The sequence below is a fragment of the Salmo trutta genome, unplaced genomic scaffold (genome assembly GCF_901001165.1).
Source record: "Salmo trutta unplaced genomic scaffold, fSalTru1.1, whole genome shotgun sequence".
Taxonomy (NCBI): Eukaryota; Metazoa; Chordata; class Actinopteri; order Salmoniformes; family Salmonidae; genus Salmo; species Salmo trutta.
In genome coordinates, this window is record NW_021822911.1 from 5,966,219 (window position 1) to 6,038,307 (window position 72,089).

A 72,089-nucleotide genomic window follows, 5' to 3' on the forward strand; every position below is an offset into this window, starting at 1 on the left:
AAACTATTTCTGAAAGTTGCAAAATATACAGTATACAGCTGCCACTCTTTCTTTTCAAAATAATTGTACTCTTTGCAGGCTGTCAGGCTGTTTAGTTACAGAGGAAGGCTGTGCTTCTCTGGTCTCAGCTCTGAGGTCAAACCCCTCACACCTGAGAGAGCTGGACCTGAGCTACAATCACCCAGGAGACTCAGGAGTCAGACTGCTCTCTGCTGGACTGGAGGATCCACACTGCAGACTGGAGAAACTCAAGTATGTACATGTGTCGATCTGTTGATGAGTGACATACTGTAAGACATTTTTCTGCGTTTGGGTTTGTTATGATAATTGATAGTTAACAGGTTAGGTATCAGAATTGATAGTTAACAGGTTAGGTATCATAATTGATAGTTATCAGGTTAGGTATCATAATTGATAGTTATCAGGTTAGGTATCATAATTGATAGTTAACAGGTTAGGTATCATAATTGATAGTTATCAGGTTAGGTATCATAATTGATAGTTAACAGGTTAGGTATCATAATTTATAGTTATCAGGTTAGGAATCATAATTGATAGTTATCAGGTTAGGTATCATAATTGATAGTTATCAGGTTAGGTATCATAATTGATAGTTATCAGGTTAGGTATCATAATTGATAGTTATCAGGTTAGGTATCATAATTGATAGTTATCAGGTTAGGTATCATAATTGATAGTTATCAGGTTAGGTATCATAATTGATAGTTATCAGGTTAGGTATCATAATTGATAGTTATCAGGTTAGGTATCATAATTGATAGTTAACAGGTTAGGTTTCATAATTGATAGTTAACAGGTTAGGTTTCATAATTGATAGTTATCAGGTAAGGTTTTGAATGTTCATTTAAATGTACTTTAAACCTGACATTTTACTTACCACCACATGGAAAATGTGATATGCTGAGAGAGAGAGAGAGAGAGAGAGAGAGAGAGAGAGAGAGAGAGAGAGAGAGAGAGAGAGAGAGAGAGAGAGAGAGTACATTTACTGTCTGTTCTCCTGCTCCCCTTCCAGTGTGAAACCTGATGGAGTGTTAACAATCAAACCATGGCTTAGAAAATGTGAGTGTTGACTAATGTTCAGAATTATCCTGTTATTACTCAGTCTAATTTCAAGTTGATTCAAAGAAAAATCATTTTTCAGAGCTTGTTAAGTGATCTATGTATGTGTGGTTACACTAATTAGACTGGCTCCATTTACTATATAATGTATGGCTCCATATACTATACTGTATAATATATGGCTTCATCTAGATAACCATCTTAGATAACCTTTCCTTTGTCTTTTAATACCTAGAAACATTAACATTCTGATGTAGTATGAAGATGATTTGTGATATACCTGGTTTCATCCATCAGATGTCTGTGATCTCACACTGGACCCAAACACAGTAAACAGACTCCTCTCTCTGTCTGAGGAGAACAGAAAGGTGACATGTAGGAGAGAGGAGCAGCCGTATCCTGATCACCCAGAGAGATTTGAGGACTGTGAACAGGTGCTGTGTAGAGAGGGTCTGACTGGGCGCTGTTACTGGGAGGCAGAGTGGAGTGGGAGAGGGGCTTACATAGGAGTGACATATAAAGGAATCAGCAGGAGAGGAGGGGTTAATGACTGTTGTCTTGGATACAATGACAAGTCCTGGAGTCTGGACTGCTCTGACAACAGTTACACGGTTTGGCACAATAATAATCCCACTACCATAGACGTCCCCTCCTCCAGCTCCCACAGAGTAGGAGTGTATCTGGACTGGCCAGCCGGCACTCTGTCCTTCTTTAGAGCCTCCTCTGACACACTGACCCACCTGATCACATTCACCTCCACATTCACTGAGCCCCTCTATCCAGGGTTTAGGCTTTGGTATGACACCTCAGTGTCTCTGTCAAACACAATGTGATGTTTCACTCTAATCAGGGTCATGTTCAGTAAGACACACTGGAGCAACAATGTGGAATATCTCTTTAGTCATGAGATAAAATGTTATTATTATATCTAAATATTCATGATTATACACCACCTAAGTTAATAGTCATTAATAGAATGAATCACCACACTGTGTTGTAAAAACTGGTTTCATTTACACATCACTGATCTGGTTGTTATTGGGCTTCTTGGTGTTTGTAAATATTGTAGAATATTTATTTGTCACATTCTTAACACAACAATCTGGTTTCTGTATGAACTCAATTCAACTGAATGAAATGATGTGACTGATGTGACTAATAAAGGTTCATCAACCAGATGGAAGAAGAGAGGTGTAAATGTTTTAATATTGATCACAATATGACAGTACAGTAATAGATGGAAGAAGAGAGGTGGAAATGTTTTAATACTGATCACAATATGACAGTACAGGAATAGATGGAAGAAGAGAGGTGGAAATGTTTTAATACTGATCACAATATGACAGTACAGTAATAGATAGAAGAAGAGAGGTGGAAATGTTTTAATACTGATCACAATATGGCAGTACAGTAATAGATGGAAGAAGAGAGGTGGAAATGTTTTAATATTGATCACAATATGGCAGTACAGTAATAGATGGAAGAAGGCTGTACTGGTTATGTTTCTATGTTAGACACTGTTGTTATCTCCCATCAGTAAGTACTGGTTATGTTTCTATGTTAGACATTCTGTTGTTATCTCCCATCAGGCTGTACTAGTTATGTTTCTATGTTAGACACACTGTTGTTATCTCCCATCAGTAAGTACTGGTTATGTTTCTATGTTAGACATTCTGTTGTTATCTCCCATCAGGCTGTACTAGTTATGTTTCTATGTTAGACACTCTGTTGTTATCTCCCATCAGTAAGTACTGGTTATGTCTCTATGTTAGACACTCTGTTGTTATCTCCCATCAGTCAGTACTGGTTATGTTTCTATGTTAGACACTCTGTTGTTATCTCCCATCAGTCAGTACTGGTTATGTTTCTATGTTAGACACTCTGTTGTTATCTCCCATCAGTCAGTACTGGTTATGTTTCTATGTTAGACACTCTGTTGTTATCTCCCATCAGTCAGTACTGGTTATGTCTCTATGTTAGACACTCTGTTGTTATCTCCCATCAGTCAGTACTGGTTATGTTTCTATGTTAGACACTCTGTTGTTATCTCCCATCAGTCAGTACTGGTTATGTTTCTATTTTAAACACTTCTCTTGTTTTGTATCGGTCCATGTTCCTCAACATTAAACTCACTAACTGCACTTGCTTCCTGACTCTCTGCGTTTACGTTACACCTTATGATCAGACACTAATCATTCTGTGTTACTACTGTATGATACTGAGAGACCAGGACACTAATCATTCTGTTGTTACTACTGTATAATACTGAGAGACCAGGACACTAATCATTCTGTTGTTACTACTGTATGATACTGAGAGAACAGGACACTAATCATTCTGTTGTTACTACTGTATGATGCTGAGAGAACAGGACACTAATCATTCTGTTGTTACTACTGTATGATACTGAGAGAACAGGACACTAATCATTCTATGTTCTTACTACTGTATGATACTGAGAGAACAGGATACTAATCATTCTATGTTGTTACTACTGTATGATACTGAGAGAACAGGACACTAATCATTCTATGTTGTTACTACTGTATGATGCTGAGAGAACAGGACACTAATCATTCTGTTGTTACTACTGTATGATGCTGAGAGAACAGGACTATGGGTGCATCACAACAATCTGAAGTGGCCTCCTCTCCTTTATCTGGACTCATCTGAAAACTCAAGACAGGTCAAAGTAACATGGTGGCTTCCTAACTTCTCTCATGTCAGTTGGGATGAAAAAAGTTAGACATAAATCCACTGGATGCCTGGAACGCCCCTCTAACTGGTTATTAGTGGGAGACTCATCTATCAATCCACTGGAACACCCCTCTAACTGGTTATTAGTGGGAGACTCATCTATCAATCCACTGGAACGCCCCTCTATCTGGTTATTAGTGGGAGACTCATCTATCAATCCACTGGAACGCCCCTCTAACTGGTTTTTAGTGGGAGACTCATCTATCAATCCACTGGAACGCCCCTCCACCTGGTTATTAGTGGGAAACTCATCTATCAATCCACTGGAACGCCCCTCCACCTGGTTATAAGTGGGAAACTCATCTATCAATCCACTGGAACGCCCCTCTAACTGGTTATTAGTGAGAGACTCATCTATCAATCCACTGGACGCTCCTCTAACTGGTTATTAGTGGGAGACATCTATCAATCCACTGGACGCTCCTCTAACTGGTTATTAGTGGGAGACTCATCTATCAATCCACTGGAACGCCCCTCTAACTGGTTTTTAGTGGGAGACTCATCTATCAATCCACTGGAACGCCCCTCCACCTGGTTATTAGTGGGAAACTCATCTATCAATCCACTGGAACGCCCCTCCACCTGGTTATAATTGGGAAACTCATCTATCAATCCACTGGAACGCCCCTCTAACTGGTTATTAGTGGGAGACTCATCTATCAATCCACTGGACGCTCCTCTAACTGGTTATTAGTGGGAGACTCATCTATCAATCCACTGGAACGCCCCTCTAACTGGTTATTAGTGGGAGACTCATCTATCAATCCACTGGACGCTCCTCTAACTGGTTATTAGTGGGAAACTCATCTATCAATCCACTGGAACGCCCCTCCACCTGGTTATTAGTGGGAAACTCATCTATCAATCCACTGGAACGCCCCTCCACCTGGTTATTAGTGGGAAACTCATCTATCAATCCACTGGAACGCTCCTCTAACTGGTTATTAGTGGGAGACTCATCTATCAATCCACTGGAACGCCCCTCTAACTGGTTATTAGTGGGAGACTCATCTATCAATCCACTGGAACGCCCCTCTATCTGGTTATTAGTGGGAGACTCATCTATCAATCCACTGGAACGCCCCTCTAACTGGTTTTTAGTGGGAGACTCATCTATCAATCCACTGGAACGCCCCTCCACCTGGTTATTAGTGGGAAACTCATCTATCAATCCACTGGAACGCCCCTCCACCTGGTTATTAGTGGGAAACTCATCTATCAATCCACTGGAACGCCCCTCTAACTGGTTATTAGTGGGAGACTCATCTATCAATCCACTGGACGCTCCTCTAACTGGTTATTAGTGGGAGACTCATCTATCAATCCACTGGAACGCCCCTCTAACTGGTTATTAGTGGGAGACTCATCTATCAATCCACTGGAACGCCCCTCTAACTGGTTATTAGTGGGAGACTCATCTATCAATCCACTGGACGCTCCTCTAACTGGTTATTAGTGGGAGACTCTATCAATCCACTGGAACGCCCCTCCACCTGGTTATTAGTGGGAGACTCATCTATCAATCCACTGGAACGCCCCTCCACCTGGTTATTAGTGGGAGACTTGTCTATCATCATGCTGAACTCTAACTTCTCATACTGAAGACATTACCTCCATAACAGCATTGTCATTAGCTAAATGAAACAACAAAACAATATTTATAAAAACAGTCTATCAATATGGTTGTTGAACACTATAATGTATTAAGCAGCATGACAGCTGTACTTTCAGTTTATGGTTGATGCAGCTTGTTTGCCAATATCCAATGTGTTCTCAACTAGTTCAAAATACATGAAGGCACACAACTCATTGCTCCCAGTTTACAAGTAGTATTTTCTGAGCTTCCTACTTGATATGAACACAGCATCAATAACAGGTTGGGCGAGTTCCTCTGCTCAGACGTTGCGGACTCCTGCCAGATCTTTCAACACCTGGATAGATGTTTTACGTATCAGCTTACCACATCATATGTTATAACAATCTGGTGCCTGACTGCACAGTCCAAGACGTGGCATGGAACCATTGGTTGATGCAACGTGTTGTGGAATATCTAATCAAAGGAAGAAAGACTGCAGATTATTTCAAACAACACTTTATTATAAGATTAGCTAAAACGGAGAATCAACTATCCTCTCAACAGTGCATAGTTGAGAAGCTCAACGACCAGTGCCGGTTCAACGCTTTTATAAACAAGCACATCCTTTGTATATGTGGCAGTCAGCATATAGTGTATAAAAGGTAATTAGTTGTCTGTGCAGACTTAACTTCTCTAGGGTAGGGGGCAGTATTTTCACGGCCGGATGAAAAACGTACCCAAATTAAATGGCCTACTACTCGGGCCATTTAGAATATGCATATTATTAGTAGATTTGGATAGAAAACACTCTGAAGTTTCTAAAACTGTTTGAATGGTGTCTGTAAGTATAACAGAACTCATATGGCAGTCAAAACCCTGAGACAAATCCTGACAGGAAGTGGAAATCTGATGTGTGGAATCACTTTCAAGCCTTTGCCTATGAAACACACAGGGACTGGTTACTCATTTAGCACTTCCTAAGGCTTCCACGAGATGTCAACAGTCTTCACAACGTGGTTTGAGTCTTCTCCGGTAAAAACAGACCGAACGAGAAGCCTGGAAACTTGGTCACAAGCGGATGGCCATTACTACTATGGCGCGCGTGCATGTGGGGAATGTTTTGTTCCGAAACGTTTTATAAGACAATGCAATCGTCCGCTTTGAATATTATTGAAGTTCTGATTGAAAAGGCCCTAAAGATTTATGCTATACAACGTTTGACATGTTTGAACGAACGTAAATAGATTTTTTTGTACTTTTTGTGGCGACATGTTCCGCGCGCTTCGTACATTTGGAGTAGCTTACAGAACGTGGAAACAACAAGGAGCTATTTCGACATAAATTATGAACTTTATCGAACAAAACAACATTTGTTGTGGACCTGGGATGCCTGGAAGTGCCTTCTGATGAAGATTATCAAAGGTAAGTGAATATTTCGAATAGTATTTATGATTGTAGATGGTTCCAAGATGGCGCTGGTCTGTATCGCCTAGCGTATTTTTCTGAGCACAGTACTCAGATTGTTGCAAAGTGTGATTTCCCAGTAAAGTTATTTTGAAATCTGGCAATTCGGTTCCATTCACGAGTTGTTAATCTAGAATTCTTTGAATGACAATATTATATTTTACCAATGTTTTCGAATAGTAATTTTGTAAATTGTAGCGCTAATCACCGGCGGTATTGGAGGCAAAATATTTTCTGAACATCATGCGCCAATGTAAAATGCTGTTTTTATACACTGCTCAAAAAAATAAAGGGAACACTTAAACAACACATCCTAGATCTGAATGAAAGAAATAATCTTATTAAATACTTTTTTCTTTACATAGTTGAATGTGCTGACAACAAAATCACACAAAAATAATCAATGGAAATCCAATTTATCAACCCATGGAGGTCTGGATTTGGAGTCACACTCAAAATGAAAGTGGAAAACCACACTACAGGCTGATCCAACTTTGATGTAATGTCCTTAACTCAGGGGTGTGAATACTTATATAAATGAAATATTTCTGTATTTAATTTTCAATACATTTGCAAACATTTCTAAAAACATGTTTTCACTTAGTCATTATGGGGTATTGTGTGTTGATGGGTGAGAAAAATGATAAATTTTATCAATTTTGAATTGGAATAAGTCAAGGGGTATGAATACTTTCTGAAGGCACTTTAGTACATGTTTTTACCTTAAACCTCAATTAACTGAACAAGTTAACTCTGATTTGTTTCATATTTGCATGTGTTTTATCTTTATCTACTGCATTTGACATCATCTAAGGGGTTTGTGTTGTGCCCCCCATCGGTTGAGACACAAGATGCTCTTGAATGTTGTGGCTGATAAATGCACTAAAATGGGATTCAAATTTAAATGTCAACTTTCAAATGGTACCACAAAGATGGATGGAGGACCACACATCAGAATGTTGACTTGAATGGTACCACAAAGATGGATGGAGGACCACACATCAGAATGTTGACTTGAATGGTACCACAAAGATGATTGGAGGACCACACATCAGAACGTTGACTTGAATGGTACCACAAAGATGGATGGAGGACCACACATCAGAACTTTGACTTGAATGGTACCACAAAGATGGATGGAGGACCACACATCAGAACGTTGACTTGAATGGTACCACAAAGATGGTTGGAGGACCACACATCAGAACGTTGACTTGAATGGTACCACAAAGATGGATGGAGGACCACACATCAGAACGTTGACTTGAATGGTACCACAAAGATGGATGGAGGACCACACATCAGAATGTTGACTTGAATGGTACCACAAAGATGGTTGGAGGACCACACATCAGAACGTTGACTTGAATAGAAATATCTGTTGTTTTTAATTATGCTGTCAATTCTCCATAGGAAACATATTGAAATTATAGAAATATAGATAATAGACATGACCATTTAAGGTGACATTCTGCTGTCATCTTTGTAATTAGACGTTAACATTTCAATTCAATTTAAATGTCAATGGTGTACCATTGGTGACCGAGTGGCGCAGCGGTCTAAGGTACTGCATCTCAGTGCTAGAGGCGTCACTACAGACCTGGGTTTGATCCCAGTGTTTCTATCTCAAACAGTTTTGTTAATTTTCAGTCTTCTGTGATGTACAGTACCGGTCAAAGTTTGGACACAACTACTCATTCCAGGGTTTTCTTTATTATTACTATTTTATACACTGTAGAATAATAGTGAAGACATCAACACTATGAAAACTACGAAATAACGCATATAGAATCATGTAGTAACCAAAAAAGTGTTAAACTAATTCATTTTTATTTTTTATTTTAGATTCTTCCAAGTAGCCACCCTTTGCCTTCATGACAGCTTTGAACACTCTTGGCATTCTCTCAACCAGCTTCATGAAGTAGTCACCTAGAATGCATTACAATTAACAGGTGTGCCTTGTAAAAAAGATCATTTGTGGAATTTCTTTCCTTCTTAAAATGCGTTTGAGCCAATCAGTTGTGTTGTAACAAGGTAGGGGTGGAATACAAAAGATAACCCTATTTTGTAAAAGACCAAGTCCATATTATGGCAAGAACATCTCAAATAAGCAAGGAGAAATGACAGTCCATCCTTATTTTAAGACATGAAGGTCAGTCAATCAGGAAAATGTCTAGAACTTTGAAAGTTTATTCAAGTGCAGTCGCAAAAACCGTCAAGCACAATGATGAAACTGGCTCTCATGAGAACCGCCACAGGAAAGGAGGACCCAGAGTTACCAGCCTCAGAAATTGCAGCCCAAATAAATGCTTCACAGAGTTCAAGTAACAGACACATCTCAACATCAACTGTTCAGAAGAGACTGCGTGAATCAGGCCTTCATGGTCGAATTTCTGCAAAGAAACCACTACTAAAGGACACCAATAGGAAGAAGAGACTTGCTTGGGCCAAGAAACATGAGCAATGGACATTAGACTGGTGGAAATCTGTCCTTTGGTCTGATGAGTCCAAATTTGAGATTTTTGGTTCCATCCGCCATGTCTTTGTGAGACGCAGAGTAGGTGAACGGATAATCTCTGCATGTGTGGTTCCCACAGTGAAGCATGGAGGAGGAGGTGTGATGGTGCTTTGCTGGTGACACAGTTTGTGATTTATTTAGAATTCAAGGCACACTTAACCAGCATGGCTACCACAGCATTCTGCAGTGATATGCCATCCCATCTGGTTTGCACTTAGCGGGAATATAATTTGTTTATCAACAGGACAATGACCCAACACACCCAGGCTGTGTAAGGGCTATTTGACCAAGAAGGAGAGTGATGGAGTGCTGCATCAGATGACCTGGCCTCCACAATCACCTGACCTCAACCCAATTGAGATCGGGTTGAACCACAAAGTGAAGGAAAGCAGCCAACAAGTGCTCAGCATATGTGGGAACTCCTTCAAGACTGTTGGAATAGCATTCCAGGTGAAGCTGGTTGAGAGAATGCCAAGAGTGTGCAAAGCTGACATCAAGGCAAAGGGTGGCTAATTTGAAAAACCTCAAATCAAAAATATATTTATGGTTTGTTTAACACTTTTTTGTTTACTACATAACTCCATACGTGTTATTTCATAGTTGTGATGTCTTCACTATTATTCTACAGTCTAGAAAATAGTAGAAATAATGAAAAACCCTGGAATGAGTAGGCGTGTACAAAGTTTTGACTGTTACTGTATTTAAAGTGTAATATTGGGATGCAAACTCAAATGTAATACATTTAAACATTTAAACCATAGCCATGTGTTTATGGTGTACACTTTTGTTTCAAAGTAGATTTGTTTAAAGACTATCAAGAAACACTCTGTGGGACCCTGATTTAGCCCACTGCAGTAAAAGTGAAATGAGATCAAATTCAACCATTTCTCTTTTATAGTTATGAAGACATGAATGTCTAATGATATGGTGGGGTATGTGAAGTGGGTCAACTTTGAGCATCTTCATCTCTTGAATGTTTTGGCATTCAGATCCAAAATGTCACTTTCTGACCACTTCTTCCATGTGCAAACATTTCTGACCAGTTTCCCAGTGCCTACCTATGAAAAACATCCCCACAGCATGATGGTGCCACCACCATGCTTCACTGTGGGGATGGTATTCTCGGGGTGATGAGAGGTGTTGGGTTTGCGCCAGACATAGCATTTTCCTTGATGGCCAAAAAGCTCAATTTTAGTCTAATCTGAGCAGAGTACCTTCTTCCATATGTTTGAGGAGTCTCCCACATGCTTTTTGGCGAACACGAAACGTGTTTGCTTATTTTTTTTCTTTAATCTGTTCCTCCATCAATATCACGGTCATAGTCATCGTCATCATCGACATCATAATAGTCATCCTCCTCCTCTTCATAGTTTCTGCCCTCAATAAAAGCCCTTCTGAACGATTCACATTGTCCTTCTGCATGCTGGAGCTCATCAAGCTTTCCAGCAAGGACAGCTCTTTCCCCAAGACAACATCCATCTTGCTCTGTGTAATGTTGTAAGGCCTCCACGATCAGTTCCTGCTCTGTGTAATGTTGTAAGGCCTCCACGATCAGTTCCTGCTCTGTGTAATGTTGTAAGGCCTCCACGATCAGTTCCTGCTCTGTGTAATGTTGTAAGGCCTCCACGATCAGTTCCTGCTCTGTGTAATGTTGTAAGGCCTCCACGATCAGTTCCTGCTCTGTGTAATGTTGTAAGGCCTCCACGATCAGTTCCTGCTCTGTGTTATGTTGTAAGGTCTCCACGATCAGTTCCTGCTCTGTGTAATGTTGTAAGGCCTCCACGATCAGTTCCTGCTCTGTGTAATGTTGTAAGGCCTCCACGATCAGTTCCTGCTCTGTGTAATGTTGTAAGGCCTCCACGATCAGTTCCTGCTCTGTGTAATGTTGTAAGGCCTCCACGATCAGTTCCTGCTCTGTGTAATGTTGTAAGGCCTCCACGATCAGTTCCTGCTCATGTGAGTAGAACATCTTGGCAGTGAAGACATCATCCTCAATCTACCGCTTCTCTTCACAAAGAGCACCAAGAGCCTTAGTTTGAGGTGCACCTCCCCATCATCCTCTGCTCCTCCTGCTCTCCAGGACCAATCAGTGCTGTCCACCTGCACTGCATCCTCATACACCAGGGCCTGTAGGAGCTGTGAGGACAAACCTCGTCTCCTCAGGTTGTAGTCCTTCACATGTGTTTTTATGCTACTACCGACCGTGGCCTTTTGGACAGGCAGTTGGCAATACCTTGACCATCTATTGATAACAGATAATCAATACCTTGACCATCTATTGATAACAGATAATCAATACCTTGACCATCTATTGATAACAGATAATCAATACCTTGACCATCTATTGATAACAGATGATCAATACCTTGACCATCTATTGATAACAGATAATCAATACCTTGACCATCTATTGATAACAGATAATCAATACCTTGACCATCTATTGATAACAGATGATCAATACCTTGACCATCTATTGATAACAGATAATCAATACCTTGACCATCTATTGATAACAGATAATCAATACCTTGACCATCTATTGATAACAGATAATCAATACCTTGACCATCAATTAATAACAGATAATCAATACCTTGACCATCGATTGATAACAGCTAATCTGTCACAGCTGTTGAAAGGAGTAGACCAAGGTGCAGCGTGGAAGATGTTCATCTTGTATTTATTTTACTCAGAACACTCTGACAATCAAACAAAACGACAGCAAAACAGTTCTGTCAGGTTTCACGAACTAAACAGAAAATAACTACCCACAAGGACAAAGGAAAAACAGGCTGCCTAAGTATGGCTTCCAATCAGAGACAACGAAAGACACCTGCCTCTGATTGGAAACCATACCCGGCCAAAACATTGAAAATAAAACATAGATTGCCCACCCACCTATCACACCCTGGCCTAGCTAAACAGAGAAAACACAGCTCTCCTAGGTCAGAGTGTGACATAATCAATACCTTGACCAGCTAATATAGACAGAAAATATGTTAAAGGTAATCCAATCTAAACAAAAAATAAAAAAAAAATGACCTAAAGCTGCTATAAAATTACTCTGATTACCATCCAACAATAGATCATTAGCAACAGAAACCAAGTTCAGAAACAGATACAAATAAACATTATTATTGTGTTTTGCCCACCCAGAATTATCATATAACTGATATGAGTTGACTTGTCCCTATTGTTGAATATATATCTATAACCTGCATATTTTCAGGCCACAGAGGAACCTCCGTTCTAGCAGCAGACTGAAGGTTCCATCCAGATTGGTCCTCAATCTGTTCCTCTGCAGTCTGGAAGAGACTGCTGGTGGGGGACCATCAATCTGTTACTCTGCAGTCTGTGGAGTGCAGTCTGGAAGAGACTGCTGGTGGGGGACCATCGATCTGTTCCTCTGCAGTCTGTGGAGTGCAGTCTGGAAGAGACTGCTGGTGGGGGACCATCAATCTGTTCCTCTGCAGTCTGTGGAGTGCAGTATGGAAGAGACTGCTGGTGGGGGACCATCAATCTGTTACTCTGCAGTCTGTGGAGTGCAGTCTGGAAGAGACTGCTGGTGGGGGACCATCAATCTGTTCCTCTGCAGTCTGTGGAGTGCAGTCTGGAAGAGACTGCTGGTGGGGGACCATCAATCTGTTCCTCTGCAGTCTGTGGAGTGCAGTCTGGAAGAGACTGCTGGTGGGAGACCATCAATCTGTTACTCTGCAGTCTGTGGAGTGCAGTCTGGAAGAGACTGCTGGTGGGGGACCATCAATCTGTTACTCTGCAGTCTGTGGAGTGCAGTCTGGAAGAGACTGCTGGTGGGGGACCATCAATCTGTTCCTCTGCAGTCTGTGGAGTGCAGTCTGGAAGAGACTGCTGGTGGGGGACCATCAATCTGTTACTCTGCAGTCTGTGGAGTGCAGTCTGGAAGAGACTGCTGGTGGGGGACCATCAATCTGTTCCTCTGCAGTCTGTGGAGTGCAGTCTGGAAGAGACTGCTGGTGGGGGACCATCAATCTGTTCCTCTGCAGTCTGTGGAGTGCAGTCTGGAAGAGACTGCTGGTGGGGGACCATCAATCTGTTCCTCTGCAGTCTGTGGAGTGCAGTCTGGAAGAGACTGCTGGTGGGGGACCATCAATCTGTTCCTCTGCAGTCTGTGGAGTGCAGTCTGGAAGACACTGCTGGTGGGGGACCATCAATCTGTTCCTCTGCAGTCTGTGGAGTGCAGTCTGGAAGAGACTGCTGGTGGGGGACCATCAATCTGTTACTCTGCAGTCTGTGGAGTGCAGTCTGGAAGAGACTGCTGGTGGGGGACCATCAATCTGTTACTCTGCAGTCTGTGGAGTGCAGTCTGGAAGAGACTGCTGGTGGGGGACCATCAATCTGTTCCTCTGCAGTCTGTGGAGTGCAGTCTGGAAGAGACTGCTGGTGGGGGACCATCGATGGAGGATGCTATTCTTCCTCTCCATCGTCTTCAGTTTTCTGTCATCAGAAAGGTTATAATTACTTTGACCAGGGAGATCAATTATATTCATTGATCTAACAATTACACTGTTAAAAACGGAGGAAGTACCTATCGAACTGCACAAGCTGAAAAACAGCTGTTCCATCTCCACTTTCCTGCTGTACCCTGAAAATAAAAAATGGATTACAGAGGGCATACAATAATGCATGTCGAAAAATAACAACTTTGTTTAGTCATTTGAAATGAATTACATACATTGCAATTGTATGTTGCTGGAGCATTGCAACATATTGCTCCTCCCAGCACAGAGCAGGTTTTTGACTCTCGAGGGTGACACTGACATTCCTGCCCCAATCCCTAATGGTGTCCAGTGTTGTTCCTAAAACATAACAACACTGACATTCCTGCCCCAATCCCTAATGGTGTCCAGTGTTGTTCCTACAACACTGACATTCCTGCCCCAATCCCTAATGGTGTCCAGTGTTGTTCCTACAACATAACAACAGTGACATTCCTGCCCCAATCCCTAATGGTGTCCAGTGTTGTTCCTACAACATAACAACACTGACATTCCTGCCCCAATCCCTAATGGTGCCCAGTGTTGTTCCTACAACATAACAACACTGACATTCCTGCCCCAATCCCTAATGGTGTCCAGTGTTGTTCCTACAACATAACAACACTGACATTCCTGCCCCAATCCCTAATGGTGTCCAGTGATGTTCCTACAACATAACAACAGTGACATTCCTGCCCCAATCCCTAATGGTGTCCAGTGTTGTTCCTACAACATAACAACACTGACATTCCTGCCCCAATCCCTAATGGTGCCCAGTGTTGTTCCTACAACATAACAACACTGACATTCCTGCCCCAATCCCTAATGGTGTCCAGTGTTGTTCCTACAACATAACAACACTGACATTCCTGCCCCAATCCCTAATGGTGTCCGGTGTTGTTCCTACAACATAACAACACTGACATTCCTGCCCCAATCCCTAATGGTGTCCGGTGTTGTTCCTAAAACATAACAACAGTGACATTCCTGCCCCAATCCCTAATGGTGTCCAGTGTTGTTCCTAAAACATAACAACAGTGACATTCCTGCCCCAATCCCTAATGGTGTCCAGTGTTGTTCCTACAACATAACAACACTGACATTCCTGCCCCAATCCCTAATGGTGTCCGGTGTTGTTCCTAAAACATAACAACAGTGACATTCCTGCCCCAATCCCTAATGGTGTCCAGTGTTGTTCCTACAACATAACAACACTGACATTCCTGCCCCAATCCCTAATGGTGTCCAGTGTTGTTCCTACAACATAACAACACTGACATTCCTGCCCCAATCCCTAATGGTGTCCAGTGTTGTTCCTACAACATAACAACACTGGCATTCCTGCCCCAATACCTAATGGTGTCCAGTGTTGTTCCTACAACATAACAACACTGACATTCCTGCCCCAATCCCTAATGGTGTCCAGTGATGCTCCTACAACATAACAACACTGACATTCCTGCCCCAATCCCTAATGGTGTCCAGTGTTGTTCCTAAAACATTACAACACTGACATTCCTGCCCCAATCCCTAATGGTGTCCAGTGTTGTTCCTACAACATAACAACACTGACATTCCTGCCCCAATCCCTAATGGTGTCCAGTGTTGTTCCTACAACATAACAACACTGACATTCCTGCCCCAATCCCTAATGGTGTCCAGTGTTGTTCCTACAACATAACAACACTGACATTCCTGCCCCAATCCCTAATGGTGCCTAGTGTTGTTCCTACAACATAACAACACTGACATTCCTGCCCCAATCCCTAATGGTGTCCAGTGTTGTTCCTACAACATAACAACACTGACAGATGTGACAACATTTCTAATCAATACTGAAATTCTATGCTTAGATTATTGATACAATGGTTTACCTGGAAGAGACTGTGCAATTTCTTCCATTTCCCTTTTTGCCTCTGTTGCAACTTCTGTTGCTGGGGAAACCCTCTATGGCAGAGAGTCCACTACATCAAAACAACAGGAAATGTTAGGAACATCACTAGAGTCAACCAGCATCAAGTAAATGAATAACAATTCCAAGTGTACTAACGTAGCCTCTGGTGTTTTCCCATGGTGGAATAGTGCATCAGTCAGGAGGTCAATAAGATGGGACGGCCTCATTTCTTTGGTGACCTTCCCAAAGCGCCTCAGAAACGACCACAGCCTCTCCATCTGCTCCCCATCTGCCAGTCCAGCACCTTCCACATATCGGGTGTTGAATTTCATCTAGAAATATAAAATCATGTCATACCATGGTAAAAGGGTTATTTGGTTAAAACCTTATAAAATATGAATAAATACCTAGTGATAATATTAATGATCCTGTTCAAGTACCTGACATGGCAAGTCATGTCCATCAGCATGGAAACCTGGGACAACCAATCTGGTCCCATGATTCAATTCAGGAAAGTTTCTCTAAAAAGTTATGGACAAAATGTTCATGTTAAAACTATTGTTGGAGAAACTGCTTTTCAAATGTTAAAGTCAATGAGATCTTGAATAAAAAAGGTTCATTACTTGCACATGTAGCTGCATCTGGCATCAATGTCCTCCATGAAGATGAGGTTGATGTTCTGGCCTCTCATCCCCTCCTTCATCTCTCAGCAGGTTCACTGCATCTGGCATCAATGTCCTCCATGAAGATGAGGTTAATGTTCTGGCCTCTCATCCCCTCCTTCATCTCTCAGCAGGTTCATTGCATCTGGCATCAATGTTCTCCATGAAGATGAGGTTGATGTTCTGGCCTCTCATCCCCTCCTTCATCTCTCAGCAGGTTCACTGCATCTGGCATCAATGCCCTCCATGAAGATGAGACTGATGTTCTGGCCTCTCATCCCCTCCTTCATCTCTCAGCAGGTTCACTGCATCTGGCATCAATGTCCTCCATGAAGATGAGGTTAATGTTCTGGCCTCTCATCCCCTCCTTCATCTCTCAGCAGGTTCACTGCATCTGGCATCAATGTCCTCCATGAAGATGAGGTTAATGTTCTGGCCTCTCATCCCCTCCTTCATCTCTCAGCAGGTTCACTGCATCTGGCATCAATGTCCTCCATGAAGATGAAGTTGATGTTCTGGCCTCTCATCCCCTCCTTCATCTCTCAGCAGGTTCACTGCATTTGACAAACTACAGAAGAAGTACATCATTATCTGCACTAAATAACTAAATACAATTTACTAAATTAACTAAATTAATCAACAGTGAAATAAAATACCGAAAAAGAAACTGAAAAAAACTCCTTATTACTGCATCCCACCTTTCAGCCTTTTTCATGTTCAGGAAGTGAAGCGGGTGGTCATGCTGGCAGGAAACCCCCAACACGCCTGTCTCCTACAATTTCCTTGTTTTGGGTTTGGACCTGATGGCATTGCCTGCTTGAAATCCATGGCAACCCTAAAATATCTATAATAATATAAAGTACAATACAAGTATTATGTACTGAAATGCTTCCTTGCAGGTTAACCTCTTGACAATGCAACAACAATAGAACAAGTCAGTAGCTAAGTTAATAAAAAGAGTAATACAATAGTAATAAACCCTTCATTCATCAGTACCCTGAACATAGCTGGGTGTTTCTGGGATAGAGGGTTGATATTAAAGCCAGTACTACAATAGTAATAAACCCTTCATTCATCAGTACCCTGAACATAGCTGGGTGTTTCTGGGATAGAGGGTTGATATTAAAGTCAGTACTACAATAGTAATAAACCCTTCATTCATCAGTATCCTGAACATAGCTGGGTGTTTCTGGGATAGAGGGTTGATATTAAAGTCAGTACTACAATAGTAATAAACCCTTCATTCATCAGTATCCTGAACATAGCTGGGTGTTTCTGGGATAGAGGGTTGATATTAAAGTCAGTACTACATTAGTAATAAACCCTTCATTCATCAGTATCCTGAACATAGCTGGGTGTTTCTGGGATAGAGGGTTGATATTAAAGTCAGTACTACAATAGTAATAAACCCTTCATTCATCAGTATCCTGAACATAGCTGGGTGTTTCTGGGATAGAGGGTTGATATTAAAGTCAGTACTACAATAGTAATAAACCCTTCATTCATCAGTACCCTGAACATAGCTGGGTGTTTCTGGGATAGAGGGTTGATATTAAAGTCAGTACTACAATAGTAATAAACCCTTCATTCATCAGTATCCTGAACATAGCTGGGTGTTTCTGGGATAGAGGGTTGATATTAAAGTCAGTACTACAATAGTAATAAACCCTTCATTCATCAGGACCCTGAACATAGCTGGGTGTTTCTGGGATAGTGGGTTGATATTAAAGTCAGTACTACAATAGTAATAAACCCTTCATCAGTATCCTGAACATAGCTGGGTGTTTCTGGGATAGAGGGTTGATATAAAGTCAGTACTACAATAGTAATAAACCCTTCATTCATCAGTATCCTGAACATAGCTGGGTGTTTCTGGGATAGAGGGTTGATATTAAAGTCAGTACTACAATAGTAATAAACCCTTCATTCATCAGTACCCTGAACATAGCTGGGTGTTTCTGGGATAGAGGGTTGATATTAAAGTCAGTACTACAATAGTAATAAACCCTTCATTCATCAGTACCCTGAACATAGCTGGGTGTTTCTGGGATAGAGGGTTGATATTAAAGTCAGTACTACAATAGTAATAAACCCTTCATTCATCAGTACCCTGAACATAGCTGGGTGTTTCTGGGATAGAGGGTTGATATTAAAGTCAGTACTACAATAGTAATAAACCCTTCATTCATCAGTACCCTGAACATAGCTGGGTGTTTCTGGGATAGAGGGTTGATATTAAAGTCAGTACTACAATAGTAATAAACCCTTCATTCATCAGTACCCTGAACATAGCTGGGTGTTTCTGGGATAGAGGGTTGATATTAAAGTCAGTACTACAATAGTAATAAACCCTTCATTCATCAGTACCCTGAACATAGCTGGGTGTTTCTGGGATAGAGGGTTGATATTAAAGTCAGTACTACAATAGTAATAAACCCTTCATTCATCAGTATCCTGAACATAGCTGGGTGTTTCTGGGATAGAGGGTTGATATTAAAGTCAGTACTACAATAGTAATAAACCCTTCATTCATCAGTACCCTGAACATAGCTGGGTGTTTCTGGGGTAGAGGGTTGATATTAAAGTCAGTACTACAATAGTAATAAACCCTTCATTCATCAGTACCCTGAACATAGCTGGGTGTTTCTGGGATAGAGGGTTGATATTAAAGTCAGTACTACAATAGTAATAAACCCTTCATTCATCAGTACCCTGAACATAGCTGGGTGTTTCTGGGATAGAGGGTTGATATTAAAGTCAGTACTACATTAGTAATAAACCCTTCATTCATCAGTATCCTGAACATAGCTGGGTGTTTCTGGGATAGAGGGTTGATATTAAAGTCAGTACTACAATAGTAATAAACCCTTCATTCATCAGTACCCTGAACATAGCTGGGTGTTTCTGGGATAGAGGGTTGATATTAAAGTCAGTACTACAATAGTAATAAACCCTTCATTCATCAGTACCCTGAACATAGCTGGGTGTTTCTGGGATAGAGGGTTGATATTAAAGTCAGTACTACAATAGTAATAAACCCTTCATTCATCAGTACCCTGAACATAGCTGGGTGTTTCTGGGATAGAGGGTTGATATTAAAGTCAGTACTACAATAGTAATAAACCCTTCATTCATCAGTACCCTGAACATAGCTGGGTGTTTCTGGGATAGAGGGTTGATATTAAAGTCAGTACTACAATAGTAATAAACCCTTCATTCATCAGTATCCTGAACATAGCTGGGTGTTTCTGGGATAGAGGGTTGATATTAAAGTCAGTACTACAATAGTAATAAACCCTTCATTCATCAGGACCCTGAACATAGCTGGGTGTTTCTGGGATAGAGGGTTGATATTAAAGTCAGTACTACAATAGTAATAAACCCTTCATTCATCAGTATCCTGAACATAGCTGGGTGTTTCTGGGGTAGAGGGTTGATATTAACGTCAGTACTACAAAAGTAATAAACCCTTCATTCATCAGTATCCTGAACATAGCTGGGTGTTTCTGGGATAGAGGGTTGATATTAAAGTCAGTAATACAATAGTAATAAACCCTTCATTCATCAGTATCCTGAACATAGCTGGGTGTTTCTGGGATAGAGGGTTGATATTAAAGTCAGTACTACAATAGTAATAAACCCTTCATTCATCAGTATCCTGAACATAGCTGGGTGTTTCTGGGATAGAGGGTTGATATTAAAGTCAGTACTACAATAGTAATAAACCCTTCATTCATCAGTACCCTGAACATAGCTGGGTGTTTCTGGGATAGAGGGTTGATATTAAAGTCAGTACTACAATAGTAATAAACCCTTCATCAGTATCCTGAACATAGCTGGGTGTTTCTGGGATAGAGGGTTGACATTAAAGTCAGTACTACAATAGTAATAAACCCTTCATTCATCAGTATCCTGAACATAGCTGGGTGTTTCTGGGATAGAGGGTTGATATTAAAGTCAGTACTACAATAGTAATAAACCCTTCATTCATCAGTACCCTGAACATAGCTGGGTGTTTCTGGGGTAGAGGGTTGATATTAAAGTCAGTACTACAATAGTAATAAACCCTTCATTCATCAGTACCCTGAACATAGCTGGGTGTTTCTGGGATAGAGGGTTGATATTAAAGTCAGTACTACAATAGTAATTAACCCTTCATTCATCAGTATCCTGAACATAGCTGGGTGTTTCTGGGATAGAGGGTTGATATTAAAGTCAGTACTACAATAGTAATAAACCCTTCATTCATCAGTACCCTGAACATAGCTGGGTGTTTCTGGGATAGAGGGTTGATATTAAAGTCAGTACTACAATAGTAATAAACCCTTCATTCATCAGTATCCTGAACATAGCTGGGTGTTTCTGGGATAGAGGGTTGATATTAAAGTCAGTACTACAATAGTAATAATCCCTTCATTCATCAGTACCCTGAACATAGCTGGGTGTTTCTGGGATAGAGGGTTGATATTAAAGTCAGTACTACAATAGTAATAAACCCTTCATTCATCAGTACCCTGAACATAGCTGGGTGTTTCTGGGATAGAGGGTTGATATTAAAGTCAGTACTACAATAGTAATAAACCCTTCATTCATCAGTACCCTGAACATAGCTGGGTGTTTCTGGGGTAGAGGGTTGATATTAAAGTCAGTACTACAATAGTAATAAACCCTTCATTCATCAGTACCCTGAACATAGCTGGGTGTTTCTGGGATAGAGGGTTGATATTAAAGTCAGTACTACAATAGTAATAAACCCTTCATTCATCAGTACCCTGAACATAGCTGGGTGTTTCTGGGATAGAGGGTTGATATACAAGTCAATAAATTCAGCAATACAGTAAGATTCTGAGGCACAATCACTTCCTATTGGTCATCTGCAGGGAACCGCCCACTTCTCTGAGACACAATCACTTCCTATTGGTCAGCTGCAGGAAACCGCCCACGTCTCTGAGGCACAATCACTTACTATTGGTCAGCTGCAGGAAACCGCCCACGTCTCTGAGGCACAATCATTTACTATTGGTCAGCTGCAGGGAACCGCCCACGTCTCTGAGACACAATCACTTCCTATTGGTCAGCCGCAGGGAACCGCCCACGTCTCAGGAGATATGTATTTTAGGCAGTAAGTAAAACTGCCTAGGCCTTGGAGAATCTGGCCCAAAAAGACAGATCATCTGTTTATCTGTAATGTACTTATCCTCATACAGTTTATCTCCTGGATTAATCTTTGTGTTTTCCGGTTGTGTTGAGTGGGACAATGGAACATAGTGTTTAACATGATCCTATTGTCTATTGGCTTCAAGAAGATATTCACTTTATCCATTACAACAATCTGAGACCCTTATCTGCTGGTTTAATCACTATATTTCTAGAGCTTGATTTTTAACCATTTGTAAGGTTAAGCTGATAAAAAAGGACTGGTTCTGAATTGTGAAAAGGAAGTCACATCCCTACGTATCAGAGTCTGTATAGTTTCTGACTCCAACTGAGGTTCCCAATGTGAGGGGTTTGGAAATAGTATCTGAGGAAAATCTGTTTCATTTTCACAATGATCTGATAACTTCAATCTTCTATGATAGACGTGTAGATCCCCTCCGGAGCTCCTCCCAGTCCACCTGTTTAGGAGTTGGTATGAAAGTCAGTCCACCTGTTTAGGAGTTGGTATGAAAGTCAGTCCTCTTTCTAGAACCTCACTCTCGGCTTGGTTGAGCCCAATGGGACATTGCTGGTCAAGACCTCAAATGGGTTGTGAAGTAGTATGGACATATTGATGGAACAAGGTCACTAAACTGGTGGATAGACAGGGTTGATCCTAGAGCCTATGCTGTCATCTAGAGGGGGTTTCTCTGTACTGCTTGACACATGGAGACTCAATGGAGGCCCAGTGCAAGTGCACAAAGTAAGGTCCAGACGATTGTTTGTCAGGCTGGGATCTATAAAGCAGTATGTTCTTCAATTAGATGCCAACTAATATTCATACAGGGACAATAGGTGGACAGGAGGAAGAATGGTGTTCCTGATTCATACAGGGACAATAGGTGGGGCAGGAGGAAGAATGGTGTTCCTGATTCATACAGGGACAATAGGTGGACAGGAGGAAGAATGGTGTTCCTGATTCATACAGGGACAATAGGTGGACAGGAGGAAGAATGGTGTTCCTGATTCATACAGGGACAATAGGTGGACAGGAGGAAGAATGGTGTTCCTGATTCATACAGGGACAATAGGTGGACAGGAGGAAGAATGGTGGTCCTGGTTCATACAGGGACAATAGGTGGACAGGAGGAAGAATGGTGGTCCTGATTCATACAGGGACAATAGGTGGACAGGAGGAAGAAAAATACTATAAAGTACTACATAAGTCTTTTTTGGGGGGGTATCTGTACTTTACTTTTGAATTTATATTTTTGATAATTTTACATCACTACATTCCCAAAGGAAATAAAGTACTTTTTAATCTATACATTTTACCTGACACCCAATAGTACTCGTTACATTTTGAAAGCTTAGACAGGACAGGAAAATGGTCTAATTCACTTATCAAGACAACACATGGTCATCTCTACTGCCTCTGATCTGGCGGAGTCAGGAAACACAAATGCATCTTTTGTAAATTACGTCTTCGTTTTGGTATGTGCCCCCTATCCATACATTTTAAAAACAAGATAATGGTGACACCTGCTTTGCTTAATAGAAGGAATTTGAAACGATTTATACTTTTAATTTTACTTTTCATACTTAAGTATATATAGAACCAAATATTTTTAGACTTTAACTCAGGTATGACATTGGGTACTTTTTCCAACACTGTCTATGATGATAGGAGAGATAGGAGGCAGACTAAGAGCAAGGACAGCCACCTGAACTACTGCCCTAGAAAAGACAATGAGCAGTCTACACAAACAGCCACCTGAACTACTGTCCTACAAAGACAAGGAGCAGTCTACACACACAGCCACCTGAACTACTGTCCTACAAAGACAAACAGCATCTACACACACAGCCACCTGAACTACTGTCCTACAAAGACAAACAGCATCTACACAAACAGCCACCTGAACTACTGCCCTAGAAAAGACAAGGAGCAGTCTACACAAACAGCCACCTGAACTACTGCCCTACAAAGACAAGGAGCAGTCTACACACACAGCCACCTGAACTACTGTCCTACAAAGACAAACAGCATCTACACACACAGCCACCTGAACTACTGCCCTAGAAAAGACAAGGAGCAGTCTACACAAACAGCCACCTGAACTACTGCCCTACAAAGACAAGGAGCAGTCTACACACACAGCCACCTGAACTACTGTCCTACAAAGACAAACAGCATCTACACAAACAGCCACCTGAACTACTGTCCTACAAAGACAAACAGCGTCTACACACACAGCCACCTGAACTACTGCCCTACAAAGACAAGGAGCAGTCTACACACACAGCCACCTGAACTACTGTCCTACAAAGACAAACAGCATCTACACAAACAGCCACCTGAACTACTGTCCTACAAAGACAAGGAGCAGTCTACACAAACAGCCACCTGAACTACTGTCCTACAAAGACAAACAGCATCTACACAAACAGCCACCTGAACTACTGTCCTACAAAGACAAACAGCATCTACACAAACAGCCACCTGAACTACTGCCCTACAAAGACAAACAGCATCTACACAAACAGCCACCTGAACTACTGTCCTACAAAGACAAGGAGCAGTCTACACAAACAGCCACCTGAACTACTGCCCTAGAAAAGACAAGGAGCAGTCTACACAAACAGCCACCTGAACTACTGCCCTACAAAGACAAACAGCATCTACACAAACAGCCACCTGAACTACTGTCCTACAAAGACAAGGAGCATCTACACAAACAGCCACCTGAACTACTGTCCTACAAAGACAAGGAGCATCTACACAAACAGCCACCTGAACTATTGCCCTACAAAGACAAACAGCATCTACACAAACAGCCACCTGAACTACTGCCCTAGAAAGACAAACAGCATCTACACAAACAGCCACCTGAACTACTGTCCTACAAAGACAAACAGCATCTACACAAACAGCCACCTGAACTACTGCCCTACAAAGACAAACAGCATCTACACAAACAGCCACCTGAACTACTGTCCTAGAAAAGACAAGGAGCAGTCTACACAAACAGCCACCTGAACTACTGCCCTACAAAGACAAGGAGCAGTCTACACAAACAGCCACCTGAACTACTGTCCTACAAATACAAGGAGCAGTCTACACAAACAGCCACCTGAACTACTGTCCTACAAAGACAAACAGCATCTACACAAACAGCCACCTGAACTACTGTCCTAGAAAGACAAACAGCATCTACACAAACAGCCACCTGAACTACTGTCCTACAAAGACAAACAGCATCTACACAAACAGCCACCTGAACTACTGTCCTACAAAGACAAACAGCATCTACACAAACAGCCACCTGAACTACTGTCCTACAAAGACAAACAGCATCTACACAAACAGCCACCTGAACTACTGTCCTACAAAGACAAGGAGCATCTACACAAACAGCCACCTGAACTACTGCCCTACAAAGACAAACAGCATCTACACAAACAGCCACCTGAACTACTGTCCTACAAAGACAAACAGCATCTACACAAACAGCCACCTGAACTACTGCCCTACAAAGACAAACAGCATCTACACAAACAGCCACCTGAACTACTGCCCTACAAAGACAAACATCATCTACACAAACAGCCACCTGAACTACTGTCCTAGAAAAGACAAGGAGCAGTCTACACAAACAGCCACCTGAACTACTGTCCTACAAAGACAAGGAGCAGTCTACACAAACAGCCACCTGAACTACTGCCCTACAAATACAAACAGCATCTACACAAACAGCCACCTGAACTACTGTCCTACAAAGACAAACAGCATCTACACAAACAGCCACCTGAACTACTGTCCTACAAAGACAAAAAGCATCTACACAAACAGCCACCTGAACTACTGTCCTACAAAGACAAACAGCATCTACACAAACAGCCACCTGAACTACTGCCCTACAAAGACAAGGAGCAGTCTACACACACAGCCACCTGAACTACTGCCCTAGAAAAGACAAACAGCATCTACACAAACAGCCACCTGAACTACTGTCCTAGAAAGACAAGGAGCAGTCTACACAAACAGCCACCTGAACTACTGTCCTACAAAGACAAGGAGCAGTCTACACAAACAGCCACCTGAACTACTGCCCTAGAAAAGACAAGGAGCATCTACACAAACAGCCACCTGAACTACTGTCCTACAAAGACAAGGAGCATCTACACAAACAGCCACCTGATCTACTGCCCTACAAAGACAAAGAGCATCTACACAAACAGTGAATCTGAGAAAAATGGCTTTGAAGTTTGTTTTGTAGTCCATGCATATCAACCATGACCACTGATCTGACCTATGACCCCTAAAATGCTGATACTGCACTCTGCCTTGGTATGACCTTTAACAGCTGTCTGGGTAATGAAACAGGAAAGAGCAGCATCTAGAAATCTAAATGTGTTGATCCAGATTTCTGGTTGTTCTTCTGTTTGATGGAAACAGTTTGAGAGTTCTAACTACATTCCAACTATTTTTAATGGTGTTATGTAGTTGTGTTGTCATGTTGTGAATGTTGTATTGTAGTAACCAACTGTATTTAATGGTGTTATGTAGTTGTGTTGTCATGTTGTGAATGTTGTATTGTAGTAACCCTCAACTGTATTTAATGGTGTTATGTAGTTGTGTTGTCATGTTGTGAATGTTGTATTGTAGTAACCAACTGTATTTAATGGTGTTATGTAGTTGTGTTGTCATGTTGTGAATGTTGTATTGTAGTAACCAACTGTATTTAATGGTGTTATGTAGTTGTGTTGTCATGTTGTGAATGTTGTATTGTAGTAACCAACTGTATTTAATGGTGTTATGTTGTTGTGTTGTCATGTTGTGAATGTTGTATTGTAGTAACCAACTGTATTTAATGGTGTTATGTAGTTGTGTTGTCATGTTGTGAATGTTGTATTGTAGTAACCAACTGTATTTAATGGTGTTATGTAGTTGTGTTGTCATGTTGTGAATGTTGTATTGTAGTAACCAACTGTATTTAATGGTGTTATGTAGTTGTGTTGTCATGTTGTGAATGTTGTATTGTATCCTGTTTCCGGTTTCCTGTTTCCGGTCACAACTTGCAGACTTGTTTACGCTGTTGTGCGTTTTTGTTGCCGTTTTTACTTTGCTACCTGACGGTTTTTACTTTTTCATTACCGTATATTTTTACTTTTTCCCTCACTCAACTTTTTTTTTCATTCAACTTTCCTACCCCGGAGGTTTTATCTGGACATGGTTCGTCAGGACTTCAAACAGCCGAAGCTAAGTAACATTAACATGATGCCTTCTAATTGCAGTCGTTGTACTCATAATATACAGGAGAACGATCGCCTTACGGCAAGGATAGCTGTGCTGCAAGCCCAGCTTCAGACGCAATCGTTAGGCAAGGGTCATTTCAGTGTAGGAAAGGATGAAACAGCGTCTGTGCCACCAGCAAGTACAGATAGTAACGTTAGTATAAACCCCCTCGCACGGTCCCCGCAGCCGGACATCTTTCTCATGGCTTCTGGAGGGAAACGCTGTAGGAATGCTCAACCGGTGTCGCTTATTCAGCCGACAGAAACTTTCAACCGGTTCTCCCCATTAAGCGAGTCGGAGTCGGAGGCCGAGACTTCTCTGGTCTCTGCTCCTCCCGTTGTGGGGTCTGAGACGCCGACGGCTCCCACCATTAGCTCTGACAAATTGAAAACCCTAGTCATTGGCGACTCCATTACCCGCAGTATTAGACTTAAAACTAATCATCCAGCGATCATACACTGTTTACCAGGGGGCAGGGCTACCGACGTTAAGGCTAATCTAAAGACGGTGCTGGCTAAAGCTAAAACTGGCGAGTGTAGAGAGTATAGAGATATTGTTATCCACGTCGGCACCAACGATGTTAGGATGAAACAGTCAGAGGTCACCAAGCGCAATATAGCTTCAGCGTGTAAATCAGCTAGAAAGATGTGTCGGCATCGAGTAATTGTCTCTGGCCCCCTCCCAGTTAGGGGGAGTGATGAGCTCTACAGCAGAGTCTCACAACTCAATCGCTGGATGAAAACTGTTTTCTGCCCCTCCCAAAAGATAGAATTTGTAGATAACTGGCCCTCTTTCTGGGATTCACCCACAAACAGGACCAAGCCTGGCCTGCTGAGGAGTGACGGACTCCATCCTAGCTGGAGGGGTGCTCTCATCTTATCTACGAACATAGACAGGGCTCTAACTCCTCTAGCTCCACAATGAAATAGGGTGCAGGCCAGGCAACAGGCTGTTAGCCAGCCTGCCAGCTTAGTGGAGTCTGCCACGAGCACAGTTAGCGTAGTCAGCTCAGCTTTCCCCATTGAGACCGTGTCTGTGCCTCGATCTTGGTTGGGCAAAATTAAAAATGGCGGTGTTCGCTTCAGTAATCTTACTAGTATAAAGACCTCCTCCATTCCTGCCATTATTGAAAGAGATTGTGATCCTTCACATCTCAAAATTGGGTTACTTAATGTTAGATCCCTCACTTCCAAGGCAGTTATAGTCAATGAACTAATCACTGATCATAATCTTGATGTGATTGGCCTGACTGAAACATGGCTTAAGCCTGATGAATTTACTGTGTTAAATGAGGCCTCACCCCCTGGTTACACTAGTGACCAAACCCCCCGTGCATCCGGCAAAGGCGGAGGTGTTGCTAACATTTACGATAGCAAATTTCAATTTACAAAAAAAAAAAAAAAAAAAAAAACAATGACGTTTTCGTCTTTTGAGCTTCTAGTCATGAAATCTATGCAGCCTACTCAATCACTTTTTATAGCTACTGTTTACAGGCCTCCTGGGCCATATGCAGTGTTCCTTACTGAGTTCCCTGAATTCCTATCGGATCTTGTAGTCATAGCAGATAATATTCTAATTTTTGGTGACTTTAACATTCACATGGAAAAGTCCACAGACCCACTCCAAAAGGCTTTCGGAGCCATCATCGACTCAGTGGGTTTTGTCCAACATGTCTCTGGACCTACTCACTGCCACAGTCATACTCTGGACCTAGTTTTGTCCCATGGAATAAATGTTGTGGATCTTAATGTTTTTCCTCATAATCCTGGATTATCGGACCACCATTTTATTGCGTTTACAATTGCGACAAATAATCTGCTCAGACCCCAACCAAGGAAGATTAAAAGTCGTGCTATAAATTCTCAGACAACCCAAAGATTCCTTGATGCCCTTCCAGACTCCCTCTGCCTACCCAAGGACGTCAGAGGACAAGAATCAGTTAACCACCTAACCGAGGAACTCAATTCAACCTTGCGCAATACCCTAGATGCAGTTGCACCCCTAAAAATTAAAAACATCTGTCATAAGAAACTAGCTCCCTGGTATACAGAAAATACACGAGCTCTGAAGCAAGCTTCCAGAAAATTGGAACGGAAATGGCGCCACACTAAACTGGAAGTCTTCCGACTAGCTTGGAAAGACAGTACCGTGCAGTATCGAAGAGCCCTCACTGCTGCACGATCATCCTATTTTTCCAACTTAATTGAGGAAAATAAGAACAATCCGAAATTTCTTTTTGACACTGTCGCAAAGCTAACTAAAAAGCAGCATTCGCAAATGGAGGATGGCTTTCACTTCAGCAGTAATAAATTTATGAACTTTTTTGAGGAAAAGATCATGATCATTAGAAAGCAAATTACGGACTCCTCTTTAAATCTGGGTATTCCTCCAGGGCTTCATTGTCCAGAGTCTGCACAACTCTGCCAGGACCTTGGCTCAAGGGAGATACTAAAGTGTTTTAGTACTATATCTCTTGACACAATGATGAAAATAATCATGGCCTCCAAACCCTCAAGCTGCATACTGGACCCTATTCCAACTAAACTACTGAAAGAGCTGCTTCCTGTGCTTGGCCCTCCTATGTTGAACATAATAAACGGCTCTCTATCCACCGGATGTGTACCAAGCTCACTAAAAGTGGCAGTAATAAAGCCTCTCTTGAAAAAGCCGAATCTTGACCCAGAAATTATAAAAAACTATCGGCCTATATCGAATCTTCCATTCCTCTCAAAAATTTTAGAAAAAGTTGTTGCGCAGCAACTCACTGCCTTCCTGAAGACAAACAATGTATACGAAACGCTTCAGTCTGGTTTTAGACCCCATCATAGCACTGAGACTGCACTTGTGAAGGTGGTAAATGACCTTTTAATGACGTCAGACCGAGGCTCTGCATCTGTCCTCATGCTCCTAGATCTTAGTGCCGCTTTTGATACCATCGATCACCACATTCTTTTGGAGAGATTGGAAACCCAAATTGGTCTACATGGACAAGTTCTGGCCTGGTTTAGATCTTATCTGTCGGAAAGATATCAGTTTGTCTCTGTGAATGGTTCGTCCTCTGACAAATCAATTGTAAATTTCGGTGTTCCTCAAGGTTCCGTTCTAGGACCACTATTGTTTTCACTATATATTTTACCTCTTGGGGATGTCATTCGAAAACATAATGTTAAATTTCACTGCTATGCGGACGACACACAGCTGTACATTTCAATGAAACATGGTGAAGCCCCAAAATTGCTCTCGCTAGAAGCCTGTGTTTCAGACATAAGGAAGTGGATGGCTGCAAATTTTCTACTTTTAAACTCGGACAAAACAGAGATGCTTGTCCTAGGTCCCAAGAAACAAAGAGATCTTCTGTTGAATCTGACAATTAATCTGGATGGTTGTACAGTCGTCTCAAATAAAACTGTGAAGGACCTCGGCGTTACTCTGGACCCTGATCTCTCTTTTGAAGAACATATCAAGACTGCTTCAAGGACAGCTTTTTTCCATCTACGTAACATTGCAAAAATCAGAAACTTTCTGTCCAAAAATGACGCAGAAAAATTAATCCATGCTTTTGTTACTTCTAGGCTCGACTACTGCAATGCTCTACTTTCCGGCTACCCGGATAAAGCACTAAACAAACTTCAGTTAGTGCTAAATACGGCTGCTAGAATCCTGACTAGAACCAAAAAATTTGATCATATTACTCCAGTGCTAGCTTCCCTACACTGGCTTCCTGTTAAGGCAAGGGCTGATTTCAAGGTTTTACTGCTAACCTACAAAGCATTACATGGGCTTGCTCCTACCTATCTTTCCGATTTGGTCCTGCCGTACATACCTACACGTACGCTACGGTCACAAGACGCAGGCCTCCTAATTGTCCCTAGAATTTCTAAGCAAACGGCTGGAGGTAGGGCTTTCTCCTATAGAGCTCCATTTTTATGGAATGGTCTGCCTACCCATGTGAGAGACGCAGACTCAGTCTCAACCTTTAAGTCTTTACTGAAGACTTATCTCTTCAGTAGGTCCTATGATTAAGTATAGTCTGGCCCAGGAGTGTGAAGGTGAACGGAAAGGCTGGAGCAACGAACCGCCCTTGCTGTCTCTGCCTTGTCGGTTCCCCTCTTCCCACTGGGATTCTCTGCCTCTAACCCTTTTACAGGGGCTGAGTCACTGACTTACTGGTGTTCTTCCATGCCGTCCATGGGAGGGGTGCGTCACTTGAGTAGGTTGAACCACTGACGTGGTCTTCCTGTCTGGGTTGGCGCCCCCCCCTTGGGTTGTGCCGTGGCGGACATCTTTGTGGGCTATACTCGGCCTTGTCTTCGGACGGTAAGTTGGTGGTTGTAGATATCCCTCTAGTGGTGTGGGGGCTGTGCTTTGGCAAAGTGGGTGGGGTTATATCCTGCCTGTTTGGCCCTGTCCGGGGGTATCATCGGATGGGGCCACAGTGTCTTCTGATCCCTCCTGTCTCAGCCTCCAGTATTTATGCTGCAGTAGTTTATGTGTCGGGGGGCTAGGGTCAGTCTGTTACATCTGGAGTATTCTCTTGTCTTATCCGGTGTCCTGTGTGAATGTAAATATGCTCTCTCTAATTCTCTCTTTCTTTCTTTCTCTCGGAGGACCTGAGCCCTAGGACTACCTGGCATGATGACTCCTTGCTGTCCCCAGTCCACCTGGCCATGCTGCTGCTCCAGTTTCAACTGTTCTGCCTGCAGCTACGGAACCCTGACCTGTTCACCGGACGTGCTTGTTGCACCCTCGACAATTACTATGATTATTATTATTTGACCATGCTGGTCATTTACGAACATTTTAACATCTTGACCATGTTCTGTTATAATATCCACCCGGCACAGCCAGAAGAGGACTGGCCACCCCTCATAGCCTGGTTCCTCTCTAGGTTTCTTCCTAGGTTTTTGGCCTTTCTCAGGAGTTTTTCCTAGGGAGTTTTTCCCAGCCACCGTGCTTCTTTCACATGCATTGCTTGCTGTTTGGGGTTTTAGGCTGGGTTTCTGTACAGCACTTTGAGATTTCAGCTGATGTACGAAGGGCTATATAAATAAATTTGATTTGATTTGATTTGATTTGATTTAGTAACCAACTGTATTTAATGGTGTTATGTAGTTGTGTTATCATGTTTTGAATGTTGTATTGTAGTAGGCCTAACCCTCACCAATTTTTCCAGTGAAGGAGAGAGATACCAGACAAGACACAGAGACAGCAACAGAAGAGTAGGATATGATGGAGAGAGACACCAGACAAGACACAGAGACAGCAACAGAAGAGTAGGATATGAAGGAGAGAGACACCAGACAAGACACAGAGACAGCAACAGAAGAATAGGATATGATGGAGAGAGACACCAGACAAGACACAGAGACAGCAACAGAAGAGTAGGATATGAAGGAGAGAGACACCAGACAAGACACAGAGACAGCAACAGAAGAATAGGATATGATGGAGAGAGACACCAGACAAGACACGGAGACAGCAACAGACGACACAGAGAAAGTGATGGAGAGAGGTAGAGGAGGCGAGACCGCAAAGTAGACTCTATCACTTAAAGCTTCTACAGGGATTATAATTAATGCACTGGTGGGTGCGTGTGTCCGTGCTATCGAGATAGAGAGATGGAGAGAGAGAGAGAGAGTGCTTGTTTAGGTACTGTGTTATTCTTTTATCGGTTTGGCTCATTAGACAGGTCATAGTCTATGTTTGAAGTTGTGGTTTTTGGCAAAACACTTTAGATGTATTCATGGTTTTAGCTGTTGAAATTCAGTCCCGGACCCCCCTACTGGCTATGGGCTAAGCCACCAATGTCTTCACATCCTAGGGGAGAGAGGAGCTGCTACCCCTGGGGAGAGAGTAGCTGCTTCCCCTGGGGAGAGAGGAGCTGCTACCCTGGGGAGAGAGTAGCTTCTACCCCTGGGGAGAGAGGAGCTGCTACCCTGGGGAGAGAGGAGCTGCTACCCCTGGGGAGAGAGAAGCTGCTACCCCTGGGGAGAGAGGAGCTGCTACCCCTGGGGAGAGAGAAGCTGCTACCCCTGGGGAGAGAGGAGCTGCTACCCCTGGGGAGAGAGGAGCTGCTACCCCTGGGGAGAGAGAAGCTGCTACCCCTGGAGAGAGAGGAGCTGCTACCCCTGGGGAGAGAGAAGCTGCTAACCCTGGGGAGAGAGGAGCTGCTACCCCTGGGGAGAGAGGAGCTGCTACCCCTGGGGAGAGAGGAGCTGCTACCCCTGGGGAGAGAGGAGCTGCTACCCCTGGGGAGAGAGGAGCTGCTACCCCTGGGGAGAGAGAGGAGCTGCAACCAGGAGAGACTGTGACCCTGCTCGGGAAGAGCTTAACGATTGGTGATTGTTGGGGCACGATTGGCAGGAGCTTCAGTGATGAAGACTGCTGAACTTGCTGATGTTTCACAATATGCCACGGCCGTCTCAGTCACCAGGTCTCAACAAAATAAAACACCACCATCCCTCCAATAGACTTCCAGACAGTTGTAGAATGTTTGCCAAGGCACATTGTAAGAGCTGTAAAGAGAGAGGGACTCGGAGAGAGAACAGGTAGAACCTGATATGTAAATGAGCAGAGCAAACGAAAGTAACTTTCGACGACCGAATGATCATTCAGACTCTGTTTCTATTGAGAGATAAAAGGTAAGACGACGATTGTTATGTGTATTAATATAGTTGATGATATTGTTGTGTGTATTAATATAGTTGATGATATTGTTGTGTGTATTAATATAGTTGGTGATATTGTTGTGTGTATTCATATAGTTGATGATATTGTTATGTGTATTCATATAGTTTATGATATTGTTATGTGTACTAATATAGTTAATTATATTGTTATGTGTATTCATATAGTTGATGATATTGTTATGTGTATTCATATAGTTGATGATATTGTTGTGTGTATTAATATAGTTGATGGTATTGTTATGTGTATTCATATAGTTAATTATATTGTTATGTGTATTCATATAGTTGATGATATTGTTGTGTGTATTAATATAGTTAATTATATTGTTATGTGTATTCATATAGTTGGTGATATTGTTATGTGTATTCATATAGTTGATGATATTGTTATGTGTATTAATATAGTTGATGGTATTGTTATGTGTATTAATATAGTTGATGATATTGTTGTGTGTATTCATATAGTTGGTGATATTGTTGTGTGTATTAATATAGTTGATGGTATTGTTATGTGTATTCATATAGTTAATTATATTGTTATGTGTATTCATATAGTTGATGATATTGTTATGTGTATTAATATAGTTGGTGATATTGTTATGTGTATTCATATAGTTGATGATATTGTTATGTGTATTCATATAGTTGGTGATATTGTTATGTGTATTCATATAGTTGATGATATTGTTATGTGTATTAATATAGTTGATGATATTGTTATGTGTATTCATATAGTTGATGATATTTTTGGTGGACAGTGTTATAATAGTCCTACTCTCCTTAAAATGTTTTTGATATAAATTAGATGCGTGGGGTGAATTCGTTCTGTGCCCATCTGTGTGCCCCAGGGTGATCGCTCCTACACTATCTACAATCTAAAAGGGTTCTTTGGCTGTCCCCATCGAAGAACCCTTTGTAGAACCCTTTTTTTGGTACTAGGTAGAACACTTTTGGGTTCCGTGAAGAACCCTTTCCACCGAGGGTTCTACATGGAAGCCAGAAGGGTTCTACCTGGAACCCAAAAGCGTTCTCCTATGGGGACGGCCGGAGGACCCGTTTGGAACCCTTTATTCTAAGAGTGTACTGTATCATAGGTCTATACACTTGTCTTCTGAAAACAGACTTAAAACACAACAAGCAACAAACAAACATGTTCTCTTTATAATCTACAGTTAACTCTTTTCACTCAGGAAGGTATGTTGTGTGAAAGAGAGACTAATAAATATTGTTCGAGAGACTAACAACAACTTACACTTCCTCAAAACAGGTTGTGTGTATTCATTAGTGCCCACCGTAGCAAAACGTTTGGCAACAGAAACCGTTTAGGTCACATTGTACAGCGTTTAGAGTAAACGGTTTATGTTTTATTTAACATCTTAAAACTGTTGGCTGTGGAGTAAACTTATGAATACAACCCAGGTTGTAGCCTACGACTCGGCATGTTGATACCTGCCTCTTGCTGAAACCTGAACGTAGCCTGAGGGGTAAACTATGATACAGGCTTGATATACTGGTTTTCTAAAGCTAGACAGCTTCAGTTAGCTTCACATTCCAGCTCAGGCCTCACCCATCAGAATATACAGAACAGAACAGAAAAAATCGCAAATTAAGTTTCAAGGTGAGAATCCTGCCAGGGATTATTGTAAAGTGTGTAGAGAAATTAAATGTAATGTTAGTATAGTGAATGACAGTAAAACACTCCTAACAGTCTACTACTACTGAGACAGGTTGGTGTAATGTTAGTATAGTGAATGACAGTAAAACCCTCCTAACAGTCTACTACTACTGAGACAGGTTGGTGTAATGTTAGTATAGTGAATGACAGTAAAACCCTCCTAACAGTCTACTACTACTGAGACAGGTTGGTGTAATGTTAGTATAGTGAATGACAGTAAAACACTCCTAACAGTCTACTACTACTGAGACAGGTTGGTGTAATGTTAGTATAGTGAATGACAGTAAAACCCTCCTAACAGTCTACTACTACTGAGACAGGTTGGTGTCAGTTTAATCAGACAAAATGGAGCTGACTGGACGTGGTCAATTTTTGTAGGGGTTACTACATTTTTCGTAAGGAAAACTCAAGTCTGAAATTTCTAAGTGGAAATTACAAACTTCAGAAGCCTTTTTAAACCTCAAATACACTACAAGTTTTACATTTCCTGCATTGCTGGAATGTTCTTCTGCAGTGGGGGGTGATCAAAATAAGATCCTACATCTGTACACATAATTGTACATGGAGATATGTATGGGGGTCTATAACATCCAATCACAGAGGTTTACATCAGCTGACAGTTGCAATGTTATTGCTAATAACTCAAACTGCCCTTTTCAGATAAAGACATAAACTCTGTACAGATGTAGGATCTTAATTTGATCACCCTGTTGCAGTAAAACTAAACTTGTAGTGTATTTGAGTGTTATTAAAACTTTAGAAAAGGTTTCTGAAGATAATAAATTCCACTTTTCCATTTTAAAACTGTTCATTAATTATAATCCACACAATAATTCAAATGTCCTGTTTCTGCAGGATTATTTTCCTGGTGTAGCAAACTGGCTCAAATTAAGATCCAACATCTGCAGCAATATACCCCTCTCTAATGTATATGGCTCTATTGAGATTCACTTTTGACCATTTGACATCTTGTATTTACTGTTGTTTAGGCTGGTTGAATGAGTTGCCTGTGAAAGCTACTTCATCTGCAAGAAAACAGGGGCTGCACCAGTGACTGTCAGAAGTTTTGTGATTTCCTCATATGAACGTGAAAGTAAGTGCATTGTCTACGCAGTTACAAAAATGGCTGTTGAAACTGTGGCACATATTTCTCGGTAACATTGAATAAATGTGTTGGTATGTAGGAAAGACGGGCAGACTCTCATACTGTTGGTCTAGACTACCTACAAACTATTATAAGGCTATGATCACTTATCATGCCGACAAACCTGATGGTCTCTGTGAACTGATCTGAACAGGTTTAGACTGGTCATCTATGATATGTAGGTTATATACAGTACATTCTCTGTCCTGCTACTGGTAGGACTATAACATTATGTTGATCTGAACAGGTTTAGACTGGTCATCTATGATATGTACGTTATATACAGTACATTCTCTGTTCTGCTACTGGTAGGACTATAACATTATGTTGATCTGAACAGGTTTAGACTGGTCATCTATGATATGTAGGTTATATACAGTACATTCTCTGTCCTGCTACTGGTAGGACTATAACATTATGTTGATCTGAACAGGTTTAGGCTGGTCATCTATGATATGTAGGCTATAGCCGATGTATAGACCTTGATCTGCATATCACTAACAAACTGTTATTATACATTATAACCTGGTCTACTTTAAATAATATAACATCTCTCACTTGATGCAAAAAACCTTTCTGAATGGATCAACAATTTCCTCCTCGGATCAATCATGCCCGTTTTAGCCCTTCTGTCTAAATTCTCAGATATGTTTAGAAAAGAACAGATTGAAAGACAATAAATATCCTACTGTTAGTGAATACAAATACGTGTGAGACATGGCCTTGTGTTGCTGTACTGTCTATAACTACCTTAACAAACAGTGACTTATTATTATTATTATTATTATTATTATTATTATTATTATTATTATTATTGTTGCTGTACTGTCTATAACTACCTTAACAAACAGTGACTTATTATTACTTTAATTATTATTATTATTATTATTATTGTTGTTCTGTCTATAACTACCTTAACAATCAGTGACTTATTATTATTATTATTATTATTATTGTTGTTATTGTTATTATTATTATTATTATTATTGTTGCTGTACTGTCTATAACTACCTTAACAGTGACATTATTATTATTATTATTATTATTGTTATTGTTGTTTTTCTGTCTATAACTACCTTAACAAACAGTGACTTATTATTATTATTGACAGTTACCATGGAGATGAAATGTCACAACAACATGTTCATGTGATGCATTAAATCACCTGACTGTTTCTATGTCTGTTAGTAAATGTTTTATTTCTCAAAGAGATAATGAATAAATGAGAACAATTGACAGTCAAGAACTAGTTGTCACTGTGTTAACCACAACCAACATGCTGGATCTCTGTTTACAGAGGTCAGTGCTCTAAAATGAGTCTCTCTGGGGAGAGAAAGGAAGGGGGCCCTGCCTCTAAAATGAGTCTCTCTGGGGACAGAGAGGAAGGGGGCCCTGTCTCTAAAATGAGTCTCTCTGGGGAGAGAGAGGAGGGGGGCCCTGCCTCCAAAATGCATCTTTCTGGTGGACATGACACCAAAGCTAAGAGGTGAGATAACAATTTTATGAATAATTCATGAAGTTTATTTCCTATATAAATAGCTATCTTAAGATGAATGCACTTACTGTAAATCTCTCTGGATAAGAGCATCTGCTAAATCAGGGGTTCTCAATCCGGGGTCTGCGGAGGTACTGCAGGGGTTCTGCAGGAAGCTCGGGGAGTGGTGGTGTATCCAGGGAGAAAACTAAACTAATATTCTGAAATGTCATTGTGGTCTTATGTTACCGTCTATTGGAATTATTTAGCAACTGCAGTAGTGCTGAAAAATTGTGTTATTCCTTACTAAAGTAGTAATTACTCAGAATTACTAGTTAATTTTATCGCTTACAATCATAAAATAAGAACTTATAGCATAACAAACAATTAAACTGACATAAACCAAAATCACTATATATGTAGTTATTTAGTTAATTACCAAATTGAGCCGGTCGGTCACATTTGAGAGTGAGGGAGATAGATAGCATTTTGCATAAAAAAACATGATTTTTGTCTCTCTGAAATGAAACCATCAAGTGATAGATTTTAAACAAATCCTTGTCTGTGAGAGATGTAATAATTAATACATAATTTCTTTAAACAATAAAAGCTCATTTCTGTAAAGTGATATGTTGCGTTTTGGAACTATTCTTATGTTTCCCATCTGAGATCAGAGCAGATGAGAGATGTAATGTTTGTCTCTGTTGTGTTGAAGTCCAATCAAGCAGGAGAGACCAGCCTCCCCTGTACCCAGCTGTGTGTCCATGAAGAGTGACTGGTCTATGGTTCAACCTATACACTTTAGAGAGGTAGACTTTTCTACTGAACAAAGGTAAGAAGAACTCATGGGTCATGGTCAGTGAGTTAAACAACATCGTCTCTAGTCATTTCTCCTCTCCCATTTTCACATTTCTTTTTGTTGTTTTCATAACCCATAGTCTTAAAACAATATTAAACAAACACAAAGTTCCCTCCCTGTGTGTGTGTGTGTGTGTGTGTGTGTGTGTGTGTGTGTGTGTGTGTGTGTGTATACTGTAATCTCATGTTTTGTCCACAGAAACCAACAGGAGAGATCAGAGTCAGAGATTCTCAGTGGTCAGTCTTCCCAGAGTCATCAAACAGACCTGGACTCTCTATTCAGTGTATGTGATCCTGTTATGAACATTTGTTTTTGTTTTCCTCAAGTAAAGTTGATCTGTCAATTATTCATTATTGTGTTAATGAGAAAGCATTTATTCTCTTGCTTAACTTATTTACATGATTTATTTCAGATGCTTGAAGAGAAAATTATGACATTTGTGAAGAACGAGCTGAAGATGTTCAAGAGGATTCTTAGTCCAGAACTCCCAGAAGGCTTTGAGAGTCAGAAGCAGGATAAGGAAGTGGTGGATGCTGAAGATGAGAAGCAGGAGAGCTGTGCCAGAGAGGGGGCTCTGAAGATCACACTGCACGTCCTGAGGAAAATGAACCAGAAGGAGCTTGCTGACACACTGGAGAATTGTAAGATCTGTCTGCCTCATGTTGAATGCTGTTTTATAACATTTAAAAGCTGTAGCTAAATTACAGCTAAAGTAGCTGTGTAACTCAATGATATTGTAGCAGCCTTAACACAACACCTAGTGACCTCAACAGTAGCAGAAGGGATGTGTTGTGTTGATTAATTTAGAGACAGTGAGAGACAACATTAATAATACCATCAATAATACCAATAATAATATAATCAGTCACACCAGTCTGTAATGCATTATGAAAACATTTACACATTTATACTGTCGTGTCTTATCAAATAACTTCCTGTAATTATTATCACGCGATTAAACTGATTAATTGTTTAACTGTAATTAACTAGGAGATCGGGGCACCAAGGAAAATATTGAGATTACAAAGTTATAATTTTGCTAATATAACTTTCCTATATTATAACATTATATATTATATTATATTATAGTATAGGCAGATTATCTTCTGGTTTAACCTGTTATGGCTAGGGGGCAGTATTTTCACGGCCGGATAAAAAACGTACCCGATTTAATCTGATTATTACTCCTGCCCAGAAACTAGAATATGCATATACTTATTAGCTTTGGATAGAAAACACTCCAAAGTTTCTAAAACTGTTTCAATGGTGTCTGTGAGTATAACAGAACTCATTTGGCAGGCCAAAACCTGAGAAGGTTCCATGCAGGAAGTGCCCTGTCTGACAATTTCTTGGCCTTCTTGATTATCTCTATCCAATACAGGGGATCTCTGCTGTAACGTGACACTTCCTACGACTCCCATGGGCTCTCAGAAGGCGGCAAAAAGCTGAATCGTGGCTTTGCAGGCTCTGGCTGAAAAACATTAGCGCGTTTGGATAGTGGCTGGTACTGTGAGACTCAGGCTCGTGCACGAGTTGACTCCATGTTTTATCTTTGAACAAAAACCACCATTCCCGGTCGGAATATTATCGCTTTTTTATGAGAAAAATGGCATAAAAATTGATTTTAAACAGCGGTTGACATGCTTCGAAGTACGGTAATGGAATATTTAGACATTTTTTGTCACGAAATGCGTCGCGCGCGTGACCCTTCGTCACCCTTGGATAGTGTCTTGAACGCACGAACAAAACACCGCTATTTGGATATAACAATGGATTATTTTGAACCAAACCAACATTTGTTATTGAAGTAGCAGTCCTGGGAGTGCATTCTGACGAAGAACACCAAAGGTAATCAAACTTTTCTAATAGTAAATCGGAGTTTGGTGAAGGCTAAACTTGCTGGGTGTCTAAATAGCTAATCCTGTGATGCCGGGCTATGTACTCAGAATATTGCAAAATGTGCTTTCACCGAAAAGCTATTTTAAAATCGGACACCTCGATTGCACAAAGGAGTTCTGTATCTATAATTCTTAAAATAATTGTTATGTTTTTTGTGAACGTTTATCGTGAGTAATTTAGTAGAAGTGTTCGGTGGGAATGCTAGTTCTGAACGTCACATGCTAATGTAAAAAGCTGGTTTTTGATATAAATATGAACTTGATTGAACAAAACATGCATGTATTGTATAACATAATGTTCTAGGGTTGTCATCTGATGAAGATCATCAAAGGTTAGTGCTGCATTTAGCTGTGGTTTTGTTTTTTGTGACATTATATGCTAGCTTGAAAAATGGGTGTCTGATTATTTCTGGCTGGGTACTCTGCTGACATAATCTAATGTTTTGCTTTCGCTGTAAAGCCTTTTTGAAATCGGACAGTGTGGTTAGATAAAGGAGAGTCTTGTCTTTAAAATGCTGTAAAATAGTCATATGTTTGAAAAATTGAAGTTTTTGTATTTTTGAGGAATTTGTAATTCGCGCCACGCCTATCATTGGATATTGGAGCAGGTGTTCCGCTAGCGGAACGTCTAGATGTAAGAGGTTAAATGGTGTATTTTATCTCGCGTCCAGTCTCATTCCAAACGTCGTAAATTGTTGTATCTGCACGAATCCAGCCTTTACTAAATCATCCATACATCAATTGTCTTGAAATCATTTATTTACTAAACTAAGTAATTCACAGAAAGCATACAAAAAGTAATTATCGTCACAAAGAATTAGTAGAGTAATGTGCTCTAGTGGGCTAAACAGGCATGGCTGGTGTCTTGTTAATAAACAAAGGGTCATAAAGGGTAGCTGAGGAGTCACACAGAGATCATTAATATTAACAATTGATATGCTAAGCCTTTGTACATGAACGCTCACTCATTCGGGAACAATTGTAATCAATATATATTTTCGCTCAGTGTGTCGTCGGGATCCTTGTTGGAGAGTTTTTGTCCTGTTGGAGAGTTTTTGTCCCGTTCTCTCTCTCTCTCGGTTAGAATGGATCTGTCAAAGCGACATTCATTAATGTCGTTATAGAATGGATGTTTCGTCGGTCTTCGCGTTCAATGATATAATTTCTAGCTGCAGACTATTCATTAATATCAAAGACTTGTTATTATTCTGTCAGTCTCTATAGTCTAAAAGTTTAACCACGTGGTATAGTTAACTTTCAGTAGAGGAATTGGATGGTCAAACCTTGGCTCTCTCTTCTGAGGTAAGCTGGTCTCATGAAAGAAAATCAGGGTGGGGGTTTTATACGTGAACATAGAACAGGCTTGTCACATGACGCCTGGTTCTGTCTGTGTCCCTGGGGGGGCGTGCCAATGACTGATTTAAGCTTTGAACAGAAATACATTCTATCACATTAACATCAGTACATAGCATCTCAACGTATTCCAAATAGCTTTATCCTTATTAATACATTTTATACAACCATTTAGATGCAAGTCCCATAGCTGAGGCTATTAACCTCTCTGGCGCATGTGGGACGATTTCGTCCCACCTACGTAACAGCCACCTGAATTCAGTGGCGCGATTTTTGAATCGTTTGAAATACTATTACTTCAATTTCTCAAACATATGACTATTTTACAGCTATTTAAAGACAAGACTCTCCTTAATCTAACCACACTGTCCGATTTCAAAAAGGCTTTACAACGAAAGCAAAACATTAGATTATGTCAGGAGAGTGCCCAGCCAGAAATAATCAGACACCCATTTTTCAAGCTAGCATATAATGTCACATAAACCCAAACCACAGCTAAATGCAGCACTAACCTTTTATGATCTTCATCAGATGACACACCTAGGACATTATGTTATACAATACATGCATGTCTGTTCAATCAAGCTCATATTTATATCAAAAAACAGCTTTTTACATTAGCATGTGACGTTCAGAAAAAGCATACCCCCCGCAAACTTCCGGGGAATTTACTAACAGTTTGCTAAATTACTCACGATAAACGTTCACAAAAAGCATAACAATTATTTTAAGAATTATACATACATTACTCCTCTATGCACTCGATATGTCCGATTTTAAAATAGCTTTTCGGATGAAGCACATTTTGCAATATTCTAAGTACATAGCCCAGCCATCACGGGCTAGCTATTTAGACACCCACCCAGTTCAGCCTTCACCAAAATCACATTTCCTATAAGAAAAATGTTCTTACCTTTCTTGTTCTTCGTCAGAATGCACTCACAGGACTTCTACTTCAATAACAAATGTAGGTTTGGTCCCAAATAATCCATCGTTATATCCAAACAGCGACGTTTTGTTCGTGAGTTCTAGACACTATCAGAATGCTACATCACGGTCTCGCGCATGGCGTGACAAAAAAATGTCTAAATATTCCATTACCGTACTTCGAAGCATGTCAACCGCTGTTTAAAACCAATTTTTTATGCCATTTATCTCATAGAAAAGCGATAATATTCCGACCGGGAATCTGCAATGAGCCTAAACAGCCGAATGAAATTTCTCCACGGGGGCGAATCGTGCATGCGCCTCATTCAATGGTCCTCTGATCGGCCACTTACCAAAGGCGATAATCTGTTTCAGCCTGAGGCTGCCTCGTCATCCTTCATGTTTTTCCCGGGTTCTGAGAACCTATTGGATCCCTGGTAATTGTCACGTTACAGCTAAGATCCTTACTTTTCAATAAACAGATGCAAGACGCACGACTCCTTGTCAGACAGGCCACTTCCTGCATGAAACCTTGTCAGGTTTTTGCCTGCCATAGGAGTTCTGTTATACTCACAGACACCATTCAAACAGTTTTAGAAACTTTAGGGTGTTTTCTATCCAAACCTGAACAATAATATGCATATTCTAGCTTCTGAGTTGGTGTAGGAGGCAGTTAAAAATGGGCACATATTTTTTCCAAAATTCTCAATACTGCCCCCTAGCCCAAACAGGTTAAATAAACAGTTTTATGGTAATATGGCTATATTGTCTCTTCTGAGTATCACACAATTGTACCAAGCGGACCAGTTCGTAGCTGGATTCTTCACCGATCTTTTAACCTTCTACAGAACATAAATGTCATTCGGTTCCCCAATTCTGTGAGTTGGAAGAATTTCCTTGTCTCTCTATGAAATCCCTCTCAGTCTCAACTGGGCCTGTTAGGCAGGACATTTCCTTTGGAATTTACGACCGCCTTGACAGGGCCTGGGTAGGGAGAGGTAGGTAGGGGGATGGTGCAAGGGGGAGGGGGTCAAATGTGCTCCCTGTTACCAGAGAGAGGCCAACGTCATGACAATACATTCAGTTAACCTCTCTGGTGCAGGTGGGACGAATTCGTCCCACCTACGTAACAGCCACTTAAATCCAGTGGCGCGATTTTTGAAACGTTTGAAATACTATTACCTCAATTTCTCAAACATATGACTATTTTACAGCTATTTAAAGACAAGACTCTCGTTAATCTAACCACACTGTCCGATTTCAAAAAGGCTTTACAACGAAAGCAAAACATTAGATTATGTCAGGAGAGTGCCCAGCCAGAAATAATCAGACACCCATTTTTCAAGCTAGCATATAATGTCACATAAACCCAAACCACAGCTAAATGCAGCACTAACCTTTTATGATCTTCATCAGATGACACACCTAGGACATTATGTTATACAATACATGCATGTCTGTTCAATCAAGTTCATATTTATATCAAAAACCAGCTTTTTAGATTAGCATGTGACGTTCAGAAAAAGCATACCCCCGCAAACTTCCGGGGAATTTACTAACAGTTTGCTAAATTACTCACGATAAATGTTCACAAAAAGCGTAACAATTATTTTAAGAATTATAGATACATTACTCCTCTATGCACTCGAAATGTCCGATTTTAAAATAGCTTTTCGGATGAAGCACATTTTGCAATATTCTAAGTACATAGCCCAGCCATCACGGGCTAGCTATTTAGACACCCGGCAAGATTAGCCTTCACCAAACTCCGATTTACTATTAGAAAAGTTTGATTACCTTTCCTGTTCTTCGTCAGAATGCACTCCCAGGACTTCTACTTCAATAACAAATGTAGGTTTGGTCCCAAATAATCCATCGTTATGTTCCATCAGCGACGTTTTGTTCGTGCGTTCTAGACACTATCAGAATGCTAAATCACGGTCACGAGCATGGCACAGAACGTGACAAAAAATTTCTAAATATTCCATTACCGTACTTCGAAGCATGTCAACCGCTGTTTAAAATCAATTTTTATGCCATTTATCTCGTAGAAAAGTGATAATATTCCGACCGGGAATCTGCAATGAGCTAAACAGCCGAATGAAAATACTCCACGGGGGCGAACCGCGCACGCGCCTAATTCAATGGTCCTCTGATGCGACACTTGGAAAAGGAGATAATTTGTTTCAGCCTGAGGCTGCCTCGTCATCGTTCAGGTTTTTCCCGGGTTCTGAGAGCCTATTGGAGCCCTAGGAATTGTCACGTCACAGCTAAGATCCTTACTCTTCAATAAACAGAGACAAGAAGAACAACTCCTTGTCAGACAGGCTACTTCCTGCATGAAACCTTGTCAGGTTTTTGCCTGCCATAGGAGTTCTGTTATACTCACAGACACCATTCAAACAGCTTAGAAACTTTAGGGTGTTTTCTATCCAAACCTGAACAATAATATGCATATTCTAGCTTCTGAGATGGTGTAGGAGGCAGTTAAAAATGGGCACATATTTTTTCCAAAATTCTCAATGCTGCCCCCTAGCCCGTAGAGGTTAAGAGAATAAATGATTAGAATTGAAAATGTTATAACAGTCCTACAATACTGTAGACATAAAACAGACGTAATATTAATATCCTCTTTGTTATTTCTAGATTCAGATGAGCTTGCTGTGATTTGCCAACGTGAACTCAAATCTAATCTAAAGAAGAAGTTTCAATGTGTATTTGAGGGGATCGCTAAACAAAGAAACCCAACACTTCTCAATCAGATCTACACAGAGCTCTACATTACAGAGGGTGGAATAGAAGAGGTCAATAATGAACATGAGCTGAGACAGATTGAGACAACAACCAGGAAACAAGCAAGACCAGAGACTGCAATCAAATGTAACGACATCTTCAAACCCTTAACCGGACAAGACAAATTTATCAGAACTGTGCTGACAAAGGGAGTCGCTGGCATTGGAAAAACAGTCTCTGTGCAGAAGTTCATTCTGGACTGGGCTGAAGGAAAAGCAAATCAGGATGTTCAATTTGTGTTTTCATTCCCTTTTCGGGAGCTGAATTTGATGAAAGGGGACAAAAACACTTTGATTGAACTTCTCTACCACTTCTCAATGGAAACCAAACAATCAAGAATCTCCAACTACGACAAGTACAAAGTTCTGTTCATCTTTGATGGTCTGGATGAGTGCCGACTGCCCCTAGACTTCCAGAAGAACAAGATCTGTTGTGACGTCACAGAGTCAACCTCAGTGGATGTTCTGCTGACAAATCTCATCAAGGGAAACCTGCTTCCCTCTGCTCTCCTCTGGATAACTACCCGACCTGCAGCAGCCAGTAAGATCCCTTCAGGGTGTGTTGACCAGGTGACAGAGGTACGAGGGTTCAATGACCCACAGAAGGAGGAGTACTTCAGGAAGAGATTCAGTGATGAGGACCTGGCCAACAGAATCATCTTACACATAAAGACATCAAGGAGCCTCCACATCATGTGCCACATTCCAGTCTTCTGTTGGATTTCTGCAACAGTCCTTGAACACATGCTGAAACATAAGAGAGAAGAGATGCCCAAGACACTGACTGAGATGTACACACACCTTGTGGTGTTTCATACCAAACAGAAGAATGAAAAGTATCTTGGGAAAGAAGAGACAGGTCCACACTTGAATAAAAAGAGCATTCTGTCACTGGGAAAACTGGCTTTTCAACAGCTAGTGAAGGGCAATCTGATTTTCTATGAAAAAGACCTGAAAGAGGCTGGCATTGATGTCAATGAAGCCTCTGTGTACTCAGGATTGTGCACACAGATCTTTAAAGAGGAATGTGTTCTGTACCAAGACAAGGTGTACTGCTTCGTTCATCTGAGCATTCAGGAGTTTCTGGCTGCTGTGTATGTGTTCCTCTCATTCATCAACAACAATGAGAATCTCATGGACAAACAGCAAACAAAGTCCAGTATCTTTTCTCTGTTGTACAGAGACAAGTCTGAAGTTACTGTCTACAAGAGTGCTGTGGATAAAGCCTTACAAAGTGAGATGGGAAACCTGGACCTGTTCCTCCGCTTCCTTCTGGGCCTCTCACTGGAGTCCAATCAGAAGCACTTACAAGGTCTACTGACAAAGACAAGAAGCAGCTCACAGAGCCATGAAGAGACAGTCAAGTACATCAAGAAGAAGATCAGGGAGAATCCTTCTCCAGAGAGGAGCATCAATCTATTCCACTGTCTGAATGAACTGAATGACCGTTCTCTAGTGGAGGAGATCCAAAGCTACCTGAGATCAGGAAGTCTCTCAGAACCCAACCTGTCACCTGCACAGTGGTCAGCTCTGGTCTTTGTGTTGCTGACTTCAGAAAAGGAGCTGGATGTGTTTGACCTGAAGAAATTCTCCAGATCAGAGGAAACTCTTCTGAGGCTGCTGCCAGTGGTAAAAGCCTCCAGAGCTGCTCTGTGAGTAAATACAATTACATATAAGAAGTATTCATCAGGAAGAAATATTATGCTTAGAGAATAATATGTATTATAATACGTATATTGAAAAACATATTGAATAAATGCATTGATGGAAGATGAATCTATGTGTTGTTTGGGAATATGAACCAAATGCATCTACCGTTGTCCTTCTACACTACTGGTGTTAAATTAACAGTGTATTTGTGAAGTCATGATGATCTCGTTGCAGGCTGTCAGGCTGTGGAGTCACAAAGAAAGGCTGTGCTTCTCTGGTCTCAGCTCTGAAGTCAAACCCCTCACACCTGAGAGAGCTGGACCTGAGTAACAATGACCTGAAGGATTCAGGAGTGAAGCTGCTCTCTGCTGGACTGGAGGATCCACACTGTAAACTGGAGACTCTGAGGTCAGTATTCCTGTATTTGGTCAACAAGTGATAACTGTTCACCAGATCAACATGTGTTTACCAGACACACATAGTCCACATCATATGTGTTTGGACAGTGAAGCTTACAGTTTTACATGTGGTGCTATGCTCCAGCATTTTGGATTTGAGATGTTTCATATTAGTTGATAGTACAGAATGTCACTTTTATTTGAGGGTATTTTCATACATAGCTGTGTTACTGTTAAGACAGGAAAGCACTTTATGTATTTAGTTCTCCCATTTGAAGAATTTGTACGTATTCAGACAAATTGACTTACATTGTATTAAAATTGTCATAAGTTTAGTATTTAGTCCCATGTTCCATGCCTGCAGTGATTACATCAAGCTTGTGATTCTACAAACTTGTTGAATGCATTTGCAGTTTGTCTTGGTTGTGTTTTGGATTATGTTTTTCCTAATAGAAACTGAATGGTGAATAATGTCCTGTCATTTTGGAGTCACTTCACTTGTACTGTCAGTAAGAATAGAACATGTTTCTGAACACTTCTACATTCATGTGGATGCTACCATGATTATGAATAATCATGAATGAATCATTAATGATGATGAATGAGCAATTTACGGAGGCACAAAGATCAGACCCCTTCTGTTATTGGTATTATTCTGTATACTTCTGGCCCTTCTTTGGACACTGTGTTAACTAACCTCCAGACGAGCTTCAATGCCATACAACTCTCCTTCCGTGGCCTCCAACTGCTCTTAAATACAAGTAAAACTAAATGCATGCTCTTCAACCGATCGCTGCCTGCACCTGCCCGCCTGTCCAGCATCACTACTCTGGACGGTTCTGACTTAGAATATGTGGACAACTACAAATACCTGGGTGTCTGGTTAGACTGTAAACTCTCCTTCCAGACTCACTATAAGCATCTCCAATCCAAAATTAAATCTAGAATTGGCTTCCTATTTCGCAACATAGCATCCTTCACTCATGCTGCCAAACTTACCCTTATAAAACTGACCATCCTACTGATCCTTGACTTTGGCGATGTCATTTTCAAAATAGCCTCCAATACCCTACTCAATAAATTGGATGCAGTCTATCACAGTGCCATCCGTTTTGTCACCAAAGCCCCATATACAGTGGGGGAAAAAAGTATTTGATCCCCTGCTGATTTTGTTCGTTTGCCCTACTGACAAAGAAAGGATCAGTCTATAATTTTAATGGTAGGTTTATTTGAACAGTGAGAGACAGAATAACAACAACAACATCCAGAAAAACTCATGTCAGAAATGTTATAAATTGATTTGCATTTTAATGAGGGAAATAAGTATTTGACCCCCTCTCAATGAGAAAGATTTCTGGCTCCCAGGTGTCTTTTAAACAAGTAACGAGCTGAGATTAGGAGCACACTCTTAAAACCTCTTTCATCTAGATGTTCCGCTAGCGGAACACCTCTCCAATATCCAATGATAGGGCGTGGCGCGAATTACAATGTCCTCAAAAATCCGAAAACTTAAATTTTTCAAACATATGACTATTTTACACCATTTTAAAGACAAGACTCTCCTTTATCTAACCACATTGTCCGATTTCAAAAAGGTTTTACAACGAAAGCAAAACATTAGATTATGTCAGGAGAGTACATTGCCAGAAATAATCTCACACCCATTTTTCAAGCTAGCATATATGTCACAAAAAAAACCCACAGCTAAATGCAGCACTAACCTTTGATGATCTTCATCAGATGATACTCCTAGGACATTATGTTATACAATACATGCATGTTTTGTTCAATCAAGTTCATATTTATATCAAAAAACAGCTTTTTACATTAGCATGTGACGTTCAGAACTAGCATACCCACCGAAACTTCAGGTGAATTTACTAACAATTTACTAAATTACTCACGATAAACGTTCACAAAAAGCATAACAATTATTTTAAGAATTATAGATACATTACTCCTCTATGCACTCGATATGTCCGATTTTAAAATAGCTTTTCGGATGAAGCACATTTTGCAATATTCTGAGTAGATAGCCCGGCATCACAGGGCTAGCTATTTAGACACCCACCAAGTTTAGCACTCACCAAAATCACATTTACTATAACAAAAACTTTCCTGTTCTTCATCAGAATGCACTCCCAGGACATCTACTTCAATAACAAATGTAGGTTTGGTCCCAAATAATCCATAGTTATGTTCCATCAGCGACGTTTTGTTCGTGCGTTCTAGACACTATCAGAATGGTAAATCACGGTCGTGCGCATGGCGCATAACGTGACAAAAGATTTCTAAATATTTCATTACCGTACTTCGAAGCATGTCAACCGCTGTTTAAAATCAATTTTTATGCCATTATTCTCGTAAAAAAGCGATAATATTCCGACCGGGAATCTGCAATTAGGTAAACAGCCGAAGGAAAATACTGCACAGGGTCGAATCGGGCACTCGCCTAATTCCATTGTCCTCTGATGTGCCACTTGGGAAAGGCGATAATGTGTTTCAGCCTGAGGCTGCCTCGTCATCGTTCAGGTTTTTCCCGGGCTCTGAGAGCCTATTGGAGCCGTAGGAAATGTCACGTTACAGCTAAGATCCGGACTCTTCAATAAACAGAAGCAAGAACAACAACACCTTGTCAGACAGGCCACTTCCTGCATGAAATCTTCTCAGGTTTTTGCCTGCCATAGGAGTTCTGTTATACTCACAGACACCATTCAAACAGTTTTACAAACTTTAGGGTGTTTTCTATCCAAAGCCAATGATTATATGCATATTCTCGTTACTGGGCAGGAGTCGTAACCAGATTAAATTGGGTACATTTTTTATCCGGATGTGAAAATACTGCCCCCTAGCCCAAAGAAGTTAACTCCATGTGTAACTCTGTGTTGTTATATGTGTCGAACTGCTTTGCTTTATCTTGGCCAGGTGGCAATTGTAAATGAGAACTTGTTCTCAACTTGCCTACCTGGTTAAATAAAGGTGAAATAAATAAATAAATTGGTAATGGTGAGAGGTTAGCATGTTTTGTTGTAGCCTCTTTTATTGGTAATGGTGAGAGGTTAGCATGTTTTGTTGTAGCCTCTGTTATTGGTAATGGTGAGAGGTTAGCATGTTTTGTTGTAGCCTCTGTTATTGGTAATGGTGAGAGGTTAGCATCTTTTGTTGTTGTCTCTGTTATTGGTAATGGTGAGATGTTAGCATGTTTTGTTGTAGCCTCTGTTATTGGTAATGAGGAGAGGTTAGCATGTTTTGTTGTAGCCTCTGTTATTGGTAATGGTGAGAGGTTAGCATGTTTTGTTGTAGCCTCTGTTATTGGTAATGGTGAGAGGTTAGCATGTTTTGTTGTAGCCTCTGTTATTGGTAATGGTGAGAGGTTAACATGTTTTGTTGTATCCTCTGTTATTGGTAATGGTGAGAGGTTAGCATGTTTTGTTGTAGCTTCTGTAAATTTCTCATTCATTATTATTTATGATTCATTCATGATTTTTCTTAATCATGGCATAATCAGGATGCTTTTAGTAGTGTTTAGAAACATGTTATCTACTCACTTGTAAATAAAATGACTCCAGTCACCATCTGTAATGAACACGATGGGAGACAGAGAGCTGGTTTCAAGCGCAGGACTCAGCAAGTGTTTCTTGTAAAGGACCACAGGAGAAGGCAGGTAGCTGGGTCCAGGGGCAGGCAGAAGGTCATACACAGGGGGTCCAAAAAGGCAACAGTACAGGCAGGGAAACGGCAAAAGTCATCATTAGTGAGGCAGGCAAAAACTATCATTCACGGGAGGAGTAAATTACGGGAAATGCAGCACTCCGAATAGCCTTGTGTCACAAAACAAACAACACTTCACAATGATGGGGGTGCAAAGAACTGAACTAAATAGAGTTTGATAATGACATACAGGTGTGTGAACAGGTGATCAGAATTCAGGTGACTGGGATCTGGAGAGTGAGCTGCGTTCAGGGGGATCTAAGTGTTTGAGAGTGTGAGCTGGAAGCAGACGTTACACCATCCACCATTTTAATATTGGGCAAAACATAACCCAAAACACAACCAAAACAAACTGCAAAATCAATCAACGAGTTTGAGTTACAAGCTTGATGTAGTCGCTGCGTTCAAGGAATATCGGATCAAATACTCAACTTGTGACTACTTTAAGCCACTATGAGTGAATTGGTCAGAAAACATATGACTTCTTTAAATAGGGGGACTAGATACATAAAGTGCGTTTATTTTTCTAAACTGTGAAACAGATATGTATGAAAATATCCTCAAATTAAAGGTGACATTATATACTGTCACCTCATATGAATTATTTGATCTGAAATCCAAAATGTTGGAGTTTAGAGCCACATTTAAAATGTTATCTTCACTGTCAAAATAGATATGGTGTGGACTGTATGCTCAATAAAAACTTTGATAATTTGTAATTTATAATATGATACATTAATTTCTGAATAGATATGGCAGGTTTCAGGACACTGATGTATCTGAATATGTTGAAAAAATATACTGCTACTATTTTCACCACCAAAGAACAGCAGTGTGATTTTAATATGATTTGACTCTTTGCAGGCTGTCAGGCTGTCTAGTCACAGAGGAAGGCTGTGCTTCTCTGGTCTCAGCTCTGAGGTCAAACCCCTCACACCTGAGAGAGCTGGACCTGAGCTACAATCACCCAGGAGACTCAGGAGTCAGACTGCTCTCTGCTGGACTGGAGGATCCACACTGCAGACTGGAGAAACTCAAGTATGTAGAGGGTTTATGTCAATGTTCATATCAGACATGTTCGACTTTTCAGGCTAGTTAAGACAAACATTCTTACCACCACTTGGACAAAGTTATATGCTGTGTGTGTGTGTGTGTGTGTGTGTGTGTGTGTGTGTGTGTGTGTGTGTGTGTGTGTGTGTGTTGTGTGTGTGTCCAGTGTGTGTGTGTGTGTGTGTGTGTGTGTGTGTGTCCAGTGTGTGTGTGTGTCCTGTGTGTGTGTGTGTGTGTGTGTGTGTCCAGTGTGTGTGTGTCCAGTGTGTGTGTGTCCAGTGTGTGTGTGTGTGTGTGTGTGTGTGTGTGTGTGTGTGTGTGTGTCCAGTGTGTGTGTGTCTGTGTGTGTGTCTGTGTGTGTGTCTGTGTGTGTGTGTGTGTGTGAGTTCAGGTGTATCCCTCAATGACTGTCTGTTCTTCTGCTTACTGCTACAGTGTGGAACATGGTGGAGAGAACAGAATGAATCCTGGACTTAGAAAATGTGAGTGCTGACTGCTGTGAAGAATATGACTAAGAATAAGTCTTAATTCAAGTTAAGTCAATGACCCCCATCATTACTGACTTGGTCATATTAAATATCAGCTGTAGTTCTACAGAAGCAGAAATCAGGGACACCAACGTTTACACAGAGTTGATATGACAACGTCTGTGTGTGTGTCTGTTTGAGTGTGTGTGTAATTAATGGGAATAAGTGTGTTTTATATTACCATACAGTATAACATATGATCATTTAACAAGTCTCAAGTCACCTTAACTTCTCCTTTTGATACCTAGAAACATCTACATGGAATGAATTAGTGGAAAGTGAGTTAACATTCTAATGTGAATGATGATGATTTCTAATATTGTGTCTGGTTTCATCCATCAGATGTCTGTGATCTCACACTGGACCTAAACACAGTAAACAGACTCCTCTCTCTGTCTGAGGAGAACAGAAAGGTGACATGTAGGAGAGAGGAGCAGCCGTATCCTGATCACCCAGAGAGATTTGAGGACCTTAAACAGGTGCTGTGTAGAGAGGGTCTGACTGGGCGCTGTTACTGGGAGGTAGAGTGGAGTGGGGGAGGGGCTGTTATAGGAGTGACATATAAAGGAATCAGCAGGAGAGGAGGGGTTAAGGACTGTTGGCTTGGACACAATGACAAGTCCTGGAGTCTGTTCTGCTTCGAAGACAGTTACATTGCCTGGCATAATAAAAAATCCTCTATCATAGACGTCCCCTCCTCCAGCCCCCACAGAGTAGGAGTGTATCTGGACTGGCCAGCCGGCACTCTGTCCTTCTATAGAGCCTCCTCTGACACACTGACCCACCTGATCACATTCACCTCCACATTCACTGAGCCCCTATATCCAGGGTTTTGGGTTGATTATGTTGGCTCTTCAGTGTCCCTGAAATAATAACTGGACACACACACACACACACACACACTAACACACACACTAACACACACACTGGACACACACACACACACACACGCACACACTGGACACACACACACACTGGACACACACACACTGGACACACACACACTGGACACACACACACAGGCACACACACACTGGACACACACACACATGCACACACTGGACACACACACACACACACTGGACACACACACACACACACACAGGACACACACACTGGACACACACACTGGAAACACACACACACACTGGACACAGACACACACACACACACACACACACACAATGGACACACACACACACTGGACACACACACACACACTGGACACACACACACACACACACTGGACACACACACACACACACACACTGGACACAAACTGGACACACACACACACACACACACACACACTAGACACACACAAACACACAGGACACACACACACATACACACACACTGGATACACACACACTGGAAACAAAATGGACAGACACAAAATGGACACACACACACACACTCACTGGACACACACACACACACTCACTGGACGGACACACACACACACACTCCCTGGACACACTCACTGGACACACTCACTGGACACACTCACTGGACACACTCACTGGACACACACACACACACACACACACACACACACACACACACACACTCACTGGACACACTCACTGGACACACACACACACACTCACTGGACACACTCACTGGACACACACACACACACACTCAGTGGACACACACTCACTGGACACACACACACACACACTCAGTGGACACACACTCACTGGACACACACACACACAAACTCACTGGACACACTCTCACTGGACGGACACACACACCCACTCACTGGACACACACTCACTGGACACACACACACACACACACACTCACTGGACACACACACACTGGACACACACACACACACACTCACTGGACACACTCACTGGACACATACTCACTGGACACACACTCACTGGACACACACACACACACACTCACTGGACACACTCAGTGGACACACACACACTCACTGGACACACTCACTGGACACACACACACATTCTGGACACACACACACACACACACTCTGGACACACACACACACACACACACACACACACTGGACACACTCACTGGGCACACACACTCACTGGACACACTCACTGGACACACACACTCACTGGATACACACACGCTTGACACACACACACACACACACACACACACACACACACACACACACACACACACACACACACACACACTGGACACACACTGGACACACACTAACACACACACTGGACACACACACACACTGGACACAGACAGACACACACACACACACACTGGACACAGACACACACACACACGCAATGGACACACACACACTAGACACACACAAACACACAGGACACACACACACATACACACACACTGGATACAAACACACTGGAAACAAAATGGACAGACACAAAATGGACACACACACACACACACTCACTGGACACACATACACACACACACTCACTGGACACACTCACTGGACACACTCACTGGACACACACTCACTGGACACACACACACACACACACACACACACACACACTGGACACACTCACTGGACACACACACACACACTCACTGGACACACTCACTGGACACACACACACACACACACTCAGTGGACACACACTCACTGGACACACACACACACACACTCAGTGGACACACACTCACTGGACACACAAACACACAAACTCAAAGGACACACTCTCACTGGACACACACACACACTCACCGGACACACACACACACTGGACACACACACACACTCACTGGACACACTCACTGGACACACACTCACTGGACACACACTCACTGGACACACACACTCACTGGACACACACACACACTCACTGGACACACTCACTGGACACACACACACACTCTGGACACACACACACACATTCTGGACACACACACACACACTCTGGACACACACACACACACACACACACACACACACACTGAACACACACACTGACACACACACACACACACTGGACACACTCACTGGGCACACACACTCACTGGACACACTCACTGGACACACACACTCACTGGACACACACACGCTTGACACACACACACACACACACACACACAGGACACACACTAACACACACACTGGACACACACACACACGCACACACTGGACACACACACACACTGGACACACACACACTGGACACACACACACAGGCACACACACACTGGACACACACACACGCACACACTGGACACACACACACACACACACTGGACACACACACACACACTGGACACAGACACACACACACACACACAAACTGGACACAGACACACACACACACACACACAATGGACACACACACACACACACACACAGACATACACACACACACACTGGACACACACACACACACACACTGGACACAAACTGGACACACACACACACACTAGACACACACAAACACACAGGACACACACACACATACACACACACTGGATACACACACACTGGAAACAAAATGGACAGACACAAAATGGACACACACACACACACTCACTGGACACACACACACACACACACACTCACTGGACACACACACACACACACTCCCTGGACACACTCACTGGACACACTCACTGGACACACTCACTGGACACACACACACACACACACACACTCACTGGACACACTCACTGGACACACACACACACACACACACACACTCAGTGGACACACACTCACTGGACACACACACACACCCACTCACTGGACACACACTCACTGGACACACACACACACACACTCACTGGACACACACACACTGGACACACACACACACTCACTGGACACACTCACTGGACACACACTCACTGGACACACACTCACTGGACACACACACAAACTCACTGGACACACTCAGTGGACACACACACACTGTGGACACACACACACACACACACACACATTCTGGACACACACACACACACTCTGGACACACACACACACACACACACACACTGAACACACACACACAAACACTGGACACACTCACTGGGCACACACACTCACTGGACACACTCACTGGACACACACACTCACTGGACACACACACACACACACACACACACACACACACACACACACTGACACACACACTCACTTGACACACACACGCTTGACACACACACACACACACACACACACACATACACACACATACACTGAACACACACACACACACACACACACTGAACACATAAACACTGACACACACACACTAAACACATACACACACTGACACACATAAACACTGACACACACAATGGACACACACACATGACAGGCTTGTAATATTTTCTGATCTTTTACCACTTTGCATTTTTTATGATATATTTTACTGTTTGTGTTTGTACCACAGGAGGTTGGTGGGACCTTATTTAGGGAGGACAGGCTTGTAATGGCTGGAGTGGAATAAGTGGAATGGTATCAAACACGTGGTTTCCATGTGTTCCATTTCATTCACTCTGTTCCAGACATTATTATGAGCCGTCCTCCCCTCAGCAGCCTCCTCTGGTATGTACTGTCCTGTATGTGAGAGAGATCCAACAAGGAATTACAATGTATGTATTACTTTTAATACCTGCAAATGGCAAATAAACTACTGGAACTCCTTATGAATGTCTGCAGCCGACAAGAGGTGAAAATATTACCGGAATATTCTGCAAAATGTTGATGAAGACATCACTCAATCCACCCAAAACAACATGCAGTCTTTCCACAAGACTCCCATGAAGTTATAGTGTGACGTTATGAGTCGACGTTAAAGTAACATTCTCACAACATACTGCACTTGTTTTATCCTGTTTTAGATGTATCCTCTGTTTAAACATTTAAACTCTTACAATAACACTGTTAAAATACCAATGTGATCATTTCTTGTCTTTTATGTTGTAAAAACAAATTGTACAATTATATGTGGACATGCGCTCCATAGTTGTACAAGTATACATGGTTATATTGTACTTTTCATAATAAAACATACTTGAAACAAGAAAAAGCATGTTAATTGTGAAAACAATTTCCTTATTGATTTTTACATTGCTTCTCCCTGTCTCATGTTGACGTTTGTCATGAATCTTGACCTGGAGGCAGAACTGTGCGATTTCCTCTAGATATGTCAGCTGCAAAGTCAGAATTGGCTGTGGAAAATAATGTTTTATGGTCTTAATTTAAGGGAAGGATTAGCAGTGTGGTTGAGGTTAGGATTAAAATCTGATTGTATTACTTTGTGCCTGTGCCAGCTAGTGAATACTTTGCTGAACTGCCTCCAGGGCAAGATTCATGACAATAAATGCCAACCTGCCTCCAGAACAAGATTCATGGCAATAAATGCCAACCTGCCTCCAGGGCAAGATTCATGACAATAAATGCCAACCTGCCTCCAGGGCAAGATTCATGACAATAAATGCCAACCTGCCCCCAGGGCAAGATTCATGACAATAAATGCCAACCTGCCTCCCAGTCGTCCCCTCCTTATCTTTACAAGGCTGCAGAACCTGCAAGCTAGTGATGTGGGGGTTCTCTCATAACCCTCAGTCCCCAGGTGGGTAGATGGCAGGTTGAATAAAGAGAAGCTAGTGATGTGGGGGTTCTCTCATAACCCTCAGTCCCCAGGTGGGTAGATGGCAGGTTGAATAAAGAGAAGCTAGTGATGTGGGGGTTCTCTCATAACCCTCAGTCCCCAGGTGGGTAGATGGCAGGTTGAATAAAGAGAAGCTAGTGATGTGGGGGTTATCTCATAACCCTCAGTCCCCAGGTGGGTAGATGGCAGGTTGAATAAAGAGAAGCTAGTGATGTGGGGGTTCTCTCATAACCCTCAGTCCCCAGGTGGGTAGATGGTAGGTTGAATAAAGAGAAGCTAGTGATGTGGGGGTTCTCTCATAACCCTCAGTCCCCAGGTGGGTAGATGGCAGGTTGAATAAAGAGAAGCTAGTGATGTGGGGGTTCTCTCATAACCCTCAGTCCCCAGGTGGGTAGATGGCAGGTTGAATAAAGAGAAGCTAGTGATGTGGGGGTTCTCTCATAACCCTCAGTCCCCAGGTGGGTAGATGGCAGGTTGAATAAAGAGAAGCTAGTGATGTGGGGGTTATCTCATAACCCTCAGTCCCCAGGTGGGTAGATGGCAGGTTGAATAAAGAGAAGCTAGTGATGTGGGGGTTCTCTCATAACCCTCAGTCCCCAGGTGGGTAGATGGTAGGTTGAATAAAGAGAAGCTAGTGATGTGGGGGTTCTCTCATAACCCTCAGTACCCAGGTGGGTAGATGGCAGGTTGAATAAAGAGAAGCTAGTGATGTGGGGGTTCTCTCATAACCCTCAGTCCCCAGGTGGGTAGATGGCAGGTTGAATAAAGAGAAGCTAGTGATGTGGGGGTTCTCCCATAACCCTCAGTCCCCAGGTGGGTAGATGGCAGGTCGAATAAAGAGAAGCTAGTGATGTGGGGGTTCTCTCATAACCCTCAGTCCCCAGGTGGGTAGATGGCAGGTTGTATAAAGAGAAGCTAGTGATGTGGGGGTTCTCTCATAACCCTCAGTCCCCAGGTGGGTAGATGGCAGGTTGAATAAAGAGAAGCTAGTGATGTGGGGGTTCTCATAACCCTCAGTCCCCAGGTGGGTAGATGGCAGGTTGAATAAAGAGAAGCTAGTGATGTGGGGGTTCTCTCATAACCCTCAGTCCCCAGGTGGGTAGATGGCAGGTTGAATAAAGAGAAGCTAGTGATATGGGGGTTCTCCCATAACCCTCAGTCCCCAGGTGGGTAGATGGCAGGTTGAATAAAGAGAAGCTAGTGATGTGGGGGTTCTCTCATAACCCTCAGTCCCCAGGTGGGTAGATGGCAGGTTGTATAAAGAGAAGCTAGTGATGTGGGGGTTCTCTCATAACCCTCAGTCCCCAGGTGGGTAGATGGCAGGTTGAATAAAGAGAAGCTAGTGATGTGGGGGTTCTCTCATAACCCTCAGTCCCCAGGTGGGTAGATGGCAGGTTGAATAAAGAGAAGCTAGTGATGTGGGGGTTCTCTCATAACCCTCAGTCCCCAGGTGGGTAGATGGCAGGTTGAATAAAGAGAAGCTAGTGATGTGGGGGTTCTCTCATAACCCTCAGTCCCCAGGTGGGTAGATGGCAGGTTGAATAAAGAGAAGCTAGTGATGTGGGGGTTCTCTCATAACCCTCAGTCCCCAGGTGGGTAGATGGCAGGTTGTATAAAGAGAAGCTAGTGATGTGGGGGTTCTCTCATAACCCTCGGTCCCCAGGTGGGTAGATGGCAGGTTGAATAAAGAGAAGCTAGTGATGTGGGGGTTCTCTCATAACCCTCAGTCCCCAGGTGGGGAGATGGCAGGTTGAATATAGAGAAGCTAGTGATGTGGGGGTTCTCTCATAACCCTCAGTCCCCAGGTGGGTAGATGGCAGGTTGAATAAAGAGAAGCTAGTGATGTGGGGGTTCTCTCATAACCCTCAGTCCCCAGGTGGGTAGATGGCAGGTTGAATAAATAGAAAACAATAGGCTACATAAAACAATCCATAAATGTATAATTATTATGTAATTAACACAAAACATTAAGGACACATTTCTTTCCATGACAAACTGACCAGGCGTAACTCAATATTAGGAAGGTATCCTTAATATTTTGTCCACTCAGTGGCTCTGACCCTTTACATAACAGTCAATCCTCTTTTCCAGGAAACCTTCTTTAAATTTCCCCAAATGGTTCCACACTGATGCTCTCTCACAGCTGCTCCAGGGCCTCTTGGGTTGAGGAGTCATTCTCTTCTAACCTGATCACAGCTGCTCCAGGGCCTCTTGGGTTGAGGAGTCATTCTCTTCTAACCTGATCACAGCTGCTCCAGGGCCTCTTGGGTTGAGGAGTCATTCTCTTCTAACCTGATCACAGCTGCTCCAGGGCCTCTTGGGTTGAGGAGTCATTCTCTTCTAACCTGATCACAGCTGCTCCAGGGCCTCTTGGGATGAGGAGTCATTCTCTTCTAACCTGATCACAGCTGCTCCAGGGCCTCTTGGGTTGAGGAGTCATTCTCTTCTAACCTGATCACAGCTGCTCCAGGGCCTCTTGGGTTGAGGAGTCATTCTCTTCTAACCTGATCACAAACAAAGACAAGATTCAAACAAATAAACATGATGATCCAACATAATAGGGGACAGGGGGGGTATAGGGAAGGTAGGGGAGAGGAGGGGGTATAGGGAAGGTAGGGGAGAGGAGGGGGTATAGGGAAGGTAGGGGAGAGGAGGGGGTATAGGGAAGGTAGGGGAGAGGAGGGGGTATAGGGAAGGTAGGGGAGAGGAGGGGGGTATAGGGAAGGTAGGGGAGAGGAGGGGGTATTGGGAAGGTAGGGGAGAGGAGGGGGGTATAGGGAAGGTAGGGGAGAGGAGGGGGTATAGGGAAGGTAGGGGAGAGGAGGGGGTATAGGGAAGGTAGGGAAGAGGAGGGGGTATAGGGAAGGTAGGGGAGAGGAGTGGGGTATAGGGAAGGTAGGGGAGAGGAGGGGGGTATAGGGAAGGTAGGGGAGAGGAGGGGGTATAGGGAAGGTAGGGGAGAGGAGGGGGGTATAGGGAAGGTAGGGGAGAGGAGGGGGTATAGGGAAGGTAGGGGAGAGGAGGGGGTATAGGGAAGGTAGGGGAGAGGAGGGGGGTATAGGGAAGGTAGGGGAGAGGAGGGGGTATAGGGAAGGTAGGGAGAGGGGGGGTATAGGGAAGATAGGAGAGAGGAGGGGGGTATAGGGAAGGTAGGGGAGAGGAGGGGGTATAGGGAAGGTAGGGGAGAGGAGGGGGTATAGGGAAGGTAAGGGAGAGGAGGGGGGTATAGGGAAGGTAGGGGAGAGGAGGGGGGTATAGGGAAGGTAGGGGAGAGGAGGGGGGTATAGGGAAGGTAGGGGAGAGGAGGGAGGTATAGGGAAGGTAGGGGAGAGGAGGGGGGTATAGGGAAGGTAGGGGAGAGGAGGGGGGTATAGGGAAGGTAGGGGAGAGGAGGGGGTATAGGGAAGGTAGGGGAGAGGTGGGGGTATAGGGAAGGTAGGGGAGAGGAGGGGGGTATAGGGAAGGTAGGGGAGAGGAGGGAGGTATAGGGAAGGTAGGGGAGAGGAGGGGGGTATAGGGAAGGTAGGGGAGAGGAGGGGGGTATAGGGAAGGTAGGGGAGAGGAGGGGGGTATATGGAAGGTAGGGGAGAGGAGGGGGTATAGGGAAGGTAGGGGAGAGGAGGGGGTATAGGGAAGGTAGGGGAGAAGAGGGGGTATAGGGAAGGTGGGCGTGAACATAGAATATTTTGGGGTCTAAAAAAATAATATACAGCTGTCTTTAATAAGATCAAACTGAACTAACTGCTATCTTGAAATGTTGAAAAAGTGTTTTTAAATAGCTCAGTCTTATCACTCAATATGAGTCAAAATCTGTCACTTCCAGGAGTGCTCATTTTGTCAAAAATGAAAAAAATAACAACTCACAGCTGTATTTAACCTCTTACATCTAGATGTTCCGCTAGCGGAACACCTGCTCCAATATCCAATGATGGGCGTGGCGCGAAATACAAACTCCTCAAACTCCTATTTTACACCATTTTAAAGACAAGACTCTCGTTAATCTAACCACACTGTCCGATTTCAAAAAGGCTTTACAGCGAAAGCAAAATATTAGATTATGTCAGCAGAGTACCCAGCCAGAAATAATCAGACACCCATTTTTCAAGCTAGCATATGATGTCACAAAAAACAAAACCACAGCTAAATGCAGCACTAACCTTTGATGATCTTCATCAGATGACACTCCTAGGACATTATGTTATACAATACATGCATGTTTTGTTCAATCAAGTTCATATTTATATCAAAAAACAGCTTTTTACATTAGCATGTGACGTTCAGAACTAGCATTCCCACCGAACACTTCCGGTGAATTTACTAAATTACTCACGATAAACGTTCACAAAAAACATAACAATTATTTTAAGAATTATAGATACACAACTCCTTTATGCAATCGCGTTGTCCGATTTTAAAATAGCTTTTCGGTGAAAGCACATTTTGCAATATTCTGAGTAGATAGCTCGCCATCACGGGCTAGCTATTTTGACACCCACCAAGTTTGGTACTCACCAAACTCAGATTTACTATAAGAAAAATTGGATTACCTTTGCTGTTCTTCGTCAGAATGCACTCACAGGACTTCTACTTCAATAACAAATGTTGGTTTGGTTCCAAATAATCCATAGTTATATCCAAATAGCGGCGTTTTGTTCGTGCGTTCAAGACACTATCCGAAGGGTAAAGAAGGGTGACGCGCCCGGCGCGTTTCGTGACAAAAAAATTCAAAATATTCCATTACCGTACTTCGAAGCATGTCAAAAGCTGTTTAAAATCAATTTTTATGCGATTTTTCTCGTAAAAAAGCAATAATATTCCGACCGGGAGTCGTTGTTTTTGTTCAAAGACTGAAAATGAAAACATGGAGTCATCTCGTGCATGAGCCTCCAGTCTCATTGTTCTCAGATCGACCACTTACCAAATGCGCTACTGTTTTTCAGCCATGGCCTGCAAAGTCATCATTCAACGTTCTGGCGCCTTCTGAGAGCCTATGGGAGCGTTAGAAAATGTCACGTTACAGCAGAGATCCCCTGTTTTGGATAGAGATGATCAAGAAGGCCAAGAAATGGTCAGAGAGGGCACTTCCTGTTTGGAATCTTCTCAGGTTTTGGCCTGCCAAATGAGTTCTGTTATACTCATAGACACCATTCAAACAGTTTTAGAAACTTTAGGGTGTTTTCTATCCAAATCAAACAATTATATGCATATTCTAGTTTCTGGGCAGGAGTAATAAACAGATTAAATCGGGTACGTTTTTTATCCGGCCGTGAAAATACTGCCCCCTATACCCTAACCCTAACCATAACAGGTTTTAAAGTGTAGAACCCCTTTACTGCATATTGGTTCAACGACTGCAGAGACGGTACTTACTGGTGTTAAACAGATCTCCAAGCTCCTCTTCTTCCTCCAATGTGACAGTCATCTCCCCCTCCTCCTCTTTCACTCCAAAAACTGCATCCTCCTCTTCCTCCTCTTCTTTCACAGTAACATCCTCCTCCTCTTTCACTCCACGTTCAGCCCCAGAGCTTCTTTCTCCGTCCAGCAGACCTCCTCTTCTTTAACAGGAGGAGAGTAGCTTAGTGAACTCATGGTCGGGGATGTTAGCTAGCTAGGCTAATGCTAACTTAACCAGCCCGCTAGCTGAATAATAACAACAACACCGTAAATATGAAATTAAATCTGATAACTAACTAGACGACAGAAGTGGGTTTAAAACACAGTGGCTAATATACACTAACGCCTCTATTTATTGGTTCGGCTATTTTGTCTAGCAATCTACGGAGGAGGCTGAATCACTGTTGTTGCTGTTGAAAGAAGAGTTCCGTCCACTACATTATACGTCACACCAACATCATTACCTTAAATTCCCAGACCGCCATCTGTTGACTGGAGTGGGTAACGCAGTTGAGTAAAATGTATATTTTATTGTCAGACAAAAAGTTAAAGGATAGGAAGCATTAGTTTTTACTCACCATCGTAACAACACAGTGTGGTTAAAGACTTAGTAACTGAGTTGTAGTCACAATCTGGTTCCCTATAAGTACAAACAGTTATGTTTTTGCATTATTACAAATTGATTAACTTATTTCGGGAAATCTTCTAAACTACCCACAATGCACTATTTCCCAACGTCATATGTATTATCAACTCTATGCTACCGAGTTTGTATGCCAGTGTAACGGTGTAATGAAGTTACATAAAAAAAAATGTATTTAACCTTTATTTAAACATGTCACAGTATCTAACGAAGGTGGCGCCCCTCCTCGGTCGGGCGGCGCTCGCCGGCCTATTAGCTGCCACCGATCGTTGTTTCTGTGTCTTTTGGTTTTGTCTGACTATCCCGCACCTGTTTTGTGTTTGTCATTCGTGGGGGGTTATTTAGTGTGTATTTTCAGTTGGGGTTCTCGTGCGGTTCTCGTGCGGGATTGTTTATTGTTACTCAGGACAGTTGTGATTGTATCCTGTTAGTATCCATTATATTGCCGGGCTGTTTTTTTTCAGTGCGCTTATTTTGGGTGTTTTCCCCTGGCGGACTTCGCCACGCGCCCTGTGCCCTACGGCTATTGCATTTTCTCTATTATTATTAAAACACAGTTGCTCCGGCCCTCTGTCTCCTGCTCCTGATTCCACATCTCCACTGGTCCTAGACAACCGTGACAAAACAGGCAAGCCAGCTAAGGACAAATTCTTATTTACAATGACGGCCAAACCCTAACCCAGACGATGCTGGGCTACTGTGCGTTGCCCTATGGGACTCCCAATCCCGGCCTGTTATGATACAGCCTAGTTTTGAACCAGGCTCTGTAGTGACGCCTCTAACACTGAGATGCAGGGCCTTAGACTGCTGCTCGTGTGTTTACATTACATTCAGTGATAAAGGTGTGGGATTCTGGGTAATCCACAGCAGATTTATGGAGAATTTGGAAAATTGGGTGGTCCTGTGATAGAAATGTATAAAGTTGACATTACATCATAAAATCCACCTTTTACATCATAAATTAGCAATTTATGTTTTAGTAACTTCTGTTGTTGGTTTGGCCTCTCTTTATATGTTATTTGCCGAATCTCAGTTTTCCATGTGGGTTTTATGCTAAAGTTCCCTCTTTCAAGTTGGTAGCAAACTGGAAAATGCATCTTCTTTAGGAGTGCTATTTATATCCTGATCATTCATCCTCACTGCATCTTCTTTAGGAGTGCTATTTATATCCTGATCATTCATCCACACTGCATCTTCTATAGGAGTGCTATTTATATCCTGATCATTCATCCTCACTGCATCTTCTATAGGAGTGCTATTTATATCCTGATCATTCATCCACACTGCATCTTCTATAGGAGTGCTATTTATATCCTGATCATTCATCCACACTGCATCTTCTATAGGAGTGCTATTTATATCCTGATCATTCATCCACACTGCATCTTCTTTAGGTGTGCTATTTATATCCTGATCATTCATCCACACTGCATCTTCTATAGGAGTGCTATTTATATCCTGATCATTCATCCACACTGCATCTTCTATAGGAGTGCTATTTATATCCTGATCATTCATCCACACTGCATCTTCTATAGGAGTGCTATTTATATCCTGATCATTCATCCTCACTGCATCTTCTATAGGAGTGCTATTTATATCCTGATCATTCATCCTCACTGCATCTTCTATAGGAGTGCTATTTATATCCTGATCATTCATCCAAACTGCATCTTCTATAGGAGTGCTATTTATATCCTGATCATTCATCCTCACTGCATCTTCTATAGGAGTGCTATTTATACCCTGATCATTCATCCACACTGCATCTTCTATAGGAGTGCTATTTATATCCTGATCATTCATCCACACTGCATCTTCTATAGGAGTGCTATTTATATCCTGATCATTCATCCTCACTGCATCTTCTATAGGAGTGCTATTTATATCCTGATCATTCATCCACACTGCATCTTCTATAGGAGTGCTATTTATATCCTGATCATTCATCCACACTGCACCTTCTATAGGAGTGCTATTTATAACCTGATCATTCATCCACACTGCATCTTCTATAGGAGTGCTATTTATATCCTGATCATTCATCCACACTGCATCTTCTATAGGAGTGCTATTTATATCCTGATCATTCATCCACACTGCATCTTCTATAGGAGTGCTATTTATATCCTGATCATTCATCCACACTGCATCTTCTATATGAGTGCTATTTATATCCTGTCACTACTGATCATTCATCCACACTGTGTGTCTCATCAATAAAGGTAATTTATGACATGTATAAAGTATGTGTTTTATAAACTCATGAACACCAGCCAGTTTATCAGCCCGGTTCTGTTAGTTTAGGTGGATTATACTTATTCACCACCAGAGGGGGACGTTGAGTAATATTTCAGGTTAATTTGATATATTTTGATACTAAAATGGATGACAGTTTATTCTGATGTTGTGAATATGAGATTACACATGGAAACTATGTATTTATTTTATTATAGTAAATTAGGAATTATTAGGAATTGTTAAATCCACTATATGATCATAATAACTTTGACAGACATCTTGATTGTTTTTTGTTAGTATATTATAGGGCAGATTTATGGAGAATTGCTGTGGGAGTGCTGTTTATATCCCGTCACTACTGATCATTCATCCATACTGTGTGTGTCCCATCATTGCAGCTTTGGAAATAAATGAACTATCCATCCATTGTTCCTTCCTGTGTTGAATCACTGACTTGAGGGACGGGACCAGGAAGGTCACACTAGCTCGATATCTAGCTCAAGCTTGCAAAAGTTTTTTTATTGTTTTTTTAATTTTTAATTTATTGAATATTCTAAACATACAATATACTTGCAGTGAAGCCGCTCAACAACTACATCACACCAGTCATCCAACAGACTCCCATTCAGAGCAACACACAGAAGCATCCAGGGTCAATGTCCTGCCCAAGGGCACGTTGACCAATCTACCACCAGGCCAAAAAATGTGACCCCGAACCCTCCAAGATCCCCAATAGCTGTCCCTCAACCATTCGAGACCCCTCCCACAGTCCCCCCTAATAGAAAAATACAGTTAATTCCATTCCCCACCCCCAAGAACCCCCCAATGCACCAACAACCAAGAGAATGAACTAAAGAGAAAAAAGGAAAAGACAGAAGAAAACAGCAAACAACAATGCAAAAAAATTATAAAACAAAATAATACATTTAAAACAAAGGACATCAAGGACAACTGAAATCATAACAGCAATGCCAACTGTATGTTTTTGTGTGCATGTCTGGCACTATTACATGTATGTGTGTGTTCTTGTATGTGTTTATTTGAATGAGAGTGTGTGTATATGCATGTGTACAAACACCTGCACGGCATCAGCCTCAGGCACACCGGCATTAGTTGTAAAAACACTGCCACTTAGTGTCATTCAAATGTACTTTTTATTATGTTTGATTTTGACTTAAAAAAATAAAAACAACTTTTATCTTTTGACCATCTCCTATCATCTACCATGAGGTAGTCACCTGGAATGCATTTCAATTTACAGGTGTGCCTTGTTCAATGTTAATTTGTGGCATTTCTTTCTTTCTTAAATGCATTTGAGCCAATCAGTTGTGTTGTGACAATGTAGGGGTGGTATACAGAAGATAGCCCTATTTGTCTATATTATGGCAAGAACAGCTCAAATAAGCAAAAAAAAATGACAGTCCGTCATTACTTTAACACATGAAAGTCAGTCAATACGGAAACTTTCAAAAACTTTGAATGAATCTTCAAGTGCAGTCACAAAAACCATCCATCGCTATGATGAAGCTGGCTCTCATGAGGATTGCCACAGGAAAGGAAGACCCAGAGTTACCTCTGCTGCAGAAGATACGTTCATTAGAGTTAACTGTGAAGACAACAACTATGCCTATGAGATGGTTTGGGATGAATCGGACCGCAGAGTGAAGGAAATGCAGCCAACAATTGCTCAGCATATGTGGGAACTCCTTCAAGACTGTTGGAAAAGCATTCCAGGTGAGAAAATGCAAAGAGTGTGCAAAGCTGTCATCAAGGCAAAGGGTGGCTACTTTGAAGAATTTCAAATATAAAATATATTTTGATTTGTTTAACACTTTTTTGGTTACTACATGATTCCATATGAGTTACTTCATAGTTGTGTTGTCTTCACTATTATTGTACATTTTTTACATTTACATTTTAGTTATTTAGCAGAAGCTCTTATCCAGAGCAACTTACAGTAGTGAATGCATACATTTCATGCATTCTTTTTTTTTTTTTTTGTACTGGCCCCCCGTGGGAATCTAACCCACAACCCTGGCATTGCACACACCATGCTCTACCAACTGAGCCACAGGGAAGGCCAACTTAGACAACAGTTAAAATAAAGAAAAAACATTGAATTTGTAGGTGTGTCCAAACAATTGACCGGTACTGAATATGCATTGTGGAGGAGAACTGATCCTAGATCTGTACAAAGGCATAACATCTACAGCAGGAACAACTGTCTGTGTTAAAAAGGCCCAGCTGGATTGAATTTAGCTATTTAAAATGACATATTTGAGTTGGAATAGTGATAGATTTTTGGAGGGACCCTTGTCACTACAGCCAATCAGCGAGCAGCTTCCCTTCCCCCACACCGTAGGCAGTTCTGTTACTCACAACACTTCCCCTGCTTTCCTCAACAATGGAAAAGCCCACTGAACTAAAGCCTTGCCATTTCAGATCTTTTTTAAAAGATTGGGGAATTTTTTACAATTAGGAAATAATTTTTCATGTTTTACTCATACCTCAGCCAGCATTGTGAATGGTTAGGAAATAATATTTCATGTTTTACTCGTACCTCAGCCAGCATTGTGAATGGTTAGGAAATAATATGTCATGTTTTACTCGTACCTCATCCGGCATTGTGAATGGTTAGGAAATAATATGTCATGTTTTACTCGTACCTCAGCCGGCATTGTGAATGGTTAGGAAATAATATGTCATGTTTTACTCGTACCTCAGCCAGCATTGTGAATGGTTAGGAAATAATATGTCATGTTTTACTCGTACCTCAGCCAGCATTGTGAATGGTTAGGAAATAATATGTCATGTTTTACTCGTACCTCAGCCAGCATTGTGAATGGTTAGGAAATAATATGTCATGTTTTACTCGTACCTCAGCCAGCATTGTGAATGGTTAGGAAATAATATGTCATGTTTTACTCGTACCTCAGCCAGCATTGTGAATGGTTAGGAAATAATATGTCATGTTTTACTCGTACCTCAGCCAGCATTGTGAATGGTTAGGAAATAATATGTCATGTTTTACTCGTACCTCAGCCAGCATTGTGAATGGTTAGGAAATAATATGTCATGTTTTACTCGTACCTCAGCCAGCATTGTGAATGGTTAGGAAATAATATGTCATGTTTTACTCGTACCTCAGCCAGCATTGTGAATGGTTAGGAAATAATATGTCATGTTTTACTCGTACCTCAGCCAGCATTGTGAATGGTTAGGAAATAATATGTCATGTTTTACTCGTACATCAGCCAGCATTGTGAATGGTCTCTGATGCAGTGACATACTAGACCATGGCAGTAAATCTAATACTTAGGTGTTTTTAGTCATGCATGAAAGGTCTGGGGTGGTTCTGTGGTTATAAGTTACTGACCTTGGAATACATTTCTGGCCATGCTGGCAGGGTCTGAATCAAACCCAATGTCCACCTGGCATACTGGCAGGGTCTGAATCAAACCCAATGTCCACCTGGCACACTGGCAGGGTCTGAATCAAACCCAATGTCCACCTGGTACACTGGCAGGGCCTGAATCAAACCCAATGTCCACCTGGTACACTGGCAGGGTCTGAATCAAACCCAATGTCCACCTGGTACACTGGCAGGGTCTGAATTAAACCCAATGTCCACCTGGTACACTGACAGGGTCTGAATCAACCCAATGTCCACCTGGTACACTGACAGGGTCTGAATCAAACCCAATGTCCACCTGGTACACTGACAGGGTCTGAATCAAACCCAATGTCCACCTGGTACACTGACAGGGTCTGAATCAACCCAATGTTAAGGGGAGGGAAGATTGGTCAAGAGGGTGATGATTATTGTTGTTCTACTGCCTGATTGTTATGCAACAACACTGTTTACAAAAGCTTTGTTATATCGGCACAACAGTTTTCAGCTGTGCTAACATAATTGCAAAAGGGTTTTCTAATGATCAATTAGCCTTTTAAAATGATAAACTTGGATTAGCTAACACATTGTGGCATTGGAACACAGGAGTGATGGTTGCTGATAATGGGCCTCTGTACGCCTATGTAGATATTCCATAAACAATCAGCTGTTTCCAGCTACAATAGTCATTCACAACATTAACAATGTCTACACTGTATTTCAGATCAATTTGATGTTATTTTAATGGACAAAAAAAGTGTTTTTCTTTCAAAAACAAGAACATTTCTAAGTGACTCCAACCTTTTGAACGGTAGTGTTAATCATTTTAGAATAAGGCTGTAATGTAACAAAATGTGGAAAAAGTGAAGGGGTCTGAATACTTTCCGAATGCACTGTATTGTTACACCATGTAGCAGCAGTATAGACCTAGTCTGTTCATTATATACATCTACATGATGTATTGTTACACCATGTAGGAGCAGTATAGACCTAGTCTGTTCATTATATACATCTACATGATGTATTGTTACACCATGTAGGCGCAGTATAGACCTAGTCTGTTCATTATATACATCTACATGATGTATTATTACACCATGTAGGAGCAGTATAGACCTAGTCTGTTCATTATATACATCTACATGATGTATTGTAACACCATGTAGGAGCAGTATAGACCTAGTCTGTTCATTATATACATCTACATGATGTATTGTTACACCATGTAGCAGCAGTATAGACCTAGTCTGTTCATTATATACATCTACATGATGTATTGTTACACCATGTAGGATCAGTATAGACCTAGTCTGTTCATTATATACATCTACATGATGTATTGTTACACCATGTAGCAGCAGTATAGACCTAGTCTGTTCATTATATACATCTACATGATGTATTGTTACACCATGTAGGAGCAGTATAGACCTAGTCTGTTCATTATATACATCTACATGATGTATTGTTACACCATGTAGGAGCAGTATAGACCTAGTCTGTTCATTATATACATCTACATGATGTATTGTTACACCATGTAGCAGCAGTATAGACCTAGTCTGTTCATTATATACAACTACATGATGTATTGTTACACCATGTAGGAGCAGTATAGACCTAGTCTGTTCATTATATACATCTACATGATGTATTGTTACACCATGTAGGAGCAGTATAGACCTAGTCTGTTCATTATATACATCTACATGATGTATTGTTACACCATGTAGGAGCAGTATAGACCTAGTCTGT

The 72,089-nt window shown here is 41.8% G+C and overlaps 2 protein-coding genes and 3 long non-coding RNA genes across 5 annotated transcripts in view; 4 read left to right on the forward strand and 1 right to left on the reverse strand.

Annotated features, from left to right (window-relative positions):
* LOC115186431 (stonustoxin subunit beta-like) overlaps positions 1-2,554 on the forward strand; it is a 4,860-nt gene extending 2,306 nt beyond the window's left edge. The window contains exons 2-4 of the mRNA XM_029746061.1: positions 17-252; positions 1,034-1,080; positions 1,378-2,554. Coding sequence (XP_029601921.1) covers positions 17-252; positions 1,034-1,080; positions 1,378-1,913 — 819 coding nt within the window. The 3' untranslated portion in view covers positions 1,914-2,554. The remainder of the gene's footprint in view (positions 1-16; positions 253-1,033; positions 1,081-1,377) is intronic.
* An 11,226-nt stretch (positions 2,555-13,780) lies between these two features.
* LOC115186623 (uncharacterized) lies at positions 13,781-15,974 on the reverse strand. Its single transcript, XR_003875807.1, has 3 exons — positions 15,787-15,974; positions 13,963-14,019; positions 13,781-13,871 (listed from the first exon to the last, which is right to left on the reverse strand). It is a non-coding gene; the product is annotated as an uncharacterized LOC115186623 (long non-coding RNA).
* Positions 15,975-33,137: 17,163 nt separating this feature from the next.
* Positions 33,138-36,455, forward strand: LOC115186621 (uncharacterized). Its single transcript, XR_003875805.1, has 2 exons — positions 33,138-33,544; positions 36,257-36,455. It is a non-coding gene; the product is annotated as an uncharacterized LOC115186621 (long non-coding RNA).
* A 1,388-nt stretch (positions 36,456-37,843) lies between these two features.
* Positions 37,844-38,996, forward strand: LOC115186622 (uncharacterized). The gene is made up of 3 exons (XR_003875806.1): positions 37,844-37,897; positions 38,601-38,717; positions 38,943-38,996. It is a non-coding gene; the product is annotated as an uncharacterized LOC115186622 (long non-coding RNA).
* An 8,624-nt stretch (positions 38,997-47,620) lies between these two features.
* On the forward strand, positions 47,621-53,953 carry LOC115186620 (stonustoxin subunit beta-like; the record flags this gene model as incomplete). Its single annotated transcript, XM_029746194.1, has 4 exons — positions 47,621-47,772; positions 52,338-52,511; positions 52,959-53,005; positions 53,393-53,953. Coding segments are annotated over 4 exons (903 nt in total), but the record flags the coding sequence as incomplete, so codon positions are not given.
* Positions 53,954-72,089: the final 18,136 nt, after the last annotated feature.